The 68892-nt window shown below is 35.8% G+C and overlaps 1 protein-coding gene across 1 annotated transcript; it reads right to left on the bottom strand.

The window, feature by feature from the left end:
• Positions 1 to 44404: 44404 nt before the first annotated feature.
• Positions 44405 to 45271, bottom strand: LOC145677525 (stress-associated endoplasmic reticulum protein 2-like). The gene has a single exon (XM_081747996.1). It carries the CDS (start codon positions 45188 to 45190, stop codon positions 44996 to 44998), a length of 195 nt encoding a protein of 64 aa, XP_081604122.1. The 5' UTR covers positions 45191 to 45271; the 3' UTR covers positions 44405 to 44995.
• Positions 45272 to 68892: the final 23621 nt, after the last annotated feature.

The raw sequence follows: 68892 nt of genomic DNA on the forward strand, positions 1-68892 counted from the left end.
CTGCTAACATGGAACCAATTTTATATAAAACGCAGGAGCTGATGTGCGTGGGACAGGGGGCGGGAATGTGTAAATCGATGATCCAGGTGCAATGAAATTTTTACGTCACTTTTCATATCTCCTTCCTTCTCTTCTCTCTACATAATGTCTGGAGATGAATGTTCTGACCTATAGGCTACAGTAGCGATTTAAAAAAAGTAAGACGATATTCCCTATCAATGATAAATGTTCTGACTTTTAATATACATAGGGTATAAATCGAATAACTCTATATAGGTCTTTTGCTGCCCACCGTTGAAAAAAATTTGCGCGCATTTTGATTATCATGTTGTTTAGTTACTGTATAATAATGTGCTCTACACAAAATAAATTATTTTCTTTTCTATTTAATAAGAAGAGAATTATTTACGTTTATTACGGTCCTTGCTAGACAAGAGCGAAACATGTTCACGTTCAACTTAATCAGTTTCCATTCTCAAATGTAAACAGTGAGGCGAATGAAATGATTCAGGTACACATTTAGGACTTAGAAAAGTGTCCTGCGAATATGTCGTAGTAAATTCCTGAAGAGTGAAAAGCGCTATTAGCAGTCTGCAGTTATTAACTTAACATAAGACAATGAATTGAAAAACCGATAATACGAAACTTTTCAGAGATGACAGTGCTCTGATGCTTCAAATCTGGCCTTTACTTCCTATACCTACGTTATGTCAAAAGGAAAAATCTTCAAAATTAATTACAATTTCTTGTGCAACCTTCGCTTCCTTGGAGTACTGCGCGGTCACATACCCGTCACTGCGATGTAAAGGTACTTTTGGCACGAGGATACAAATATACGAGATCCTCTTGCTTACTACAGAAATCAGCACTTCGCATACATCATCCTAGTACTACATAGACACTGCCTAAACATTATATCATGCAGTTGCAGCATGTCTGATATCTAACAATCTTATTTATATTACATACATATATGTATCTTAACTTTGTGAGCTATATGTTATATGCTTGTGAGATCTTGATAGCCCAAATTGTTACCTAAGGAAAGTAGGTATAAATAGAAGACTTATTGAGAAATTATTATGAAACATGCATTTTCAGTTATACGTTTCCTGTGCGTTAAGTTAAAAACTACAGGATTTACAACTGTAACATACGATTTTACTGACGCCACATACGTTTTCTTTCAATGTATAGCACCAACTTGATATTTTATTGCCGTAGTGATGATTAGACATCAGATCAACATCAGATGATTGTAAAAATGATATTTTAGATGGAATTTGTTTACAAGAAAATGTATTTGTTAAGTGCTTTGTTTACGATATTTACAATGATATGTACAAGAAATAAATGTATGCCCACATATTTTTAGTTTGAATAGGATCTCCTTTATATACATAGAGAGAGGCTTCCTTAATTATTGGAAATCTAGGGAAAACACATTCAAACTTAAGGGTAAGTAAACAATATCGTCACCAAAAATTAGCTTAAAAAAATGAGCATGAAACTTAAAAGTACGATCTGCTTATTACAGAGTATTGGGATTTAAGTATCAGAACAGTCTGCTGACAGTCCTAATTTGTATTAATATAACTTTATGTCGCTCTTTCGAAAAAAAACTGTGACGTAGACAGGCAAGAGCGATACTCACTACGTAATGACTTTCAGCGATGAGTAAGTAATATCTCCCATTAAATATACGAGGCTTTGTTTAAAAATAGGTTTTGAAAGAGGGAAAAATGAAATGATATCTTTGAGTTTTAGGTTAAATGGTTATGCCAATTTGGCTAGAGGAGATAGTGATAATGAGAAATAAATGAAATGATGGAATGAAGAAAGTTCGATGAAACAGGAGAACCCCAACCAAACCCACGCACACCGTGTCAGTCCACCACAAATTTCTCTTGGTGCTAGTTTGGATCGAAATACGGAGCGAATGCGTAAGAAATGAACGCTCTACCACTGAACCACCACTGCTGCTTTTGAAGGACGGAGTAATGTGTAATATATGATGATATCATTCTTGAAATATATATATATATATATATATATATATATATATATATATATATATATATATATCATATGCCGATAAGTTCGTAGCATTCCTTAAGTATAGAATAGTTTAGCTTCACGATTATATCCAGTTGCGATTTTTAATTTTTTATCGGTTAGAAAAAAATTCATATTGAATGGTGGGTGTATTTATGACTGCTGTACATTATATACTTGATTAATTTGAAAACTTGCACATTCGCAGAAAAATCTGCTTCTATGAATTATATTAGAAAATTAAGTGTTTTTATTTAAATGCCATCAAATTATATTTGTTGGATTATCGTAGTACTTAGTATAGTTTCGAAAGTACAATTTTATCTAGTGAAGGTGAAGTAGTGTGCGTGTGACATAATTCGAACAACCAATTTAGCTATTAAAAACTACGGAGCCACCACGTATCAATTTATTTTAACTTTAACTCTTAATACTGAAATGCTACTTTCATTGTAGAAAACTTTAAGCTTGATTGAAAGCTTTTTTTTTTTTTTGCCATTACCCATATCAGGTTTTGCGCTGGTCTACGTAAGTCATTACAGTTTCAAATGAAAGAAAATCTTTCACAAACATATAATTCAAAAGGGTAATGCAGAAATCAATACATCACAGGTATGCTGTGAAATAAAATAACTTCCACACATTTGTCAACTCAACACACATAATTGCAGAATTTTATCAATTTATCGCGAAAGAGGGTGCTTCATTTACCTTGATACTTATTTATAACTTTAATAACTAATTGGTAAAACACACATATATTTCGGTGAATTCAAATATTGAAACCCGTCTTATCTGGCATACGAACAAACATATCTCCAGTTTTATTGCATATGTCGTCTTCATATCCCTATTGAAATTTGCCAATTCAATTGGATGAAATATTTATTTAAGCAGTTCCAGGAAATAGATTCTTTTGAGAATTTTTTTTTCATTTTTTGTAAATACTTCTGTGATTTTAAAATCTGTCAACCCGTAATAATAATATTATACACTAAGATACATTCTATAATGTTATAAATGCTTAATTGTCTAAGTGACTCAACTGTCCCATTCCCGTTGCTACTGCCATAGGGAGAACTAAATTTGAGATTTGTGGTTCTCGATATCTAAAAATGGATAAGAAAGTTGATTTTCCTATTGTAGGTTTCCTTGGAAAACTAAGTTGGAAATCTAAAATTACTTGGCATAATGCAATTTGAAAATTAATATATATTTTGTTTGCAACGTGTTCAAAGTACGTTGAACAAATAACCATGATAATATTCGAAATAAAATCTTATTTTGTATTTATTACCTTGAAGGATACAAAGGCATTTAAAAATAAATGCTAAAAACTGTATCTGACAATAATTTGTCCTCTGAGGAACGAACAAATATCTTATACATGATTTCAAAACAGATGACGTAGCCGAAAACTATAAAATGTGACAATATATTTTGACGATACTGTGAAAAAAATTGTTTACCTAAAGATTTCCAATCAGGAAAGTATGTTGGAATAACCGCAATATATTTTTAGAAATTTAAAATGGAACTTTGGATACATTTCGTGCCACACAGATAAATCTGCTTTTATCTAGGGCAGCGTTGCAATTCCTTTCTCCACTTCCATTTGTTTCAATTTCCTTTGGTATATTTGTCTTCTGTACTAACGATGGGTTTTCCTAACCATATTTCCTGTGTATATAAAACATTCAGTGCATTTAATTTGGAACGAAGAGTATTGTTTATCGTTCGATCTGGGATGTGTACCGCACTTGTGGTGGATTATTACTCCAAAACACTAAATCGCCCGGGAATCAAACCGAAGACAGCCTCCACCATGCCAACCCTCGTGCGCGTGCCTTTAATTTTGGGATTGCGTAGCTCAGTTACGTAGATTAAATGTCCTCTGGACATTATCTGAAATGCCCAGGAAATCTTAAAATTAATATACAAACTAGAACGGGGAAATGATAATAACAACGCAGGTGTTTAACTGTAACAATTCGTGTATTCAAATTCTCTAATCATTGTTAAGTGTAAAATGTGTGTCAATGTAGCTGATATGTAAAACAAGAACAGATCACAACGTAATAAATTCTGGTTATTTCTTCACTTGACAAGTCTAGATACGAACATATACCTTGGGTGTTGTTGGTTGTCTTCTCAGGATTTGTAGAGCTCTTCCTCTGTTGTATTATGGCCTGGATGGAATTCGTAGACTAATGATGGTCAGACCTTAAACTTGGAACTGCCATTGACTGTGAGAGTAATAACTGTCAACTCTCAACTGAATAATACTCGACGCCATTCTCCTTCTGTCGCTCTCCAGTTCTCTGGTTCTCTTGTTCTCTCGTTCTATCGTTCTAACGTCCTATATCGATTTCGTAAAACATGACCTTTTTATTCCCTTTTCTCGGCTGATGAAACTAATATATCATCCATCGAAATCTTTCGGTGTTTACCAATCTCAATGCTGAAACTTGCGTTTCTGCAATATCATCAAGTGATCGAAATCTCCAGACATCTATATCTGCAATCTGACTATTTTGACATATCCAAAATCATGTGTTTTTGTAGACAAACGTTTTACAAAACCTTTTACATTGCATTTTATTGTTTGTTTTCTTTGTTAGCATAACATTGCTACATTCTACCATGTCTGTTTTATTCTTACTAGATACAAGTAAACAAAACGAAATTTTGAAGTGTTCATCATTTTCTCAAAACCTTAACCTATATTTTAATTTTGTAATAATCTTCATCCAATTTTAATGACAATCATTTTATTGAATACGCATGTATTGACAATAGTTTGATGAATAAAGACAACCACAGTACAGGTTGTGGCACGAAAGTTGTAATCTACGTCTCTGCTATGCGACGATGCAAAATGACGCCTAATGGTTTGGTGCGAACACTGAAAGTTATCACAGAAAAATTCACGTTTTTATACATCAGGCTTGAGAACAGCACCTAAAATAAACTCACAATTCGATATGAGGGTTTCAACGCATGAAAGTTCTTTAAGATTTGTTAACCCCTTGGAGTTTTAGTACCTATTGTTTGGGTACTAAAGTAGTGTCTTCATCATTCGATTAAAAGATAACCTATTAAGCTCTTTACTTTGTGTTTTTTGTTTCTTCATGTCTAGAGGCATTGCAGAACACGTTAAATATAGTTTCACGCCTTTCTGCGTCGACGTAGGAAGTGATCATGTCATAACTTCAAAAATATTTTGTTATTTGGCCTGTATTTTTTCTTTTTTTTTTTTGATGGGCTTACTTTTGTACCTAGAAGATTGAAATTTTGAACAATCAATCAGTCCACCGAGCAGTATTTATCAGATCTTTTTCCAGATTTCTGCTTTAACACAGGGGGATCCATAGGGCAATGAAGTAAAAAAAAATAACCAAAAATTTCTTTTCCGCGATTGCCATGAGACGACACGATAGAGATATGGCAATCGCGTGGTCGTACCGTTGTTAATATTAAAAGAATAGTATTAATCACATTTTTTCAGATCTCTATGTTAAAACAGGGGGTCCAGAGGGGAATTTTTAAAAGGATATTTTAACGAAAAGTCATTCCTTCAGGATTTTCCCACCTTAGATACATGATGGAGACTTGTGAATAGTACCGTTTGATAGTTGTTCTATTATGAAGGGAATGATCTGCAAGCAGTGATCCTGGAATAAACAATGATGTTTCAGGATTTTTTTTACCTGAGATCAGGGTCCCTTGTGGTAGTCTGGGGCAATGTGGGGATTATTGATAAATTAAATAATTTTCCAGCCCCTTTTATTCAAGACAGTAACTTAAATTTTGTACACACATTTAGAATTTTTCAGTTGATTTTCAGGTGTTAGTTTACACGGGGGTACAGACGGGCTAACATTTTTAAAAAATAAGATTTCTCTCAATCTTTCTCACTTCAGGGACACAATAGAGAAATGTAAATGGTAGTGTTTGAGAGGGTTCTCTATAGTGAAGAAACGAGATATGAACATTATCCTACAATATATAATGATACTGTTGTAGCCGCTTGACGGAATGTCTATAATTAACTTTTAAACATAACACTATGTAAAACAGAGCACACTGCCTCAAACAGATGATGTATCAGAAACAAGTTCACATTCTCATTTGTGGGAATATTCAATTCTAAGTTAAAGTCTAAAATCATAACCTTTTACATTTAAAAATATTGTGATATATGTAATATGGCGGAATTCAGGAAAGCTCCGAAGGTGACCCCATTCAAAATCAGTGCAATAATAACAATTGTAACATTTATTATGCCTACGTCCAAGCACGTCGTTACTATTATTCTGAACCCAATACTTTTGATAATCCTTTATATAGCTCCATATGTCTTTTTAAAACAACAGAAACTAATCTTTTTCAGAGAATATTTTTCATACTATACTTTTTTCCAGTTGTAGAAATGGAATTTTAGAACTAAGGAAAACTCAATAATATTTAAAGTTTGGTCGGGGTATGTCGCGGAAAATAAAAATTAAAAACGCCAGGAGTGCAATCAGACTTTCAAGGAGAATAACTTAAGCAATAGCGATTGTAACGGAACAATCAACAACCAAAATTATATTACCATTCAAATTTCCTCTTTGTTACTAATAACTACAGATATTTTTCATTCTTTTCCACAAACACTTGAACACACTAAAGGAACAATATCCCCTCGTGCATGCCTGATTTCCACTCTTGCTTTCACCTCAGACTCTTTAGCCGTGGAAACATATTAACCGGACACTTTTGACGCGGGGTCTTTTTCATTCTGGCCTATTTCTTTTTGCGGGGCACATTAGAACTGATGCCTATTGACGTGGGACCGTTTTGACTCAAGACCTTTTGTTAAGGCCCTACTGACACTGCGCCCTAAGACGCGGGTTCTGTTGCTGCCGAGTTCTTACACGGGCGGGTTTAACACGGAAGATTTTGATTTCGACTCTTATGACTCGGATCCTTTGGTCGCCAAGTTCTTTAGACGCGTGACCCTTTTGACTCGAGCACTTTTGTCCTGGGGCCGTTTTGTCTCGGGCATTTCGATCCTCGCCCTGTTGTCAGTGCCCTTCTGACATATAACATATATTCACCAGCTGAAATGTGTGGGGAAAGGGAAAGGTATGAGTAAATAGATGATCAACGATCCAGAGCACAGTAAAATTAGTTACGAACTGGTCATATCTCTTTCTCTCTCCTGATTTCCACTTCTGATCTCAGGCTTTTTAGCCGTGGAATTGTATTTACCGGGTCTTTTGTCGCGGGGACGTTTTGACACGGACATAATTGATGCGGGATTTCTTTGACTCGGCACATTTTAACGCGGAGCCTTTTTGTCTCGGGGCTTTTTGTAGCGGAGCCCTTTCGCCTCGTGCCCTTTTGAGTAGGTGTATTCCTGACCCGGCATTATTGACAAAGGGTCCTTTTGAATCAGGCCTTTTTTCGCGTTGACATTTTGACTATGGCACACATGAAAGCCGGGCTCTTTTGACAAGGCCCCTTTTAACACCGGGCCTCTTTGGTTCGGGCCTTTTTGTTGCGGAGCACTTTCGACTCGGGGCCATTGTGATGCGGGGCCGTTTTGACCCGTGCCCTTTAGATGCGGAATCCTCTTTGATCCGGATTTTTTGACATATCGCCCTTTCGACACTGTGCCTGTTTTGGTGCGGGGTTTTTGGACTCGAGCACTTTTGTCGTTGACCTTATTGACGGGGCCGCTTTGACTTGGGCCTTTCTATTCTCGACCTTTTGTCGGGCCCTTCTGATATGGAAACATACACACACAAACACAGACACACACAACACACACACACACACACACACACACACACACACATATATATATATATATATATATATATATATATATATATATATATATATATATATATATATATATATATATACAGGATGTTCGTGCATGGATGTCGGAAAATTCGGTAGATGAATCTACAGGTAAAAAGAAGCATAAATGTCATATAAACATTAGATGAATGCGGATTCGTTTGGACGCTAGAGGCGTCTGAAATGTCACCTTCCGAGGCGGCAATTTGCAATATCTCAAGAACGGAGAGAATGTCTTGTCAAAACATATCAAAGTTAACCCTATCCGAAGAATCCAATTATGCATAAGTAGTGGCGAAACACTGGCTGCGCTAGAGGGGGCAGAAAGAAAGTGAATGAAAGATGGAGATAAGTGAACAATTTACACTGAAAAATTGTAGAAGGGGATATTACTTGGGACATGCAACAACAAATGTTAATGAACAAAAGCAACAACGGCTAGTCTGTAGGGACTTTATGGGAGGCGGATTGTAGGATTACAGTATCTTTGTAATGGTGAGAAATAGGAATGTCGGGTCAAAAGATATCAAAGGAAAGCCCATCCGAAGAATCCAATTATGTATATATGATGGCGAAACAGTGCCGGTGCAAGGGAGAGTACAATGAAAGTGAATGAAACGCTGAGAAATGTTGAAATTGGTGAAAACACAACTATTTCAAAGCAATCAGGAAACAAGGAATACATCTCTAGGTGTATTGTATGATACATGTCCGATGACAGCGGGCGCATAGCTACAGTAGGTGAGACAAGTGGGCGTGCAGAGCGTCGCGTAGTAGAGTTAGTTATAGGAGTAGTGAAACGTGGGTAACGAGAGCATTCGCATCGAAGGTGCAGAGGACAAAGCACAGTTCATTCGTACTGAATGGGGCAATGACAGTAACAGCACAAAAGTTTTACTGCTACACTCTACAGGCAGGGCAGTGATACATGTGGATGTGAATGTGGTTCACTTTGTGTCGTGTGAAACAGTGTTGATGTTGACAAACGCCGAACGGACAAGTGCTATGTGTAATGCACCACAATGAATAGGGCAGTAAACACTAACGCCGAAATGGCAGATATGCATTTGATATACGGCTTAGCGGAAGATAATGCAGAAGAAAAACGTAGGTTATATGCGGAACGCTACCGAAATATATAAATTCCATCACCGGGGATGTTTATTCGTATTCATCAGCGATTGCGGGACATTTGGACTTTCCTTACCAACAAAGACATTCCGAGATCAAAACGCGTTCGAACACCCTCACTGGAAGAGAGGGTACTCAGACATGTGACCCGGAACCAAAGTATTACTACCCGACGAATAGCAAGGCAGGAACACGTCGTGCTAAGCATCAGTAGATACCAAACCTCACTTTTAGCGGAATTTCCACTTCCACCCCTAACTGCCTAAAATTACGAATCCGCCCCTAACCATTACACTATAACACAGAACTATAACATAAAGTGAGATTGAGTTGAGCGCACTGCACATTGGCTTTTATGACATTTAAAATCATAAAAACTTACATCTGAGAACTTATAACTTATAGCGCTGTCTTTAATTGAAAAAATAGTTTTTGTTTGTTCGAAATCGGTCTACTAATAGCTGAGTAATACAAACTTAAAGTTAAGTATGTTGATTCGCTGTTACGTGCATATATATATATACACTTTCACCACACGCATATATTCAGTTGAGAGAAGCAAAGAGTATACATGTATGCATTCGATTTATAGCATCATTCTTTTCTTCTTAGAACGTGACTTGCAATCAGATTTTCTTTTTCCTTCTTCTCACGCCAACATGTAAGCACGATCATTTTCTTATCTCTTTCTTCTGAGTATGTAATAATAACAACACCAAAACTGTAACGTCCTACCTGTCCGTCCTGGATGTCACGGCTTGTTGTCTGTCCCGCTTTTTTCGATTCAAGGTCATCACTTTGAAGAACATCCTTGATGCAAAATCTGTCCGCAACTCTCTAGCTTTTATAACTCTGAAACATACCACATGCAACGCCATCTATTGAATAAGTGAGTAACTGCTTGAATATGGTCACCGAACCGGTAAATTTAACTTACGCATCGATGTTGAAAAAAGAAAAAAATGTCAGTGTTGCCAACCCACTTATCAAATATTATAGTGTCTACCCAAAATATTTTTAAGAGGATAGGTTTACCCCTCCATGGTTACAATGCGCTAACTCATCAAATAAAAAAGTTGGCAAATTTTAGAAAAAAATGAGGGCACACTGCAAAAAAATAAAAATTCAGATATTTGAAAAATAAAAAATACTAGCATAATCTACATACAATTCTAAGAATTTTAAAAAATAACATTTTCCCGAAAACTCAAAAAATCCGCAAAAATTCCCGAAATTTTGAATTTGTTATAACTTCATCAAATATTAACCGATTTTCAAAATTCAAACGGCAATCAATAGAGAAATAAATTTAATATTTCTTGATTGTATTGAAATGTGCATAACTCTAAGGATATAAGTACAAAAAACAAATAAAACTCTTTTTTATACATGTATCTTGAAAATGAAAATGACATTCAAAAGTACTTTCTTTCGTTATGCGTTGTGAATATCTAAATCACAGTTTTTGTGATTTTATAACCATAAAAGCACTTATACACTTATACACTTAGAACATAATTAAAAATTAAAAGTTCGGATACTGATAATGAAATCTTCTGCTAACTTCGTTCTCTGTAGGAAACAATGACTTCATAAACTCTGTCCACTGATCATAATTCAAGCTGAATAGACAGCTGTTAATATCAAATCTATTTGAACTTCGGTTTGCACATTTTTTACAATTACATTGAAATTACTAGTAAAAATGAACTTCTTTTGAGGATCCATTCTAATCACTCCATTTTTGAATTCTGAAGATATATTTTAATCATTTTTGGGGGGATTCGTTTCTAAAGTAAATCTGATGTATTTTATAACCATTATCTATATCTTTAAAGCACTCATACTTAACAAACAACTTATATTTTCTCATGTTTTTCAACACTAGCTCAGTTTCATCATTATATCTTTGTGGTAATAACGTCTTATATTTCTCGTCTAATTGTACTAAAACTCTTTGACCATAACGTTGTGTTTGAATCAATTTCCATTATGTTATCTCGTACGCTTTATCTTTCTCTAACTCATCTATGCGAAGGAATCTATGATTGAACGTCATTTTTCTTATTCAAATAATTAGCCATAATTTCTTATTTGTTATAAGGAAAATGTTCGTTTTATGAATAAAATTCATAAAACCATTTCTCATTTAAAATTTACATACAGAACTCAACAGTTGGATAGCTATCTTTTAAACCAGTGTATTTGATTTTTATCCCATCTTTAACGATCTCATCAATCATTTTATCTGTTAAGCGTTTTGTAAATCTAGGTGGAAGAAAGACCTTAAACTCCTCACACTCAACTAAAATGCTCTTTCAAAAACTTAGTTTTAATCCTTTCAATTTTCACAATCTTATGTTCTGTATCTAATTCTAATCCTCTTAATCCAATTACTTGTTTTTGCTCAAGACTTCCAAGTTTATTAAAAACCCCAATATGACTTGCAATCGTATTTATTATATAGAAAATCAGCGATCACTCTTCAATTTTTATCTTTAACAATAAACTCTTTAATCATTTTTGTCAATTTCGTTTATGGAAAATTCCCATAAATAACACAAAAATACATTTAACTAAAACTCTTCTACTACTTTCTCATTGTTAGAATCATATGTAAAGTTGTTTTGTCCAATTAAAATCGCATAGCAGATAGTATTATCAGCCACAGCTTCTGCAAAGTCTACTACAATCTTTATGTTTTTCCTCTCATTTACCGATACATTCTTCCTTTTACTACAATTAATCACATACAATTGTCTGTTATCTATAAACTCTTTAGGATTATAGTACATTTCAGTATTACCACATGTTATTTTCTTAAATGCAGTATAATCTTAATAAATCTTAAAATAATCCCTGTTACCAATATCTAAGTTTCTTGATTCTTTTGGAAATAGCTCATTCCCTCCATTCTTAAGATATATATTCTTTACCTTACAATGATCAAAATTACTTGCATCTGCTGTTTGTTTACCACTTCTATCAGTTTGGAACATTACAACTGCGAAATCAGGCATACCAAATTGTCTAGAATTGAATTGTGTAGTAACATCGAACTCCAAGAAAGAACCTACAACAGTCTTCTGAACACATTGATAAGTATTTAATGAAAACATGATATTAAGGTTTTTAAGCATATCCAACTTTAACTGGCTTTTCTTAATTAGATTCGTATTCGATAATTGGCGTTCGTATCTCTATGCCCTTTATTGTTATTTTTCTATCATGACGAGCTCTCGCACTTGCTTCTCTTCCAGTCCATTTGTATAAGACGTCGTTCTTATTGTTAGCTTTTGTAAATGTTATTCTCAATCCACCTTTCCATATAACATCTTTATAATCGCTTAAAAAGTCCTGCGATTAATCTTAATGGATACAAAACGCTAAAGTCCTTTCGTAGAGCAAGTTTATCATCTGTTTCAAATCCTGCTTGTTTTGGATATTCAACACTATGCTTTCTAACCTCAATTTGAGGAAAGAGGAATGGTAAGAAGTTATCTACAAGTTTTATAGTATCATTTGCACCAAATGTTCCTCCAACTGATGCACCAACAACTTCAAAAGTCATATGACAATCTCCATTGTGTGGATGTATGGAAAAAGCCTGCGATTAATCTTAATGGATACAAAACGCTAAAGTCCTTTCGTAGACCAAGTTTATGATCTGTTTCAAATCCTGCTTGTTTTGGATATTCAACACTATGCTTTCTAACCTCAATTTGAGAAAAGAAGAATGGTAAGAAGTTATCTACAAGTTTTATAGTATCATTTGCACCAAATGTTCCTCCAACTGATGCACCAACAACTTCAAAAGTCATATGACAATCAGCATTGTGTGGATGTATAAACCCATCCCCCATGTCGAAATCAAACTGAATATCATTGTTAGCTTCATTCAAATTAATAAATGTTCTCGTGTTAGGTTTACAACTCTGTAACGCGTAACTCTCAATACTATCCATTTATTATAAAGAAAATCTTGAAACAACAATTTTATGGAATATGTCCATAAAAGAATCATACATAATAACATTTAAAAACTTATAATCCCCATCCCAACTTAACCTTAGCGTTAAAAGCAGTACCAACTCCAAAAGCAGCTAATCGTTCACCAATTGATGCATCACTACTAAATGATCTTTTCCATGCTTTAGTTTCTAGTTTTTTATCTGCAATATGTCTTGACTCTGTATCTTTATTGTCTCTGTAGTATCTATCGTGTTCCTTACAAGCCTCATCTAATGGGTTAATACCTCTATCACCTCTTTCTAATCTTTCTTGTAGATTCGTAAAAGGCCCGCAAAATTCGTAGCCTAGAATATGTAACTCTGGTATACTTTGATGTTTAGAATCTTATTCATTAGTCCTTTTCCAAGCTTCTCATCATTAAAGAATCGTGTTGGTAATATATTTAAAATCTTAATCAAATAACCTATACCTTTCGGATCATTAGGAATAAATTGTGAAAGCTTATTATTAATCATACTCACTATACCTGCCTTCTCCTTCCTTATAACAAATAAGAAATTATGGCTAATTATATGAATAAGAAAAATGACGTTCTTTAGAGAAAGATAAAGCGTACGAGATAACATAATGGAAATTGATTCAAACACAACGTTATGGTCAAAGAGTTTTAGTACAATTAGACGAGAAATATAAGACGTTATTACCACAAAGATATAATGATGAAACTGAGCAAGTGTTGAAAAACATGAGAAAATATAAGTTTTTTGTTAAGTATGAGGGTTTTAAAGATTTAGATAATGGTTATAAAATACATCAGATTTACTTTAGAAACGAATCCCCCCAAAAAATGATTAAAATATATCTTCAGAAGTAAAAAATGGAGTGATTAGAATGGATCCTCAAAAGAATTTCATTCTTACTAATAATTTCAATGTAATTGTAAAAAATGTGCAAACCGAAATTGAAAAAGTATTTCATATTAACAGCTGTCTATTCAGCTTGAATTATGATCAGTGGACAGAGTTTATGATGTCATTGTTTCCTACAGAGAACGAAGTTAGCAGAAGATTTCATTATCAGTATCCGAACTTGTAATTTTTAATTATGTTCTAAGTGTATAAGTGTATAAGTGCTTTTATGGTTATAAAATCATAAAAACTGTGATTTAGATAACGAAAGACAGTACTTTTGAATGTCATTTGAATTTTAAAGATACATGTATAAAAAAGATTTATTTGGGTTTTTTGTATTTATATCCTTAGAGTTATGCACTTTACAATACATTCAAAAATATTAAATTTACTTCTCTATTGATTGCCGTTTGAATTTTGAAAATCGGTTAATATTTGATGAAGTTATAACAAATTCAAAATTTCGGGAATTTTTTGCGGATTTATTTTTGAGTTTTCGGGAAAATGTTATTCTTTAAAATTCTTAGAATTGTATGTAGATTATGCTAGTATTTTTTATTTTTCAAATATCTGAATTTTTATTTTTTTGCAGTGTGCCCTCATTTTTTTCTGAAATTTGCCAACTTTTTTATTGGATGAGTTAACGCATTGTAACTACGGAGGGGTAAAACTATCCTCTTAAAAATATTTTGGGTAGACACTATAATATTTGATAAGTGGGTTGGCAACACCGACATTTTTTTCTTTTTTCAACATCGATGCGTAAGTTAAATTTACCGGTTCGGTGACCATATTCAAGCAGTTACTCACTTATTCAATAGATGGCGTTGCATGTGGTATGTTTCAGAGTTATAAAAGCTAGAGAGTTGGGGACAGATTTTGCATCAAGGATGTTCTTGAAAGTGATGACCTTGAATCGAAAAAAGCGGGACAGACAACAAGCCGTGACATCCAGGACGGACAGGTAGGACGTGACAGTTTTGGTGTTGTTATTATTACATACTCAGAAGAAAGAGATAAGAAAATGATTGTGCTTACATGTTGGCGTGAGAAGAAGGAAAAAGAAAATCTGATTGCAAGTCACGTTCTAAGAAGAAAAGAGAGATGCTATAAATCGAATGCATACATGCATACTCTTTGCTTCTCTCAACTGAATATATGCGTGTGGTGAAAGTGTATATATATATATGCACGTAACAGCGAATCAACATACTTAACTTTAAGTTTGTATTACTCAGCTATTAGTAGACCGATTTCGAACAAACAAAAACTATTTTTTCAACTAAAGACAGCGCTATAAGTTATAAGTTCTCAGATGTAAGTTTTTATGATTTTAAATGTCATAAAAGCCAATGTGCAGTGCGCTCAACTCAATCTCACTTTATGTTATAGTTCTGTGTTAAAGTGTAATGGTTAGGGGCGGATTCGTAATTTTAGGTAGTTAGGGGTGGAAGTAGAAATTCCGCTAAAAGTGAGGTTTGGTATCTACTGATGCTTAGCACGACGTGTCCCTGCCTTGCTATTCGTCGGGTAGTAACACTCGGGTTCCGGGTCACATGTCGGAGTACCCTCTCTTCCAGTGGGGGTGTTCGAACGCGTTGTGGTCTTGGAATGTCTTTCTTGGGAAGGAAAGCCCCAATGTCCCGCAATCGCTGATGAATACGAATAAACATCCTCGGTGATGGAATTTATCGATTTCGGTAGCGTTCCGAAAATAACTTACGTGTTTGTTCTGCATTATCTTCCGCTAAGCCGTACATCAAATGCATATCTGCCATTTCAGCGTAAGTGTTTACTGCCCTATTCATTGTGGTGCATTACACATAGCACTTGTCCGTTCCGCGCTTGTCAACATCAACACTGTTTCACACGACACAAAGTGAACCACATTCACATTCACATGTATCGCTACCCTGCCTGTAGAGTGTAGCACTAAAACGCTTGTGCTGTTACTGTCATTGCCCCATTCAGTACGAATGAACTGTGCTTTGTCCTCTGCACCTTCGATGCGAATGCTCTCGTTACCCACGTTTTCACTACTCCTATAACTAACTCTACTACGCGACGCTCTGCACCCCCCACTTGTCTCACCTACTGTAGCTATGCGCCCGCTGTCATCGGACATGTATCATACAGTACACCTAGAGATGTATTCCTTGTTTCCTGATTGCTTTCAAATAGTTGTGTTTTCACCAATTTCAACTTTTCTCCGCGTTTCATTCACTTTCATTGTACTCCCCCTTGCGCCGGCACTGTTTCTCCATCCTATATACATAATTGGATTCTTCGGATGGGCTTTCTTTGATATTTTTTGACCCGACATTCCTATTTCTCACCATTACAAAGATACTGTAATCCTACAATCCGCCTCCCATAAAGTCCCTACAGACTAGCCGTTGTTGGTTTTGTTCATTAACATTTGTTGTTGCATGTCCCAATTAACATCCCCTTCTACAATTTTTCAGTGTAAATTGTTCACTTATCTCCATCTTTCATTCACTTTCTTTCTGCCCTCTCTAGCGCAGCCAGTGTTTCGCCATTACTTATGCATAATTGGATTCTTCGGATAGGGTTAACTTTGATATGTTTTGACCCGACATTCTCTCCGTTCTTGAGATATTGCAAATTGCCGCCTCGGAAGGTGACATTTCAGACGCCTCTAGCGTCCAAACGAAGCTGCATTCATCTAATGTTTATATGACATTTATGCTTCTTTTTACCTGTAGATTCATCTACCGAATTTTCCGACATTCATGCACGGCCATCCTATATATATATATATATATATATATATGTGTGTGTGTGTGTGTGTGTGTGTGTGTTTCCATATCAGAAGGGCCCGACAAAAGGTCGAGAATAGAAAGGCTCAAGTCAAAGCGGCTCCGTCAATAAGGTCCGCGACGAACGTGCTCGAGTCCAAAAACCCCGCACCAAAACAGGCACAGTGTCGAAAGGGCGATATGTCAAAAAGACCGGATCAAAGAGGATTCCGCATCTAAAGGGCACGGCTCAAAACGACCCGCATCACAATGGCCCAGAGTCGAAAGTGCTCCGCAACAAAAAGACTCGAATAAAAGAGGCCCGGTGTTAAAAGGGGCCTTGTCAAAAGAGCCCGGCTTTCATGTGTGCCATAGTCAAAATGTCAACGCGAAAAAAGGCCTGATTCAAAAGGACCCTATCTCAATAATGCCGGGTCAAGAATACATCTACTCAAAAGGGCACGAGGCGAAAGGGCTCCGCTACAAAAATCCCCGAGACAAAAAGAGCTCGCGTTAAAATGTGCCAAGTCAAAGAAATCCCGCATCAATTATGTCCGTGTAAAAAAGTCCCCGCGACAAAAGACCCGGTAAATACAATTCAACGGCTAAAAAGCCTGAGATCAGGAGTGGAAATCAGGAGAGAGAAAGAGATATGACCAGTTCGTAACTAATTTTACTGTGCTCTGGATCGTTGATCATCTATTTAGTCATACCTTTCCCCACACATTTCAGCTGGTGAATATACGTTATATGTCAGAAGGGCACAGACAACAGGGCGAGGATCGAAATGCCCGAGACAAAACGGCCCCAGGACAAAAGTGCTCGGGTCAAAAGGGTCACGCGTCTAAAGAACTTGGCGACCAAAGGATCCGAGTCATAAGAGTCGAAGTCAAAATCTCCCGTGTTAAACCTGCCCGTGTAAGAAGAACTCGGCAGCAACAGAACCCGCGTCTTAGGGCGCAGTGACAATAGGGCCTTAACAAAATATCTTGAGTCAAAACGGTCTCACGTCAATAGGCATCAGTTCTTATGTGCACCGCTAAAATAGGCCAGAATGAAAAAGACCCCGCGTCAAAAGTGTCCGGTTAATATGTTTCCACGGCTAAAGACTCTGAGGTCAAAGCAAGAGTGGAAATCAGGCATGCACGAGGGGATATTTTTCCTTTGGTGTGTTCAAGCGTTTGTGCAAAAGAATGAAAAATATCTGTAGTTATTAGTAACAAATAGGAAATTTGGATGGTAATATAATTTTGGTTGTTGATTGTTCTGTTACAATTGCTATTGCTTAAGTTATTCTCCTTGAAAGTCTGATTACACTCCTGTCGTTTTTAATTTTTATTTTCCGCGACATACCCCGACCAAACTTTAAATATTATTGAGTTTTCCTTAGTTCTAAAATTCCATTTCTACAACTGGAAAAAAGTATAGTATGAAAAATATTCTCTGAAAAAGATTAGTTTCTGTTGTTTTAAAAAGACATATGGAGCTATATAAAGGATTATTAAAAGTATTGGGTTCAGAATAATAGTAACGACGTGCGTGGACGTAGGCATAATAAATGTTACAATTGTTATTATTGCACTGATTTGGAATGGGGTCACCTTCGGAGCTTTCCTGAATTCCGCCATATTACATATATCACAATATTTTTAAATGTAAAAGGTTATGATTTTAGACTTTAACTTAGAATTGAATATTCCCACAAATGAGAATGTGAACTTGTTTCTGATACATCATCTGTTTGAGGCAGTGTGCTCTGTTTTACATAGTGTTATGTTTAAAAGTTAATTATAGACATTAAGTCAAGCGGCTACAACAGTATCATTATATATTGTAGGATAATGTTCATATCTCGTTTCTTCACTATAGAGAACCCTCTCAAACATTACCATTTACATTTCTCTATTGTGTCCCTGAAGTGAGAAAGATTGAGAGAAATCTTATTTTTTAAAAATGTTAGCCCGTCTGTACCCCCGTGTAAACTGACACCTGAAAATCAAGTGAAAAATTCTAAATGTGTGTACAAAATTTAAGTTACTGTCTTGAATAAAAGGGGCTGGAAAATTATTTAATTTATCAATAATCCCCACATTGCCCCAGACTACCACAATGGACCCTGATCTCAGGTAAAAAAAATCCTGAAACATCCCTGTTTATTCAAGGATCACTGCTTGCAGATCATTCCCTTCATAATAGAACAACTATCAAACGGTACTATTCACAAGTCTCCATCATGTATCTAAGGCGGGAAAATCGCGAAGGAATGACTTTTCGTTAAAATATCCTTTTAAAAATTCCCCTCTGGACCCCCTGTTTTAACATAGAGATCTGAAAAAATGTGATTAATACTATTCTTTTAATATTAACAACGGTACGACCACGCGATTGCAATATCTCCATCGTGTCGTCTCATGGCAATCGCGGAAAAGAAATTTTTGGTTATTTTTTTACTTCATTGCCCTATGGATCCCCCTGTGTTAAAGCAGAAATCTGGAAAAAGATCTGATAAATACTGCTCGGTGGACTGATTGATTGTTCAAAATTTCAATCTTCTAGGTACAAAAGTAAGCCCATCAAAAAAAAAGAAAAAATACAGGCCAAATAACAAAATATTTTTGAAGTTATGACGTGATCACTTCCTACGTCGACGCAGAAAGGCGTGAAACTATATTTAACGTGTTCTGCAATGCCTCTAGACATGAAGAAACAAAAAACACAAAGTAAAGAGCTTAATAGGTTATCTTTTAATCGAATGATGAAGACACTACTTTAGTACCCAAACAATAGGTACTAAAACTCCAAGGGGTTAACAAATCTTAAAGAACTTTCATGCGTTGAAACCCTCATATCGAATTGTGAGTTTATTTTAGGTGCTGCTCTCAAGCCTGATGTATAAAAACGTGAATTTTTCTGTGATAACTTTCAGTGTTCGCACCAAACCATTAGGCGTCATTTTGCATCGTCGCATAGCAGAGACGTAGATTACAACTTTCGTGCCACAACCTGTACTGTGGTTGTCTTTATTCATCAAACTATTGTCAATACATGCGTAATCAATAAAATGATTGTCATTAAAATTGGATCAAGATTATTACGAAATTAAAATATAGGTTAAGTCTTTGAGAAAATGATGAACACTTCAAAATGACGTTTTGTTTACTTGTATCTAGTAAGAATAAAACAGACATGGTAGAATGTAGCAATGTTATGCTAACAAAGAAAACAAACAATAAAATGCAATGTAAAAGGTTTTGTAAAACGTTTGTCTACAGAAACACATGATTTTGTATATGTCAAAATAGTCAGATTGCAGATATAGATGTCTGGAGATTTCGATCACTTGATGATAGTGCAGAAACGCAAGTTTCAGCATTGAGATTGGTAAACACCGAAAGATTTCAATGGATGATATATATTAGTTTCATCAGTCGAGAAAAGGGAATAAAAAGGTCATGTTTTACGAAATCGATATAGAACGTTAGAACGATAGAACAAGAGAACCAGAGAACTGGAGAGAGACTGAAGGAGAATGGCGTCGAGTATTATTCAGTTGAGAGTTGACAGTTATTACTCTCACAGTCAATGGCAGTTCCAAGTTTAAGGTCTGACCATCATTAGTCTACGAATTAAATCCAGGCCATAATACAACAAAGGAAGAGCTCTACAAATCCTGAGAAGATAACCAACAACACCCAAGGTATATGTTCCTATCTAGACTTGTCAAGTGAAGAAATAAGCAGAATTTATTACGTTGTGATCTGTTCTTGTTTTACATATCAGCTACATTGACACACATTTTCACTTAACAATGATTAGAGAATTTGAATACACGAATTGTTACAGTTAAACACCTGCGTTGTTATTATCATTTAACCGTTCTAGTTTGTATGTTAATTTTAAGATTTCCTGGTCATTTCAGATAATGTCCAGAGGACATTCAATCTGCGTAACTGAGCTACGCAATCCCAAAATTAAAGGCACACGCACGATGGTTGGCATGGTGGAGGCTGTCTTCGGTTTGATTCCCGGGCGATTTAGTGTTTTGGAGTAATAACCCATCCTTTACATGGTGAATGCTGTCTTAGGTTCGATTCTGGGACGAATTATTGCTTACAATAATACTCCACATTGACATAGTGGAGGTTTACGGTTTGATCCCCGGCAGGTTTTGTTTTAAATATATGAGTACAGCATTGGTATGGTAGAACCTTAGGTTCGATTCCTGGCTAATACCTATGATGAAGTAAAATAACAAGAGATTAACTCACACAAGAGGTTTTACCATGGTATATGTACAATCACCGGTAGTGTACACTGAAAACATGGCAATGACTCTTGCAAATGTCAGTCCTGAGGCAGTGTGCTATTACATGGACGAGGTTTTTTTTACGTGAGTGAGCAAGAGAAAATGGTTCAAGTGCTAGAGTCTAATTTTCAAAGACTGCGACATTATGGTTTAAAACTATCAGTTGAAAACTGCCAGTTTGTAGAGGAGAAAGTATTGTCTTTAGGTCATGTTGTAAGTGACGTGGGATATAGATAAGCCCGAAAGTAATACAAGGTATAAAATTTTTAAACCTCCAAAGTCACTAAACGAGTTAATATCAGATTTCTACAATCTTTCTGGCGACGATAGAAGATAAATCCTTTCATGAAATCTTTTTCCGGGATCCCGAAATTCTCATTTTTTCTTCTCGTTCCCATAGGTATTGTCTGAATGCATTTCAACGGTTGGTAGCTGTGTTCTACCCAATTCCTTGGGTGTCCCAATAATGCTATTCCTAACATCAGACCGTAACAAACTTGTCGATGCCATAACGTCAGCGTATCTGTCACTCTCTTCCTAATAAAAAGTACTTAACACAACTGAAACACTGTTCTCACTTCTACATACTGCACTTCACACAAAAACAAATTATTTAGTTAAAATTTCCTACAGCACTAATAAATAACTCAAGCAGCAACAATCACGTTCGACACAGCTGCATGACTACTGGCGACTGATAAGACAGATCATTTCAGCTGGGAAAGTACAAGAGAAGAGGCGTTCGGGGACTGGTGGGCCTCAGGTGATCTAGTGTGACAAGCAGATGCATACGGCATTGGGAGCAAATTATTTATACTATTACTGCTCTTAGAATTTAGCACTAACGTGTTTTCTTCGTTATTCAAGAGACTTCAATAATTTTATATTAAAATTTAATTGTACGATCCGCCAGAAAATCAGTACATTTTTACAAATAATTAACTAGGTTTTTATGCTTGTGGTGTACAGAAATAACCGTAATAAATTTGTTTTATGTATTCATTTCTCCTTTCCAATGCTATTTCAATAATTTAAAAGACCGAAAAATATAGGAAATATTTAAAAATATTTTTTTGGAAAATCAGTTGAAAAGTGAATCTTTTGTTGGTTTTTCTAATATTTGGGCTCTACTCGGCAGCAGAAGGAGTTGTCTGATCGAGTTGAAATTTTTTATACGTTTAATTGGTGCCATTTGGCCAAAAATCCGCACTAGCCGTAACCGGATTTCGAAAAAAAGTTTTTTTCGATACACCCTCCTCAATAGTGAACTACAAAATGTGAGTTTTGAATATATATCCTAACATAATACGTATTTATCTTTCCATAATATATTACGAGAAGTAAAACGCCAAAACTTTCCTTTCAAACTCCACAGTATAAAGACAGAAAAAGGGTAATTATAATCTGATAACTTTGAATAAATAATTCCACATTATGAAACGATTACGAACATTTACATATGTGGATTCTGTCAAAGTACTGCAATACAATGGTTTCTTTTCTTTCTTTTCAGTCCTACACACAATTCGATTGTGATGATTGGATGCTGTTCACGCTAATTGTTAAGAATTTTGCTTACATCATGTAATTTTTATTGTCTTAAGCCTAAAACGTACATAAGTCTGCAATAATCACTGATATCTGTATATATATAAGCTATTATTTTAGCCCTAACTGTTGTTCTAATTACTAGCGCATGAGCCTTTTTGTGTGAGAGCTCTAGTGGGAATTCCACTTTAAACTGTAGATCCACGTCTCAAATCATCTTGGTTCTCAAGAAGAAAGCTAAAATTTACGTTTTGTTTGATTTCGTTTCGTGTTCCTTCCAATTACATAAAGCGAATCTCAAAATAGATTTGAAGTACTGTCTTCAACTACCATCGGGCAACATAAAAGTTTGCAGATTATATCTTCTGAATTGAGACAGAAACTACTTTACGAGAGAAGAGCAGACTGGAAAAACTTTTTAGTTAATCGAATCGAAAGAGAAATAATTCTTCAAAACAGAGACGAGACGAGAATTCTATAAAAATTGACGACACAAGAAAATATTATTTCTTGTCTTCCTCGTGAGCAACACTACTATATTTGGGATTAAATTATGGTCTTCACATGAAATATACAGGCTGTATTCCTTACCTGTAAATCTTCTCCTTCCTTCTACGGACGACTTGATTTAATTCCCGGTACGTTTCGGTAATGTTGCTTACGAGACGAGACGAGAAATAAAGTTTTCTCCTGTCTTCTCTTAAATTAAGTGTTGGTCTCATTTTGATTCTCGAAGAATTATTTCTCTTCTCGTTTTATAAATTTATGCCTTAGTTTTCTTCTTAATTTTAACTAGAAATTATGAGAATGCTTCCGAGTCACGAAAGGTTCACTAAGGGTGTAATATATCAACATTTAAATCATATTAATTATTTGAGTATATTATGTAATAACTTACGTATCTTAAAATGTTTTTTAAATACTATTCATTGTCCGTGCTGGTGGCTTTTCTCGTGGTTCTCCCGTCTCCTAGCTTTCTTCATTCCACCAAGTCATTCATTTCTCATCATCACTGTCTCATGTAGTCTAACCGCCATAAGCACGGAACGTAAAAGTGAAAGATTTCATTTTACCCTTCATTGTGTTCGTACAACCACTGTAATAATTTATGAATTTTTACTATGAATCATGTAATACTAAAAACTGGTATCAAAGACTTCAGTGAATTGTTGCCCATGAGACTTGATAAATATCTTGTCTCGAAAATCAGATAACAAGTGTTGTTTCTCTTCTCGTCTCTAACTTGGACATGCACTTCTTGTCTTAACTTTTATTAGAACATACACATCTCGTCTCGTTTCCGAGACGACACCAAAAATTCCTGTGTTCTACACATTACTTTTTTGCTTCTTCAAATACTAAATTTCTCAGTCACCTTTCATGCAACTTGTTTTTATTTGCTTGATTCTACAAGTATTTAACAGTTTAGTTGAATTTAAATATTTTCCTTTGAACTGTAATTCCTTTCTAATCAGATATTTTTAAACGAAAAAGTGCTTATGCGATCTAGCATGATGCAAAGATTTTAGAAGAATCAGTAGTTTTAAATCGTACTAACAAATTAATATCTTGAAATTTCTTTCAGAAATATGATTTCTAAGAATTTTCTTTTATATAATACGTACGTTTCTCATTACCATTATCTTCCGGACAATAACAGTTTTAATGTGATAGGATTTAAATTCTCCCTCTGTCTCTCTTCTTAGCACTGAGTACTTATCATGCAAATTTACTATATACAGAGTGTTTCAAAACAACACCGGCAACGTTTGGGGGCTGATTCTTGACCCCAAAATAAGAAAAAAAGTATAGACCTATCTGTGTGCACAAATGCTTCATTTGTATTATAGGCTGCCGAAAATGTGAAAAAAAATGAACATCAAAGGACCAGAATTCCAAAACTATGAGCCCTACGTACGACTCCTGCGGCCAGCCTATCCCGAAAGGAAGCATTTGTGCACCTGGGTTGGTCTGTATTTTTTGCTATATCTTGGCGTAAGGAATCGATTTCCAAACGTTGTCGGTATTGTTTTGAAACACCATATATATATATATATATATATATATATATATATATATATATATATATATATATATATATATATATATATATATAGTGATTCACAAAAAAAATCTGTAAAACAACTTGTTTTTTTTTAAAAAAAAAGCTCTCGTGTTTAAGTGGATAACTTTGCCCTGCACATTCTGCGCATGCCTGTCACTACTTTGTGTGGTGTCACTCGCTACGTAGAATGACTTCGTTTTATACTGTCGTTCCTTACGCCGATGCAAGGCAAACACTATTTTCGCAAACACAGCTACAGCTAGGGACATAGAGGGAGTGAAACAGAACACTCACAGTTCGCTGTATAGCTGCAAATACTTAGAACTATTAGACGTGAGACCCATAGTCAACTATAGTTGCTCTCTTGTTACAAGGCCTTCTGTGAGGGAGACAACATTAGTTACCGCGCACCTACCAAGGTCAGTTTCTGAGACGGAAGGAAAAAAGAGCAACATAAAACTACTTCTTCCTGTTTACTTTTCACGAATGTCTTCACCTTCATGCGTACTGGTCACGTACCAGGAAGATTTAAATGACATGCTGTTTTATGTACATATTCCCTATAAAAATATAAGTACTGAGAAGGAAAAAAACGTAGCTAGTTTTGTTCTCATTTTTCTACTAGGCAGGGGAAATATGTATGGCTGTTTCAACACCCTTCTTGTAGTTTGCTAAGGAATCAATTTATTGACTAACGTGGGTTCCTGTCACCACGGCATGGCGCGTCCTCAGGTTGCGGATCGAGGAGAAGGCCTCTAGATATAGAGGTTAGCTGCGAATATACTGAATAAGCAGTCGCGGACAGACGACTAGGAGTGGTCCTCCAGCTTGGGGGTTTGGATAAGGCTAACACCCTCATCCTGTAAAAAAAGGTACTTGTTCAGAAATATTCACAAAAGCCTCGGACAAGGACTGATAACTTGGCTCGACATCAGCAAAAGAAAATGGACATGAGATTTGGAACATGGAATATTATAAATCTTTATAGGGCAGGCGCGTTAAAATCTGTAACAAGTGAGTTAGAGAAATACAGGATGGACTTAGTAGGAGTTCAGGAAGTTAGGTGGGAAGGAAATGGATCTGAGAATTCCGGAAATTTTACGTTCTATTACGGGGAAGGAAATAAAAATCACCAGTTAGGAACAGGGTTTTTCGTTCACAAACGAATATTACCAGCAATTAAACGGGTTGAATTTGTTACTGACAGACTTTCTTTTATTACTCTTAAGGGACGGTGGTGTCATATTATTGTTTTAAATGTACATGCTCCAACTGAAGATAAGGGTGACGATATAAAAGATAGTTTTTACGAAGAAGTGGAACGGATATTTGACCAACTCCCGCGATACCATATGAAGATTCTATTAGGGGATTTCAATGCGAAGGTAGGACGAGAGGATATTTTCAAACCGATTATAGGGAACGAAAGTTTGCATAAGGAAAGTAATGACAACGGTGTTAGACTCGTGAACTTTGCAACATCCAAAAACCTAATCGTGAAGAGTACAAAATTCCCACATCATAAATACACTTGGACATCACCAGACGGAAAAACACATAATCAAATTGATCACGTTTTAGTAGATAGAAGAAGACAATCTGGCATAATCGACGTACGGTCGTTTAGAGGGGCTGATTGCGACACTGATCACTACCTGGTAGCAGCGATAATACGGGAGAGATTATCGTTGAATAAAGGTAATACTCAATGTCCGAAAACGGAGAGATTTAATTTAAAGAATTTAGAAGAGAGCCAGGTAAGAGAGGAATACCAGATTGAAGTTTCGAATAGATTCTCGGTTTTAGAAGACTCGGAGTGCACTAGTGTTGAGGATACTTGGATTGAAATTAGAGATAGCATTAAAAGTTCAGCAATAGAAAAATTGGGACACGCGGAAATACGTAGGAACAAACCATGGTTCGACCAAGAATGCATTAAACTAGCAGAGAAGAGAAAACAGGCAAAATTACGGTGGCTACAAAATCCGAATTAAATAACTACACAAAATTTCGCAGATATCAGGCGGGAAACTTCCAAAACTTTTAGAACAAAGAAACGGGATTTTTTGAAAGCTAAAATTAAGGAACTTGAAGATAATAGTAAAAATAAAAATATTCGGGACATGTGTAAGGGGATCAGCGAATTTAAGAAAGGCTATTAACCTCGTGCTTATATATGGTCTAGGAATTAATTCGTGCGGTTGGTACGCACACATTGAAGCTGTAGTACAAACACAAAATATATAAATACCTTAAGAAAAAATATTGTCCATCGCTAGCCACCACTTTCGCCCATCTGTCGGGCAATGTACGGATTCCGTGGCGAAAGAAGTCCTCATCCTTGGAAGCGATCCAGTCAGAGACCCATGTTTCGATATCTTCTGAAGAAGTAAACCGCTGTCCAATCAAATCGTTGTTCATGCAATCGAACAAGTAGTAGTCCGAAGGAGCAACGTCTGGTGAATACGGCGGGTGGGATAAAACTTCCCATCCGACATTTTCTAAATAGGTTTTGACCGGTTTTGCGACATGTGGGCGAGCGTTATCATGTTGAACAATAAGTTTATCATGTCTGTTCTCCCATTCTGGTCGTGTTCTGGCCAGAGCTTGCTTCAAACGCATTAATTGTCGTCGATAACGTTCTCCATTCATAGTTTCACCCGGTTGCAGCAGCTCATAGTACCTTTCATATCCCACCATATGCACAGCATAACCTTTGCACAGTGAATATCTCGTTTTGGTTGTGATGGACCTGGTTCACCTAGGCCTTTTTTCGTTTAGGGTTCTCGTAATGGATCCACTTCTCATCACCCGTAATAATTCGATGCAGAAACCCCTTTCTGCTCTGTCGTTGAAGCAGCAATTCGCAAATGGTTTTTCGTCTTTCAACGTCTCTGTCTTTCAATTCATGTCGAACCCAATGTGACATCTTTTGAATCATTCCCATGGCTTTCAAGCGTTTGGAGACTGTTGTTTGATCAACGCCTAATGCTGCTGCAAGTTGTTCCTGCGTTTGACACGAATCCTGCTCGAGCAATGCTGTCAATTCTTCGTCTTGAAATTTTTTTGGCTCTCCAGCTCGCTCTTGGTCTGCCAAGCCGAAATCACCACTTCTAAACCGTGCAAACCACTTCTGACACGTTCGCTCAGCTAGAGCATGGTCCCCATACACTTCCACCAAAATACGATGACTTTCAGTCGCACTTTTCTGCATGTTAAAGTAATGCAGCAGGACACCCCGCAAAAACACTTTATCAGGCACAAATTGCGCCATGTTCACTTAACTACAAACTGGTGTTGTTGACGCTTTAATCCACTGCCCTATACTACGAACGATACGCGATGACAGGGGTTCGCAACACATGTGTGGATACACGGAACTGTGGGACGCTCCGTTCGTTGCGCCATCTCTTGTCCACCCGCACGAATTAATGCCTAGACCAAATATATTAAAGAAAACTGACGGAACAGTTCTCACTGATACGGATAGCCTCTTAAATAGATGGAAAGACTTCTTTGACGATTTGCTGAACACGTCTAATGAACAAAAACTAATGTGCGTGGAGAAAAGGAGATACACACCGCAGAACCGTATATTCCACAACCCAATCGAATAGAAGTGGAAGCCGCTATAAAGAAATTAAAGAAAAACAAATCTCCGGGTGTAGATGAAATTCCGGCTTAGTTAATTTTAGCTGGAGGCGAAAAATTGTGGAACAAGATAAACAAACTCATTCTCCTTATCTGGAACAAGGAAGAATTGCCACAAGAGTGGAAAGAGTCAATCATTGTTCCAATTCACAAGAAAGGCGACAAAACTGACTGTAATAATTATCGAGGCATTTCTCTTCTGTCAACATCCTATAAAATCCTTTCAAATATTCTGTTGGCAAGATTGACCCCATACGCAGATGAAATTATTGGAGATTATCAGTGCGGATTTAGACGAAATCGGTCAACTATCGACCAAATATTTACCATTCGCCAAATACTCGAAAAGAAGTGGGAATACAATACCCCGGTACATCAACTATTTATTGATTTTAGAAAGGCTTACGACTCGGTTAGGAGAGAAACATTATACAACGTTCTTACAGAGCTTGGAATACCGAGAAAGCTAATTAGATTAATTAAGATATGTTTAAGTGAATCCCAAAGTAAAGTCCGGGTAGGAAAATTTTTGTCCACGAGCTTCCAAGTCGAAAATGGCCTGAAAGAAGGAGATGCGTTGTCGCCATTATTATTTAACTTTGTGCTAGAATACGCCATAAGGAAAATCAAAGGTAGCAACCAGGGCCTAGAGTTGAACGGCATTCACCAGGTTATGGCATATGCTGATGATGTAAATTTAATAGGGGATGATAGAAGAACAGTAGAAATAAATGCAGAGATCTTATTAAACGCTTGCAGGGACATAGGTTTAGAAGTAAATGCAGAGAAAACTAAATACATGGAAGTGCGTCGGGACCGTAATACGGCAAATTGTGGAGGCGTTAAAATATTAAATAATACTTTTGATAAAGTGGATACTTTCAAATATTTAGGATCAATATTAACAGACGAAAATCATATTCACGAAGAAATTAAATGTCGACTAAAAGCAGGGAATTCGTGTTACTATTCGGTTCAAGATCTCTTGTCGTCGCGAATTCTGTCGAGGAATTTGAAGCTTGAAATATATAAAACGATAATCATCCCTTTTGTTCTGTATGGTTGTGAAACATGGTCGCTTACTCTGAGGGAAGAACATAGACTGAAAGTATTTGAGAACAGGATCCTGAGAAGAATATTTGGACCAAAGGGGAACGAGAATGGGGAATGGCGGAAGCTTCATAACGAGGAACTACATAGTTTATATGGTTTACCCAACATTGTTAGGGTCGTCAAGTCTAGGAGGCTTAGGTGGGCAGGTCATGTAACTAGAATGGAAGAAAGTAGAAACGCTTTCAAAGTCTTGACTGGTAGACCCATAGGAAAACGACCATTAGGAAGACCTAGCGCAGATGGGAGGATAATATTATGATGGATCTCGCAGAGATAGGAATACAAAGTAGAAACTGGATCCAATTAGCTAAGGATAGAAATCAGTGGAGAGCTTTTGTGAACGCGGTACTGAACCTCCGGGTTCCATAGGCCATAGAGTTAGTTAGTTAGTTATCAATTTATTGACATGAATCTACCTCTATCTATTTCAAAATATTGTGTGGTATACAATATACGGAATTCAAGATGGCTGTCATGGTGTACACTAAATAATTTAACGCTATTTCTACACTAATGCCAAAATGTGACATTTTCTTTTCCTCCGTCCATGCATCTCTTTGTCACTGCCCTGTCACGATACATTTTCTATTAGATACATATGTCAAGCATAGCACTGCGCGTCCCAAGCAAACGATGTGTCAAAAATGAGTTCACATTCTCATTTGTGATAATATTCAAGATTAGTCTGAAGTGTAAAATCATAACCTTTTATATTTAAAACAATATTATATGATATGCAATACGGCGTAATTAACGTACTGCGTAGATTTAAGTGACAGGCTGTGCCAAATATATATTCCCTATAAAGATATTAGTACTCAGAAGGAAAAACTCCACGCACAATCAATGCATCCATGCATGTCGTTTTTATTGTTCTGTCCAATGAACTGCATAGAGATCCACATATGTCTTCTCACAGGAACATTAAGCTAATCATTTCCACAAAAGACTTTTTATTCTATACTTGATCCAGGGGTAGAAATGGAATTTTAGAATAAGGGGAAGTCAATATTGATAAAGTTTGATTAGGCTATGTCACGAGAATACAAACTCAGGAAGTCGCAAGTGCAAGCAAACTTTAATGGAGAACGACTTAAGCAATAGCGATTGTTGCAGAAAAATCAACAACTAAACATAACAAATATCACCATTAAAATTTCCTATTTGTATTAATAACTACACATATTTTCCTTTTTTGCATAAACACTTCAACTTACTAAGGGGATATTATACTTTTGTGGATGTCTCATTTCCACTCTTGCTTTGATCTCAGATTTTTATACGTGGAACCGTATTTACCGGGAAGTCTTCACGCGGGCCCTTTTATTCAAGCCTTTTTGTCGGGTGGCCCTGTCGCCATGTCATTTTCCACGATGGACCGTTTTTCATCGGGAAATTTCGAGAAAGGGCATTATATCGTGGAGATCTTTGACCCGGGTTTGTTATTTTACTCGGGGCCTTTTGTCGCCAGGCCCCTTTACCCGACTCCTTTTGACTGCGCTCTTTTAATGCAAGGCAGTTTTAACTCGGTTCTGTTGAAGCAGGACCCTTTTCACACGGGTCTTTTTGTCTCTGGGCCATCTTGATCCGGGACCTTTTGACGACGGGCCGTTTTGACTCGGGCACATTTATTGCGGAAATCTTTTGACTGGGCCTTTTCTCTAAGAACTTATGTAGCAGGGCCCGTTTTCACACGGATTCATTTAATGTAGGGCATTTTGTGGCAGTTTCCTTTTGACCCTGGCTCGTTTGACGCAGGGCCCTTTTAAATCTACCCTTTTTACCCGGGACCATTAGAGGAGGGGCCGTCTTGAATCATGCCATTTGTCGTGGAGACCTTTCCACCCAGGCCCTTTTGACTCGCGCCCTTTCGTCGCTCAGATCTTTTTCTCCCTGGCCATTTAAACTTGGGGACTTTTGTACTGGGGTCTTTTTAGTCATTTCATACTGATCTGGGCTCATTTGACGTGGTGTCGTTTTTACTCGGTCCTGTTTGCCGCAGAGCTGATTTGACTCAGGTTTTTTCGTCGCCGGACCCTTTTGACTGAACGCTTTTGACGCGGGGCCGTTTTGACTTTTTTCACTTTTGTTGCGGACACAATTTGTCCCGGGCTTAGGACTCGGGCCTATTCTTAGCAGGACCACTTTTAGTACAATCCATTTTTTATGTACGACTTTTTCGTCTCGACTTCCCTTAACACGGGGCCTTTTTGACTCGAGTCTTTTGTCACGGGAACATCTTGACACTGTCCATTTTCAGGAGGGGCTGATTTGAAACGGGTTCTTTTGAGCCGGGATCCTCTTGACCGGACTCTTTTAACTCGAACCCTTTTGTACCGCGTCCTTTTGACGTGTGGTACTTTAGACTCGGGTCCTTATGTTGCGAAGAGCTTTGGACCAGGCATTTTCACGCTGGGCCGTTTGGCATGGGCCCTATTGTTTCGGAGCTGTTTTGACCAGTGCTCTTTTGAGGCGGGTCCGCTTGGCCCAGCCATTTATGAGCCAGGGTCTCTTTGTCGAGAGCCCGTTTAACTCAGTTTTTATCGACGTGAGTCTGTTTTAACTGTGGAACGTTTCACACAATACCGTTTTGGCTCGGGTTCGTTTGTCGCGAGATCCTTTTCACCCGGGACATTTGACGTGTGGCCGTTTTGACTGGGTCACTTTTGTTGCGGACATCTATTGACCCGAAACTTCTTGACTCGAGGCTTTTTGTAGCGGGGCCTCTTTTGGTCCATTTGAAGAAGAGCTTTTTTGACTCGACCTCTCTTAACACGGGGCCCTTTTGATTCTTTTTTCGTCGCGGGATAATTTTGACCCAGGCCCTTTTCACGCTAGGCCGATTTGACTCGGGCCCTTTTGAGGCGGGTTCTTTTGACCGGGGGAATTTTGACTCGGGCTCTTTTTTTGAGGAGATCACATGACTCCGGGCCGTTTCTACCGGGGGTCTTTTCACGCGGGGAGTATTTAACCGGACCCTTTTTACCCGGACCCTTTTGACTTAGCGCTTTTGACGCGGGTCGTTTTGACTTTATCACTTTTTTTGCGGACACAATTTGTCCCGGGCTTATGACTCGGGCCTATTCTTAGCGAGACCACTTTTAGCACAATCCATTTTTTATGTACGACTTTTTCGTCTCGACCTCCCTTAACACGGGGCCCTTTTGACTCGAGTCTTTTGTCACGGGAACATTTTGACACTGTCCATTTTCAGGAGGGGCTGATTTGACACGGGTTCTTTTGAGCCGGGATCCTCTTGACCGGAGCTATTTTCACGCAGGACTCTTTTAACTCGAACCCTTTTGTACCGCGCCCTTTTGACGTGTGGTACTTTAGACTCGGGCCCTTATGTTGCGAAGAGCTTTTGACCAGGCATTTTCACGCTGGGCCGTTTGGCATGGGCCCTTTTGTTTCGGAGCTGTCTTGACCAGTGTTCTTTTGAGGCAGGTCCGCTTGGCCCAGCCTTTTAAGAGCCAGGGTCTCTTTGTCGCGGGCCCGTTTAACTCAGTTTTTATCGACGTGAGTCTGTTTTGACTCTGGAACGTTTTACACAATACCCTTTTGGCTCGGGTTCATTTGTCGCGGGATCCTTTTCACCCGGGACATTTGACGTGTGGCCGTTTTGACTGGGTCACTTTTGTTGCGGACACCTATTGACCGGAAACTTCTTGACTCGGGGCTTTTTGTAGCGGGGCCTCTTTTGGTCCATTTGAAGAAGAGCATTTTTGACTCGATCTCTCTTAACACGGGGCCCTTTTGATTCTTTTTTCGTCGCGGGACAATTTTGACACAGGCCCTTTTCACGCTGGGAAGATTTGACTCAGGCCCTTTTGAGGCGGGTTCTTTTGACCGGGGTAATTTTGACTCGGGCTTTTTTTTTCAGGAGATCACATGACTCCGGGCCGTTTCTACTGGGGGCCTTTTCTCGCGGGGAGTATTTAACCGGACCCTTTTTACCCGGAGACTTTTGACCTGGGCTCTTTTGACATGGGACCGTTTTTAATTGGGTATGTTTTGACTCAGGCACTTTTGTTGCTGAGTTTTTTTTGACCAGGTCTCTTTACACTCGGGCCTTTTTGTAGTGGGGTCCGTTTTGACACGTGTCCATTTGACGTAGGGCCATTTCCTTGACGTAGGTGCCCCTTTGATGTAGGCGCCCCTATGACCTGTAGTGGATGGAAAGTGTTTACATATTTCGTAGTAGCCGTTTTAATAATGTAGAAAAAAAGTATGTAAATTAATTTGTCTGTGAGCTTGTTGTCGATCATTATCCAGTGAATAAATAAGGAATTACTAGAGTAAAATGATTAATTATTATTTTTCCAGTTCTTTTCAACTGAATATGCTGGCGGGTTATGTCCAAAGTATTTTCGGTGTATTCCTGGTTCTAGGTCTTTGTATCATAGCAGAATATATTACTATCATATGGAATTATAGGAAAACGTCTAAAGTTATCAACTGGCGACGAGGATGGGATATCAACAAATATTGGTTGATGATCGATCGAAACCTCTTCTTACAGTTAATACACCTTGGGGACTTTTTCAGCCACAACGGTTACCATTTGGATTGACGTGCAGTCCCCATATATTTCAGAGGGTAATAGAGCAAATTTTAAAAGATTTTCCTGGTGTATTTGCATTTCTAGATGACATCTTAATAGCTGGGCATGATAGAGAAGAGTGTTTTGAACGCACTAATAATGTGCTAAAACGTTTACAAGAGTATCACGTTAAAGTACGTTTGGATAAATGTCAATTTTTACAATCCGAGATTGAATATCTGGGACATACGATTTCTCCAAGGGGTATTTTTCCGATAGTGAAACATCAAGAGGCAATTTTAAAATGCGAAACACCAAAAGACGTGTCTCAATTAAAAGCGTATTTAGGTATGTTAAACTTCTTTCACAAGCATTTGCCAAATTTTTCTTTAAAACTGCCTCACTTATTTGAATTACTAAAAAAGAAACAGAGATGGGTTTGGACAAATGTGCATGATAAAGAATTCCAATTATCAAAAGACATGCTAAGGAAAGCAAAATGGAACCAACCTTTTGACAAATCAGCTGAAGTCGTTCTCATCACTGATAGTAGTGCGTACGGAGTTGGTGCACAACTTTGTAACAGGAGACAAGGAAAATTGCATACTGTAGCTTGCGCATCAGCAACCTTAACTGATGCTGAGAAAAATTACAGTCAATTTGAAAAGGAGACCCTAGCAATAATATTCGCTGTTAAAAAGTTCCATAAATATCTATTTGGTAGACCTTTTGAGATTCAAACGGATTCCCTACCAGCAAAATTGATTTTTGGAGAAAAACATGCATACCAACTTTAGCTTCACCCCGCTTACAAAGATGGGCATTACTCTTACTTAATTATGACTATGTGATAAATTATTCCAAACATGTGGAAGTAGCAGATTGTTTGTCTCGGTTGCCATTGTCAGAAGAAGTGGGAGATTGGGAAATATCTCAAAATTTTGTTACTAATATCACAGTTGATCCACCCTTGTTCGCCAGGATTTGCAACGAAACGACTCTGGATTCTACGATTAATCAGATAAAGAACTGGTTGCTTCATGGTTGGCCTTCAAGATTGCCATCTACAGGTAATGTGACGGAATTAAAAGCTTATTATCGTCGACGTCATGAGTTATATGTGCAACAACAGTGTCTCTTTTGGGGTCATAAACTGGTAATACCGACGTCTTTAAGATCTATGATGTTGCAAATATTACATGAAGGACATTTAGGTGCACAAAACATGAAGGCTGAGGCAAGGTCAAATTATTGGTGGCCTTCGTTGGATGAAGACATAGATCTCGTAGTTCAAACATGTACTTCTTGTCAGGCTCTACACAATAAAGCACCACAACAGAAATATATATCATGGAGAGACTCAATACATCCTTGGCAACGAATCCATCTAGATTTCTTCGAGTTGGCTGGAAGAAAATTTCTTTTGTTAGTAGATTCGATGTCAAAATGGATAGAAGTATGGCAAATGAACTCTACTAATACTTCAGAAACGATTACAAAGTTGAACACTTGTTTCAATAAATTTGGTTGGCCTGAAGTCATGGTAACGGATAATGGTCCGCCCTTCTGTGGTAAGGACTTCAAGGACTATTGGTTAAAAAGGGGAGTGAAGATATTGAATTCTCCTCCGTGGCATCCCCAGAGCAATGGTTTAGCGGAAAGAACGGTGCAAACCGTAAAGGGTTTGATGAAAAAGAAATTAATGGAAAAGGGACTTTCTGTGTGTTCCTCCTCACAGTTGTTAAGGATCTTGGAAGACTTACTATATGGACTTAGGTTCACACGATCGGAAAAGTTGCATAATTCACCAGCAGGCTTACTCTTCCAATATGAACCACGTACCCGGTATAATATCACGTATCAAGACTGTAGGAAAGGCATTGATGACCAGAATACAAGCAAAGACAACGGTGTTTACAACCAGAACCAATACAGTAAAGGTCAATTAGTATGGGTCTTAAATAACCCCTGTCACTTCCCAAAATTTGTACCAGGAAGAATTATTCGATGTATAGGTAACTCTTTATATGAAGTGTGGGTAGAAAACAAGTGTAGAAGGGTACATGTACACCACTTACGTAGTCGAAGACAGAAATCAGAGAACATTAAGGTGTCTCGTAATGACTTACCAGTGAATAACCGAACAAGAGAAAATGTAAAAATACCAACGGTAGTAAATAGGTCTTCTGATAATTTTTGGTGGTATATGGAAACGGAAACCTTGCCTAATAATCTTGGTCACCCACCATTATCAGAAAAAAAGGACGAGGATGAAACGTCATTACGTCGTTCCGAGCGGCAGCGCAAATGTCCAGATAGATATACGCCTGAATAAAAAAAAGAGGAGGAGAATGTTGTAGTGGATGGAAAGTGTTTACATATTTCGTAGTAGCCGTTTTAATAATGTAGAAAAAAAGTATGTAAATTAATTTGTCTGTGAGCTTGTTGTCGATCATTATCCAGTGAATAAATAAGGAATTACTAGAGTAAAATGATTAATTATTATTTTTCCAGTTCTTTTCAACTGAATATGCTGGCGGGTTATGTCCAAAGTATTTTCGGTGTATTCCTGGTTCTAGGTCTTTGTATCATAGCAGAATATATTACTATCATATGGAATTATAGGAAAACGTCTAAAGTTATCATGACCGTGGCCATTTTGACTCGGGTCTTTCTGTCCTCGCACTTTTCTCCGGCCCTTCTGACATAGAACCATATATATAACGCTGCAGCTGAGTCCCTGGGGCAGACGGCGCGTATGAGTCAAGTGATTCGATCCCTGGCGCAGTTAAATGACTTATGTTACTGGTCATATCTCTTTCTTTTTCTTCTCTCTACATCGTGTCTGGAGATGAATCTTCTGACTAATAGGCTACAGCGGCGATTTTAAAAAGTAAGAATAGATATGCTATCAATTATAAATGTTAGGAATTTGAAAATCATATAAAGGGCAATAAATCGAAAAACACTATATCGGCCTTTTATCCCCCCCGTTCCATGGAAAAATTCATCCTCGTATTAGTGATTATCATGTTGCTTAGTTACTGTATTATATTGTGGTACTGTATACACACAATAAATACTTCTGTGTTTTATTTGCTAATAAGAACCTTATTTACATTTATTACGGCCCTTGCTTTACCAATAAATTGTCCCAGTATTTATTATTAAACTTTCGACTCTTTAGTTGTACTACACATATAATTGAGGCATATTCAGTAATAAGGCCACATAACCCTACTTGTCCTGTTCCCGGAACCACCATTATATACTGTAGGTGCTATGAAAAGTTCATCTCGATATCTTCATTTTTTGCAGCATGGCAATATTGTACTTGTAAATTTTTGCACCACTATTTTGGCGCACAGCTGACATTCAGACCCTACCAGCTCCTAATGCTTTGCTCCTTACAATATTATTAACCTAGAAATCTGGAAATAGTTTAAAAACTAAATTAAATTAAACCTGTTTAAAAGAAGAGGCGTGTACTTTATAGTACAACGAATTTGAAACTTGAAGAATAAAAAAATCATGGTGAAAAGTACTTAAACTCGAAAAAGAATGAAGTACCGGTTAAACTGGTCTCCTTGGTTCCTAAGGTTTATAAAAACGAGTGCTATGAGAAATTTTTCGTTCAAACTTAGTGCATTTTGTATGATTCCTTTTATAGTGTGAAAGAAAAATCTCTTCGAGAGTCGTTGCTTCCTTCGTACATAAGTAAGTGGAAACAACAAAATTTGCTCGTGAGCAGAAGAAACCACGAATCTATACATGGCTGTATTGTGTTAAGGATGGTGGAATAGCTACTGTGGTACCTGTATGTCAGAAATTGAGAGATATTGAACCTAATCCGGTCCCTTTTGTTGGAGTGAGCGAACAGAAACAGGAAGATGTTCAGTTCTTAATGATGTTCTTGTCAGCTGAAGACAGCGACTGGATTTAATTTATATTGAATGAGTACGAACATAACATAATCAATAACGCATTTATTACCATGAGTAATACATCATATTTTTATTTAGAAGAAATATATTATTGTGATTCATTAATAGTGTGCTATTTCTTCAATCAACAAGGATTTTCGAAAAAAAGGGCACATAACATTTAATACAAATGTGTTTATAAATATAATAAATAGTATATATTTTCCATTTAATGCAAGGTATGTATTAGTCATGTATATCTTTTATATTTAAAAATCCTGTAATAGGTATTTGCAAATTTAAGTTATTGTTATATACCTTCATAAAATCTTTAAGGCTCTTTTCCTCGATTCACGAAAGCGTGCCCTTCTTACGGAATAGGCCTTAATTTTGGGTTACTAGATAATGATAATAAAATAATAAGAATTAGTAAAATGTGTTAATGTGTATAACAGTTAACTCTGTATAACACTTAAAACATCTCGAATTCTCCGAATGTAAAATCACTTACTTCTTACTTTTCAGATAAAGAATTGAATCAAAAAGTTTTTAGAAATAATAAAATGGCGTATATTTTATTGATGTAACTAGTAAACTATAGTCTGATAGATATATAAGTCCAAACAAATATTTGTGTTGAACATAGTATTTTCGTTAGTTTATTTTGAAATATTACAAATTTAAATGTTCGATTTAAATATTTTACATTATTAAGCATAATTCCCACTTAGATCTTTGTCTACAGAAATATATGTTTTGGCTTCATTGCTCAATTAACTTGTAACAGATGCTTAGAGACTAGTTTCCCAGAGTAACAGCATTACCCGCAGGAAATTTAGCTTTATACTATTAATGTGTAAGAGTAGTCCGCAAAACACCTAATTTAATTTGATAATTAGAAAATATCCCCGTGTAAAGATTGTTGACCTTCCAGTCTCAAAACTTTAAAAAAGTTTCACTAATTACATATAGTCTATTTTTTTTAATAATGTCTCTTTTAACGCGCCGAAGCTAATAATATATTATTGTTGTTTGTAAAGAAACCGAAGTTTCATAAAAATGTGAAGGCTGGTTTCAACTATAAACTAAAGTTAAATTAATACATGGCTATAAGCATGTTTTATAATATATCGTTAGAAGCTTCACGGCCTGGGAGTAGAGCATGGGATCCGAAGCCCGGAAAGAACAAACGGAAAACCGGGTATCCCGTAGCGAATATAGTACGACATCCATTTAAGTACCATATATGTTACGGATGAGAATATAAGAGCAAAATATGAACATGTGAAACATATTTTTTTTATGTTCGGAAGAACATCAATAGATGTTTTAATTTGCTGTTTTTCAAAAGGAAATGTAGGTATATACTATGTTAGATAACGCTTTCGAATTGCATATAGCTTCATAAGGAAATAGTGATATAATCTCGCAACAATGAGCTTCTCACTTTTCCTAACTTTTAGCTAGGTAATGAGCTTATCATGCACCTGAATCGTACAATAAGAATAGATTAAATACTTTTTCACTTTCTAAACGAGGAGTTATATTTATTATGAAGATATTATCAAAGAAGGATAAAGCGGATATTGATATCACATCAAAACCCCTTAAACTAAAGGCACTGATATTAATGGAATTAGAGAGGGAATCAAAATCGGAAGACCATAACATAACATTTTCGGCATTCTGAAGGAAGCGATATGAGCAATACAGAATGCTTAAATATATAGAAATCTTTGCCCACTCTTGTTCTGCATTATATGAGTTATGAAAGTTATCTAAACTTAAAAATTTAAAGGCATAGAAGAAGCATTATATCAGTAATTCAAAATTATTAAGTTCACTATTCTAAACGTTTACCTAATTCACATTTTCATTTAGAGCTTTACTTTATTATTAGGTCTGTATCGTCTAGATTTTTTAGAGCGTCCCTATTTGATTAGTCAGTGGTAAAACTGATTACTGATGTATTGCCACTGGAAAATTGGAATTAGAATTTCAAAAGAAAGAACACGTCTCAGCCAGGAAATTGAATGTCATTGCAATATAAGATAAGCAATAACTATATGGACTGGATAAGAAATTTCTACCTTATTTGCAGCATTTAAATCCTGACTATCGACAGCTTCTTGACACTTGTTATACAAAAGTATTATTTTGGTGTAGATATATGCTGCACACTTTACAGAGGCTAAGGAAGAGATGGAGATAGAAATAAGCATTTGTGGAGCTCCGAATTCCGTGCATGATTTTAAGAGTTCAGAATTAATGATCGATTTCTGAAAATATAAGAAATAACAGTTTGAAATAAAGAAATGAACCGCAAGATGGTGGTCGTCCAAAAATCATCGTCCAAAATGTCTGGCTCTAGCCATGTTGTATATTTCCTACATCAACTTTAATAGAAATACTTCCATATGGATTTTAGAACGGGCGCTAAGGGACTTTTCAGACATCACACACACACACACACACACACACATATATATATATATATCTATCTATATATATATATATATATACATATATATATATATAAACAATGAATTTTCGATACATGTACACACACATATATATATGTATATATATAGGGGTAGACAGAAAATCTAAAATCACTTCAATCAGAACACGTACGTTTGGCCCTCCACTGTACAACATGTGTTGCAGTAACGGATTCTTTTTTGTTTTCAATGTATCGTGTGGAGTTTCCTCCTCCGTTTTCAGTAACCAGTTCCCCTGTGAGTGTCGTGGTGTGAAAGTGGTGCGTTAAAATGGGCGACCTGACAGACTTCCAAAGAGGCATGATCCTTGGTGCCACTCTGGTTGGAGCTTCATTGGCAGCATTGTCGAAAATTGTGGATGTATCGAAAGGAACTGTGTCCAATGTCACAAGGGCATACACAATTCATAGGCAAATGACGTCTGGAAAGCACAACAGTGGTCGAAAGACAATCCTGACACATAGGAACCGGACGGCATTAAAAAGGATTGTAGCAGCTAAAAAGAAGACCACTGCAATGAAAATTACGTCAGAACTCAATTCCGGAATCCAGCACCTGCTTTCGTCGAAAACAGTCCAAAGGGAACTTCATAAAATGAAAATTCATGGCAGAGCCGCTATCGTCAAACCCCTGGTCGCAGCAGTAAATACGAAGAGGCGTATCCAGTGATGGAAGGACCATAATGCGTGGACTCATGAGCAGTGGAAACACGTCATGTGGTCCGATGAATTGACCTTCACCTTGTTTTCAACAACAGGTTATGTTTAGGTATGGAGAACACCGTCGTAAGACTTCATGGCCCTGAATGGAATGATGAATGCTCAGTCGTACAAGTTCATTTGGGGGACCAGGTTCTTCCCATGGCCCAAATATTGTTCCCTGATGGTGATGGCATCTACCAAGATGATTTGGCACCCTTTCACGCTACAAACAGGTTAAATCATGGTTTTGGGGAGCATGTCCAGAAGCTATCACACCTCCCCTGGATCTCACAATCAACAGATCTGAACATTATTGAGCCATTGTGGGCTGAGTTAGATTTGTGTGTTTGGTCTTATTACAATCAACCAGCATTCCTTAAGGAAATGGAGCATGTTTTGGAGGAACAATGGTACAAAATTACACACACCACGATTCAGGAGCTGTATACGTCCATTCCACGTCGGATCCAAACTAGTTTGGATGCAAAAGGAGGCCCAACACCATACTAGGTATGCTTTTCATACTTTTGCAAACATTTTAGATTTTTTGTCTAACCCGTATATATATATATATATATATATATATATATATATATATATATATATATATATATATATATATATATATATATATATATATATATATATGTGTGTGTGTGTGTGTGTGTGTGTGTGTGTATTTTCTTGGTACTTGTTTAGTACTTAGTGTACAAGAACAAATAAAGATGATACTTATCTTCTCTAAACCGTTTATTACTTTAAGTGAGGGAAAGTATAATACTTTTTATAGGTATACTATATATTTTACCTGAAAGAGTACATTTCATAAAATGACATAAACTTAAGATCGTACTTTTATACTATTTCATGTTAGTGTTTTTATGTGTTATTGCAGAATCTGCAAGAAATTCGTCAATTGTTATTACAATTCACAACAATTTGACTGTAGCTCCAAGATACGTCCTATGCCACTTAATCCAACAAGTTTCTACGCAGTGAACTCGAAAGTCACAAAGTAAGGGTTCTACGTTATGCCATGTAATATTCAATTATTTATGTAGAATAAGGCAATTAATATAAAGAAACGTCATCCTTGTAATTTAAATCACTTAAGGTCTAATGCTAGTTTATTAACATAACGCCATTTAAAAATAAACTTATCTTCGCATTATCTTCTTGAAAGATAGTTTATGTACACTTATCACTTTTTATACTCAATTGCAATGATGTATCTCTGATTTCACATATATTCTATTTTAATTTTCATCATGTATTACTTGTTCTAATTATATAGCTGATCTTAATAGCATTATATTTAATTTGTTAATTGTAAAGGTAACAGAACTAAATATGTTATAGGTAAAATTGCACCTTTCGCATCCCGTTTTCCAAATTAACAATAGTGTTGTACCAAATTAACCACAGTAACCATAAGTAAGGTTATATCTGATCCACATATTTATGACACGAAAAAAATCAACATAATATCTGATTCAAAGGAATGTATACAAATCAAATTCACAGGAGGGGTGCTGTGGCTCAGTGGTAGAGCGTTCACCTCTGGTGCTTGGGGTTCCGGGTTCGATCCCAGCCCCGCCAAGTGAATTTTGTGGTGGACAAACACCGTGCTCGTGGGTTTTTGAGTTCTTCCGTTTCCTCCTCTCTCATCATCATTTCACTCATCTCTCATCATCACCGTCTCCTTTAGCCTAACCAGCATAATTGTGGGACGTAAAACTCAAAGATTTCATTTCATTTTTTTTCAAATTCATACGACCCGTAGGATTTAAGTCTGTGTGTAAATAAATCCAAATTTAAATAATTCCCTAACTTTCCTAGAAGAGCAGGCAACATTTATTACAACACGTGCACGCACATGCTCTATTCTTTGAAATTGTTCAAAAACAATTACGAAATGAAAAAGCTAACGTTCCTCTACAATTTAAACAAATTATTTCAAAACGACGTTCTCATTCCAACCTTCAATACTTTCTTAGTTTTGACAATAATAATATGATTGTCATTTAAATAAGAGAAAAATGCTACAAAATCAGTTGAAAAAATAAAATTAACCCTCGGAAGACAATACTACTGCGCGTTTCAGGTTATAATAATTGGTATTTTACAGATGTCCACTGTAATTTTGTTTTGAATCGTAACTTCATTGGTTTGAAAATTGATTGTATTGACCAATTTAATCCCATGTGAGTCGTTATTGACCCAAGAACAATTTGCGATACTTAATGTCTCATGGTTAGCAACTATAAAAATATTAAGTTCGTATGATGTTTTGTACTAAAAGGATCGGATGGGATAGGATTCGATTTGCTGTCAAAATAGTATAATAAAATCTACTCCCTCATTCTACCCCCTCAGCCAAGAGGACTACATTAAATTTGCTTAATTTTTATTAACTTATGTGAAGAGACTAATATTTATTGACTTTCGTTGATCTCCCACAAAATCATTTATTCTTTAAGACATCTTCAGACTTATCTTCGGTGTTGTGAGATTATTCTTTTTTTTTCTTTTCTTTTCTAATTTCATAAAAGACATCTCTTATGTGTCAAAGAACGCTAGTTATTCGGATGTCTTAGTTTATGAAATTCATGTATGTCTGAGAATTTAGTCTACGTTTCTCTTCCGTAATTTTGTGTTTTCGAGGCTAAATCGTGGAAGTGTTTGTTTATGTTATATAATGTATTATGTCAATGTGTATTTTATGTAATAAAGCTGAGAGAGCTCCTTTCCTAACTATCTGTCCATCTCTGACGTCATGAGTACCTGTTGGGACGAAAACATCTCATCTACACGTGTCTGGAGTCAGCAGGATTACCAGAAGATGTTGGTCTTTAAATACTCCCTCTATCCCGGAAACAGGGAGTCACACGGAGCCTTTGGAGAGACACGGAGCCTTCGAAGTCTCACAGAACCTTTGGAGTTGCTTGGAGACTTTGGAGTCGGTCATCGAGGACTTTAGTCGCGAAGTTATCAAAAGACAGTCAACGGAGTCGGTCCGGGGAGTGCACGGCAGTCAATCGAGCACTTCGGGAGTAATTTGGAAAACAAACCGAACAGTTTATAATTCGGTACCCGACATATTGAACACCAGGCGAACAACAGGAGGAAGCCCAGCAGAGAAGATGAAGCTACAGGTACTGTGACGTCAGTTTTCTTCCTTTCTCTTCCTCACCTCTCTCCTACCCTCACTCTCTCCAGAAAAAGCTAAAATTCTTATTTTTATTTCTTTTAAAATCAGACGGGTGTCGTCCGGTCCCAGGACTCGTTCTACCCTTGAGAAACATCCCAAGAATCTCACTTTGACGACACAGCTTTCTTTGAAAATACTTTTCAAATTAAGCACCCGTAAAATTGTGTTTTTTTTTTAAATATTATATAACAATTTTACTTCTGTATCACTCTTTGCATGGTACACTGCTTCTTTTCTTTTTCTTTTTTTGTACAAAGAATGAAACTGGAATGGTTAGTCAGTCAAGGTAATTCGTGACCGTCCCATGGTCTTCCATTATCTTTGCACACATTCAGCCCATATTTACATTATATATATATTTATATCTCTTTCTTTTATATATATATATATATATATATATTTATATATAATAGTGTACATTAATATACCACAGTCATGTCAATACATACGAAAGATTAGGTCCCAAAAGGAAAGTACACAACAATTACACCTCGTCCAACCCAAAGAAAGAAAAGAAAAAAAAAACATCTGTATCAGAAAACAGTCACAAAAAAACAAGAAGACATTTGATGTAGAACAGAAATTTAGACAACTGTTAGGTCGTAGCACCATGGAAGGAGATCATCAACTTCGGAGTACAAAAGTGTTCGGTGCCTTGTAGTGAAGTGCTCGTATCACTGAACAGAACCACAATCATTTCTCGACACATTGCTGCTGTTGAACTGCTGATTGTTGTCCGAATCCGAGGTATTTTATGCCAGTCTGATGCTCTGGATTATCTGGAAGACAGCTGAGCCACACACAACGAAAACGAACAGCGCGAGAAGCCACGGTCCCACTGGATATTTCTCATCCTGAGGTTTCGATGATTTGGGAACATTTCCTCTCAATGTGACGTTTTTACTAGCTTTTTCATTTGCAATGCGCATTCTCTGTTTTGGGGCCATGGTTTGGAACGTTTATGAATGATTAAAAATTAAATCACAACAAAACTCCACACCAGATTACCTCCACGTTGACCGACGTAATCGTATGGGGGGGGAATAAAAATAGAAATTACTAAGAAAGAACCAGCATCTCTACCATTTTACGGGTGCTTAATTTGAAAAGTATTTTCAAAGAAAGCTGTGTCGTCAAAGTGAGATTCTTGGGATGTTTCTCAAGGGTAGAACGAGTCCTGGGACCGGACGACACCCGTCTGATTTTAAAAGAAATAAAAATAAGAATTTTAGCTTTTTCTGGAGAGAGTGAGGGTAGGAGAGAGGTGAGGAAGAGAAAGGAAGAAAACTGACGTCACAGTACCTGTAGCTTCATCTTCTCTGCTGGGCTTCCTCCTGTTGTTCGCCTGGTGTTCAATATGTCGGATTACGACTTCAACTGTTCCGATACCGTAATGCCCTTGTACATCTGCAAAGTGTATCTGTGTTCCTAGGATGTGACAAAGCTCTTTAAACACAGCACTAGTGAAAGCTGCTCCGCGGTCACATGCGATCTCTGTTACTAGTCCATATTTCAGAATAACGTTCTCGTATAGAAAAGAACTAACGGAAGCCGCTGAAGCATCTGGTAAAGATCCAGTGATACAGAATCGTGTCCCTTCATCCACGACAACAATGAGAAACTTGTGTCGTAAGATATTATTACAGGGGTACACTCCTCCTAAGTCAACATACACTCTATAGAAGGGTGGAACACAGGGGTGTGTCTGCAGACTTCCGTAAGGTTTGCCACTACGCTTTTTCAATACTTGACAGCTAATGCATTGTTTGCATTTTTCATAAACGAATTTCTTCATGTTTACAAAATAAACAGATTTCACTAGGAGGTTATACGTCTTACTGAAACCAGCGTGATTGGCACCTAATTTCTCTGAATGGGCCTTCTCGAATACTACATCCCTTAACTTGGTGGGCACTGCTAATAGAAAAACTTTTCCCAATGGCGTCTTGTTAACTTTATACAGGATGTTCTTACGCAGGGCAAAATGCGATGCTCTCCTCTCATACTCCGGGTCTTTGTCGGGTCTATCCTCCAAATACGCAATGACTTTACTCAGAAATCCGTCATTCCTCTGCTCCTTCTTAAGGTCAATGCTATCCAAGTCCTCGATCATGAAGATTCTTGGGTCTGAGGCACTCTCTTCTTCGTCCTCCTCGTCTCTTCGATGTTTTACAAAGCGGCTGATGGCGTCTGCTTCTAAATTCTCGGAACCAGCAACATGAGAAATCGTAAAGTCATGAGAATCAATCTCTGACAACCAACGAGCGAGTTTCCCTGTCAAGTTCTTACTATGGCGAAGAAATGTGATAGCCTTCGAATCAGTGTGAAGATGAAAATGACGTCCAAGGATAAAGTAACGAAAGGAGCGTAAAGCGTAGAGAAGGGCTAAAAGTTCCAAATGGTAGACGGACAAATTCTTCTCCGATGGAGCAACTGCTCTGCTCGCATACGCAATTGGCACCAATTCAGCATCCGGCTCATCTGTAGCTGGTTGTTTGGCTACACAGGCCAAACCTTTCTTGCAAGCATCTGTAAAGATGTGCAGCTCTCTTTCAGGCTTGTAGGCCATTAAAGTTGGACTCTCCAAAATCGCATTTTTTAATGCTTCGAAGGATTGCTGCTGTTCGGAACCCCAAGTAAATTCCTCGTCACGCCTCATCAATTTCTGTAAAGGGTGCGCTATCTGGGCAAAGTCCTTGACATACCTTCTCAGGAAAGAACAAACACCGAGAAAACTCTTCAAGTTCTTCTTTGTCCTTGGGCGTTGGTAGTCCTTGATCGTGTCCAGCATCCGGTCAGAGATCTGTAAACCATATTTCGAAAGTTTATGGCCTAAAACCACCATAGAGTGATGTGCTATTTTCGTCTTCTCGGGTGACAATTTTAACCCACGTTCTCGATATTTTTGGAAGAGGATGGTGCACCAGTGTATCATCTCGTCCACAGTAGAGGCCACTACATAAAAATCGTCGACGTAATACATTATATTCGAACTCGGGACGCCTGCGAGAGTCAATTTCACTAATCTATTCAAAGCAGCTGCCGAGGACACATGGCCCATAGGCAGAACTTGGTAAACATAACTCGAAGCACCTGGTACGGAGAATCCTGTACACTCCTGACTCTCTTTTGTGATTGGAATTTGGAAGAATCCCTGTTTCATGTCACTAGAAGTGTAAAGAAGACGTCCCGCCATGCGAGCAAGCAAGTCATCAATCGATGGCGTCGCAAAGTTCGAGGGGAGAGATTGCCCATTGAGATGGCGCAAATCTGATACAAATCTGAACTGTCCATTGCGTTTTTTCACTAAAAGAATAGGGTGGTTCCATGGAGACGTCTGCTCACGAATCGTTCCTTGTCTTAGCATAGTATCCAGCTGTTGTTTGAGGACTTCACGTAGGTGGTAAGGTACTAAATAAGGTCTTTTGTTTACTGGCGTGGGGTTGGAAAGTCGTATCTCATGCTCAAAACCACGGGCGAGTCCCACATCGTCTTCCGACCAACTCCAAACATCGGCAAACTGGTGAATTAGGTCGTAAAAACGCACCCGGTCTTTTGGAGACAAATCTGGGTTGACATCTACTCTTTGTGGGTCACACATCTTTCTAGACTGTTCCAACTTCTCTGGAGACGGTAAAGATTCTTCTGACGCTGTCAATGTCCTTTTTTCTGGATCATCGGGTACTTCCTCGAACTCCTCTGCATCGCCTATCTTCGTTCCTTGGCGCAACTTCACGGTGTTGACGGTGGGATTCGTTACAAACACCACTGGGAACTCACAATCTACTATTACCCTCGGGATAAAAATTCCCAACATTTCCTCTATACGCTGAGATGGTAACAGTAACGCCTTTTTCCCCGTAATGTCCCAACAGGAACGTAACTTCACTAAAGTGTGCGAACGAGGTGGTAAAACGGTATTCTCTAAGACTCTAAAAATAGCTCTAGATTCCCGAGCGATTCTCGCTGTTAATACTTCAGATAAATTGACCTCTAAATTTCTAGGTGGTAACTTCCTAGACGGAGGACGTCCAAAACGATACAAAGTCAAATTTTGCTTATCATAATTTAAGATGGATCTATGTTTTTCTAAGAAGTCCGCACCAACCAAAGGACCATAATCAAAATTCGGGATTATCCTAAAAACGTGAGTAAAACACCTGTTGAAAGGAAAAATTTCAACAAGGCAATTTCGGATACTTGAATGCTTCTTCCCGTAACTCCCTTCAATCTGGTGTTAAGACGAAAACGTCTTGCGTTCTTCGGAACGAGATTCTCCCCGAGACAGCTTATTTGGCTACCAGAATCTATCATGATCTTAACTTGCTGACCATCTAAAAGGGCCGAAACATGTGGTAAGTCGTTAGAAGATACAATGGGGACTATAACGCACCTCCGAGCAGATTCGTCCCAGTCATCTACTCTGTTTTTGAGTTTAAAGACGCCCTACAGTACCGTGCAATATGGTTAGGCATGTTACATTTATAACAAACAATAGGACCCTTACTAGGAGTCGAACTCTGGGTCTGTGAAGAAGATTGCGTGGAAGAACCTGAATTGTTTTTATTATTGTTGTTATTATTGTTTCTACGGTTTTGACGATTATCACTTCTCTCGTTATTACCCTGACCTACATTCCTTTGCTGACTTTTCTTATTTTGTGCATAATCGCTACCTTGATTGTCATCATTTGAGGTTAACGCGGATATCTGAAGAGTCATTTTAGCTAATTGCTGTTGCAAGTCATTCATTTGATCACTAATTGCCTTAGTCTGTTCTTTCTGAGCTGTAGCTGACTGAACAAAATTCTCTTGCCTGTACAGCGGACTTTGAACTGCTGACTCCGCACTTCTACATAACTGACTATCAACTTGGCTTGGCGGAAGCACTGACGAATGCAAGACCGCAGAATTCTTTTTAAAGAATTTTTCCAACTCTTTTCTCTTGAGTAATAGCCGAGTCTTTTCTTCCACTACTAAATCACCCAATAACGCAGATACCGTATTATATTCTTTACGAATGACGACCTTGAAAAAGTCGGGCAATAACCCTTCTATGATCAGTTGTATTTGTTTTCTCTCAGGCGCGTTAGGATCTGCTCTCAGAATGAGATCCTGTTTTGCATATACATAATCAACGACTGACTCATCATCGCCCTGTTCCCGTCCTCGCATTTGGGCCTCTGTCAACTGAGGAACCAAATTATCCTTAAACGCTGTTATTAACGCCTGCTTAAATTGCTCATAAGACAGCTGAGCAAAATCCGGCTTTCTCTCTATAGATGTAAACCATGATTCAGCTGGACCCCTAAGCAAATTCCCAAGTACAAGCTTCCGTCTCATTCCATCCCAACCATTGATGTCAGCAATAGATTCAACATTTACGCACAAAACGTTCCACGTCTTCCCCTAATCTAGCGTAGAAAGGCTCTGGTCTCACTATGGTATTAAAAATAGGCAACGGTTGGTTATCGCCTCCTGACGCCATGTCTAAACTGGGCTTCTCAACGGTAACTTCCCAAGAATCGGGAGAAATATCGGATAAGACCTCAGAAAATTCTAACTTTTTCCGAAGCTGGTCTAAATAATTTCTGGTAAACTTAGCCGATACAGGGGACGAACAAGCCGCGGGATCGAAATAAATCGTGTCACTAAGATTTAAGAAGTCATCACCCGGTACTAAAAATTCGTCAACAAGACGTCGCAACATATACACAAAAAATGAACTAAAATGGGCACTAGTTTAACGAAATACACTGTGTACATATATAACTACTTAAGTCTAAATTACACATGCAAAAACTTAGAGGGAGGAAGAGAGATAACAGAATGTCTTAAAGCACAAGAGGTATTTGGGGTTTCTCCACCACTCTTCAAAGGATTGAAGAGAAAAGAAAAAAAACTTGCGAATAAGAAAAAAATAAACTCATAGCGTTTGAGAAGCGTAATACAGAGAGGGTGGGGGAGGGGTAGCGGTGGTGAAAATGATTAGAAAAAAACTTAATTGAAAAGTTGTAAAGAAGAAACCAGTATATCCACCCTATTACGGGGGGAATAAAGAAAAAAATACTGATAAAAGATCAGCATCTCCGCCATTTTACGGGGGGGGAATAAAAATAGAAATTACTAAGAAAGAACCAGCATCTCTACCATTTTACGGGGGAGGGAATAAAAATAGAAATTACTAAGAAAGAACCAGCATCTCTACCATTTTACGGGTGCTTAATTTGAAAAGTATTTTCAAAGAAAGCTGTGTCGTCAAAGTGAGATTCTTGGGATGTTTCTCAAGGGTAGAACGAGTCCTGGGACCGGACGACACCCGTCTGATTTTAAAAGAAATAAAAATAAGAATTTTAGCTTTTTCTGGAGAGAGTGAGGGTAGGAGAGAGGTGAGGAAGAGAAAGGAAGAAAACTGACGTCACGGTACCTGTAGCTTCATCTTCTCTGCTGGGCTTCCTCCTGTTGTTCGCCTGGTGTTCAATATGTCGGGTACCGAATTATAAACTGTTCGGTTTGTTTTCCAAATTACTCCCGAAGTGCTCGATTGACTGCCGTGCACTCCCCGGACCGACTCCGTTGACTGTCTTTTGATAACTTCGCGACTAAAGTCCTCGATGACCGACTCCAAAGTCTCCAAGCGACTCCAAAGGTTCTGTGAGACTTCGAAGGCTCCGTGTCTCTCCAAAGGCTCCGTGTGACTCCCTGTTTCCGGGATGGAGGGAGTATTTAAAGACCAACATCTTCTGGTAATCCTGCTGACTCCAGACACGTGTAGATGAGATGTTTTCGTCCCAACAGGTACTCATGACGTCAGAGATGGACAGATAGTTAGGAAAGGAGCTCTCTCAGCTTTATTACATAAAATACACATTGACATAATACATTATATAACATAAACAAACACTTCCACGATTTAGCCTCGAAAACACAAAATTACGGAAGAAAAACGTAGACTAAATTCTCAGACATACATGAATTTCATAAACTAAGACATCCGAATAACTAGCGTTCTTTGACACATAAGAGATGGCTTTTATGAAATTAGAAAAAAAAGAAAAAAAAGAATAATCTCACAACACCGAAGATAAGTCTGAAGATGTCTTAAAGAATAAATGATTTTGTGGGAGATCAACGAAAGTCAATAAATATTAGTCTCTTCACACTTATACGTATATGATTCCCTAGCTCTGACACGCGTCGCTTCCAACCCATAGACAAGAGTTTTCCTGCTTATTATTGATTCATGTACAACATCTTGGCTACCAAAACTAATTTATATTTGGCAGACTAGGTTTAAACCAAAAAGTCTAATACTTCACTCGACGTTCAATTTCTTTGAACCAACTTCTTCACTAAAAATTGTGAAATTCCATTCCCAATTGTGTTCTGCTCCTGAAAAAACCCTTGAAAGTATGGTTACCAGAATACACAACACCGATAATGATTTTGATTTTTTAAATATTTTTATTATTGTAATTCATTGCTTTTTAAAGAAATATCTCCATAGATGGATTTTCCTATAATCTCCACTTACAAATAAATGAAAATTATCCAAAAACGTAAGGAAAATTGATTTAATGTGAATCATCATGCGTTACAGTATAAGCACAATATTTTTGAGCATGAGGGTACTTTATACGAAAATGTTTCTGAATGATACTTAATATTTTGGAAGTTGCAGGAATGTACCCAGAGGTGGGTCACGGAGTTCCGTAACCCAACACGAAATCTCGGAACCATAGTTTAGAAGTTTGTAAAGATAGTAATTTCCACTTAAAAGTTAATTCTTCAGTAAGATTAATGACAGTAGTATCGACAAAGAAAAGTATAAAGTTGTTAAAACAGTTTAAAACAAATTTAAGATTAAGAACTTTGGTCAATGTCACTACATGTATTTACAAAGGGGTATGTTGTTATTGTCAGTAGTGTTCTCACATATTAGAAAATATGTATATGCACTATGACATTAATTCATCTTCGGATAGGACCGCAATAGGTTTAGTTTATGATACCATGTTAAACATTGGAAGCATGTTATCAAAGCTTTAAATTTTAAGCTATAGTTTAGATAATAGGGAAATGCATAGTAAATGGGGTTAGCTCAAGTTAAAATATATATGTAAAATAAATATATAAAATATTATTGAGGGAATTCCTAATAGGACTTATATAATACATTTTGAGGGAAAATACTTTTTGAATTGGAAATCAGTCAATTTACAGGGCAGATAAAGAAGAAATAGAAAAATATGTTTCACAAATTTGTGGGTGCATGCAACAACGTGACATGTGACATTTTTGTGAAAAATGACTTATCGCCATTCATGAAGGGTCCGGGTTTCATTCTACTTGTTGAAAAAGGTGCAAAGATTTGGTAAGTCTACCAAAAGCTAGCGCTCACATCGTATCAGGAATTGGAATTAATGGTTGTAGTGTGCAAGGACGTGATATGTTCTTACCACACTCCATTCTTCCTATTCTTGATACAAGCGACATTGTACTGGATTTATGATGATTTATAACACAATTTGCCGTTACGTGGTCATACTTTTCTACATTGTGACAGATGTTACAATTATTGGAAAGAAGGAGAAGTCTACAATAACAGTATAAAGTCCGCACTAGTGGGCCAATACTATTAGAACACCTGAAAGAGCCATACCTTTCCGAATAACAGAAATAACGAGAAGTAGGTTATTTTCCCTTGCTCATGTTGTTTCATCATTATTCTTCCGCAAACAATGTGTTCAAGGTGAACCAGTTTACATACACAAAGTTTTCAATCTTAGAATTACCAAAGGGAAAAATTATATTGTCGATATCGCTTACTACTACTTTTACATAACTAATTAGCAATCAATCAACATCGCCAGGATTCACCAGTCCCACGTCTCAGGGAATTGATTGCTCTCTACTTCGTACAAAAAATATCTACTGCGAAATTAAAGGTTTGTCAAATCTTTAACTAACACTCCACAATAATTTTGAGATTACTAGGAAACTAAAATCGGCGCGACTAAATCATTACCAAGCGGGCTTCAAAGGAAGCGGAGCACCATTAAAGTAAACCACATGCTTGTTTGCTACATTAGAGGGGAATGCCAACAAATTCTTCTAGTTGAGGTCCGTCTTCTGATAAAGCCTGATGGAGATACAATGTTGATTTTTATACCTTCTTCTAGAGACAACGATGAACAAAGTCAACACGCTGTAAAATCTCTTCATCTCCTTATTTAACATGTTCCATTTACTGTCAAATGAATCCTTCAACATATTCTATATAATTTATACCTTTACTGACATGTAACATTGTTACCATTGTTACTATTGATACCTTTCAAAATATACACTTTTTGGCATAAGTTTAGCGATGGCAATAGCGCGTCTTTTAACTCTACACTCATGCCGTTTATGCTTAGTTTGGATTGTTATCTAAAATATAAGTGTGGTTAGGATAAATATTTTCTTGAGTGTAAAGGAAGCCGGTTGAAGACGATTTGAACCTGGCAAATATATTAACAGTGCTACACCATGGCCTAAGAAATTATGTTTTTTCTGCGTGTTAACATGAAAGAGATCTAGACGTAGAAATAGAAATGGAAATGATAGCAGAGGAAGAATGTGATTACAATCAAGAGTAGTGTTACTATAATGTCACGTGTCAGGTTCATGTACTCTAAGATCTGTCTGTCGAAGGCGTCGTACAAAAAATGTGTACGTAGAGTTTTAGCATATAACAAAACAGCGATTTCAGGATATTGTTTTTTTATCATTTACTAAATACAATACTGGAAACAAACTATAATGATCAAAGCAATAAGTGTAGATATTATATCTCGAGCCTTTTGCAAATCTTATTTATTAATCTTATCTTTTTATTTCGTAAATCTTTAATTGTAACATCTCAAGTTCTTCCTTCCACCCACAGAAATATTCCGGATAATTATTACACACGTTAAATATTAGATATGTATCTTGGATATGCAAAACTACTATTTAATCATATCAAAAAATATTAGTTACACCATGTATCAAATATCCAAAGCAATTAACAAGCATATATTTCTCAAGTAATACGTTTATCTAGAAACATAATTGTCTTACGAGGAATGTTTCAAACAATGAATTGCAATTGTAAATTTGGTCCTTTCTGTTTGTGATAGGTATACAGACTACATTATATACCACCTGCATAAATTTGTTCTCTTTCAAAGAAACATACGGTACCAAAAATTTTAAATGACATATTTTATTTTCTGCCCAGAGTTCTAACAAACGTTAGGTCCAGTTCAGCTCTACATTATTCACAAATAAAGTAAACAAAACTAAGTAAACATGTTTAAATCGTCAATTTCATATTAAATACCAAATACATCTGAAAATTCGCGGAAAACGCCTCGATTATTATAGTCGGGGAATAACATGTATTATCGTAGCAACGTATCCATAATGTAAAGAATAGTTACTCATTTCTCTAATAATTTTAAATTACTTTTCGCCTTCCTTAGCATACAACAACAGCTTAGGAACATAAATCTAAAGGAGACGCTCTTAATGTAACTATTTTGTGCGTGACAGCTGGAATCGAAATACAAAGTACCGAAAGTGCAGAAGTGGAGTACACTAAAAGAATCAAAGAAAGCAACCACTTCCAAGAGCTGAATGATATTTACCAGATTAAGCAGTATGCTGATGTTATATGTCTGTTAGCGGATAATAGAAGAACAATAGGACGAAATTTTGAGGCCTTATTAAATCCTTCAAAAGATATTGATTAGAAGTTAATGTAGATAAAACCAAATACATGAAAGTTCACCTTGATTCTATTACTATGAATTATGGCTGGGACAAATTATCAGATAATACTTTCGGCAAAGTGGATTCTATCAAATATCTAGGGTCAACATTAACAGAAAATGTATACACGAAGAACTTAAAAGTCTACTTAAGGCAGGGAATTCGTGTTATTATTCAATTGAATACTTTTTGTAGTAGTGAATTCTCTCAAGGAAGGTGAAGCTTAAAATGCAGTATATGAAACGATAATCATACCCATTGTGCTGTAGTTATGAAGCGTGGTTGCCTTATTCTGAGTGAAGAAACAACACTAAAAAATATAAGAATAAGATACTGAAAGAAAAATTCCGATCCAAGTGGAACGGAAAATTATAATAACGGAAATTTAATAACGAAGAACTGCATAGTTTATGATTTTTGTCAAACATTGTCAGCGTCGCCAAGTGTAGAAGACTAAGGTAAGCAGGCAATTTAGCCTTAATAGAAGAATGTAAGAATCTTTAAAGGTTTTAACTGAGAATTGAATGACAAAACGTGATTTAGGAAGACCTATTTACAAAGGGGGCGGCAATATTAATACACAGCTCCCAAAAATAAGAGTGCAAGATAGAAACTGGTTTCAATTAACTAAAGACAGATTTCAAAGAACATCGTTTCTTACCGCGACATTGAATCTCTGGGCTCCGTAAGTCACATAGTTAGTTAGTTAATTTTACTTTTATAAATAATTAGAACAGTAACCGGGAATACTTTTACTCTACTATTTATTTTGTTCATGTATTTTATTTGAAAGATTACATAAAGCGTTTCAGTGTTATGCATGTGATTCAAAAGGTGACCGAAAAGGTGAACTCCTTATATATTCTCGTTATTTCTCACTTTCAGCGAAGGCGTCGGTAACGAAAACTGAAGACAGGTAAAGTTAGTGGGTGAGAAAAATAACACTAGTGATAGTTTATAATTACGAAGTAATAATGAGATAGTAACAACAATAATTATTATATTTCCTACAGGGGAACTCCATCGAATGAAGAATGGTTTCTGACACCTGACGGCGAAATTGAGTTTATTTTCATGATGAGGAAACTTGAGACAAAAATGGATGTAAGTAACTGGGTCACAACACATCGATCCATAAATAAATGAATGTCTCTGTTGACTATATTTCTCACCGAATGCACCAAACAATAACATATAAATTATTTGGGATACAGTAAGGATGTTTCTACCCAGAAAGTTATTTCCTTAAACCTGCATACGTTAAGCATTCGGCATTCTTTACATTTTCAGTTAGTGTATCTTAAGACATATATTTTGTACTTTCCCTTAAATTTATTAAAAATTAAAATCAGAATAGTATACATACGTTTATTATAAATAATGTTTATTTGTATTCTTAAATGTTTTCGTTTTTTCTGCATGTATAAATTTTAGTTCTATTTTCCTTCATAAATACTGTCTTGTGGAATACACATATAATATTATTATCATCTCTAAAACTGAGTGCTAAGTTATTAACTACCTTGCTGTATATCTTGTGTTTATAACTTCTAACGAAACACAATTACACACATAATGGAATTTATGTGTCTATAGTTTCTTACTCTCGATACTGTAACTTGTATCAGTACAATTATTAAACAATTTCATAAATTTATAAAAGTATATTATTTGAAAACAAATATATATAAATGTCTTTATTCCATATTTAAATATAGATTTTATATTCTATTTTCTTTAATTGTTCTGGAAATAGTGCATTAGATTTCTGACACATTTACGATATATAAACTCACATAGATCACTTCTTGAGTACTTTCTCGTTTTTTACATAAGCACAGTAAAAATTTTCTCTATATATAGACTTGCTTTTATAGTTAGATTTAGCCACAAATTCCACATATTCCATTCATGTGTATATAAGTTCTATATTAACTCTCATTCAAATAGTTCCCCTGTTATTTCCGAAAAAATCTTTCATCATTTCAAGAAATCTTCTTTTTATAGCATTTCTCAAAGTTAACTGACGTCTCTGACCTACATACTTTTCCATCTTATGTCATATTCAGTTATATTTTACGACAACAAAATGCTAAAAAAGTGAAATACTTGTTTGCTTTAAAATAGTTGCATCAACGAAGTACCGTATAATCGGAAAATATTTTAATAATTATATTTTGATAAACATTGAAGTAGTATTCAGATTCACTGAAAAATCAATTTAGTATTTCCATTTTATCGTAGCGATTCTACAACATATCTATCTCTGTAAATTATTTCCTTTTATAAATAACAAATTTCTATGACGTTTATTTGATATTGTAAATTTAAATATAGTAATAATTATATAAATTCAGTTCAATATCTCTCATAGATATTACATTTGAGATTCAGCTACTCTCTCTCATTTTCTATACCTACGAATGGCAAGGTGAATCCGGAGGACTCATTGATTTCATAATTTTGATAGTATTTATTATATTCTTTATAAGTAGTTGTTTGTTATTTTGCATCATACTATTATAATTATAAGGATTTGAACATGTGCTAGTTTTACCAAAAGTTTTCCAAGCTCAGAAAAATATTATGTAACGCAAAGTGACAAAGTTAGTCCGAGAGACAATTGTAACACGTCACTAAAATTACTTTTTGTATATAGACAACTTCTTTCTCTAATTCTAAGTAATACTCTCATAGCACTAATTATCCTCATAGTGACTATGTCCAACATTATTTCTTCATAATTAACTATAATAAATGAGATATCTTCCTGGCATTTTAGTAACAGAATAAATTGTGTATATACTGAGAAACTAGTATTATTTTATACTTTTCGGCAACCATTGCATTGCATATATATTGTATTTTTTCTTTATGCTTACATTCATAGCTAAACTATAATTTCAGAAATATTAGTGAGTTTGTGAAATGCTTGAGCAGTTGAGGGGGAGTTTGCAATGGCTGCTGGATCACGAGCTGTTGATACCGAAGATGTAATTCTGGAGGAGTTGGTCGCTGTACGTGATGAATTATTTGTGTTGACTAAAGAAAGAAAATAATGGAAGTGTTTGTGATAGCAAAGTGTATGAATTACCTGATCTAATTAGTGACTGTAAAATGTAGAAATGCAAATAGGTCAACCAAATGCTGTAAGCTAACATATTTACAAGGCTTTATATGGAAAAATTCGGTACACTAGTGAGCAGCGTGCTCGAAAAACAAGAGCTCATAACAATACGAAACGACGGTTGGAAGAGTAATTATTCCTCTCAATAAAAAAAGTATTAACCCTCTGGACATGATAGTAGGTATTTCTCTGTAACGATGATATAAAGTGAATATTGTATACCAATATGGAAGCTGAGCGTGAGAATTCAGAAAATCAAAACAGAAACAGAATGGCAAACCCACCGATGAAGAATAACTAAAGTATTTTCTTGGAACAGTTTATACAGCAGACTATGTAAAGACTAGGGACTGCAGCCTTAAATATCTATGTAATAGTAAGTATGCATCCGTATATTAAGAGCCGCAATGGGAAATAATATATTCAAATATCTATTCAAGTACATTTATTTACTTCGAGACAAGTTGGCTATAATTACATATGTTCAGGACAGAAAAAGTCATCATCTTTGAAAACAAGAAAAGAAACATGACAGTTGATGAGAAGTTAGTTTCATTTCAAGGAAATTTCACATTTCGACTGTACTTTCATATGAAGTAAGGCAAATACATTATGAACATTTGTGTAATACATTGTAAAAAAATATTTTATCCCCAGCATGGAAATTCGAGACGGGAAAAAGAAGAAAATATAACATCTAGAAACTTAGCAAAAACTTTGTTAAAACTGCAATGGAACCCTATCAGAGAAACAACGTAAATATCACAAGTGAAATATGTTATACTGATTTCTCCATCGGCAACACACTCTTACAAAATGACCTAACAATCATCAGACCAGTACGAAAACGGAAAAAGTGTATACTCACTGAATTCATCTCACATATAGACAAAGCTAAATGGTACGTCTGTTTTAGGTTTTCTCCAGAACAGCACAATACTTTCCATGACCCTAAACAGAAGAGATAAGTTGGGTTTTGTCTACTGCTGCACTGTTCTACATAACAAAAGATCTAGGAAACTATAAAATGGTACGATAATATAGTTCAACAAATTGTAGTGTTAAGACTTTAGATTAACTTGTTCAAGAGCATTCACGCAAAAGGAAAAGAAATAAGTGTTCATTATGAATTAGACGGACATTTGCACTGTGGACTCATATTTTTATGAAGAATAATAATTCCAGCCGAAAAGCTACAAGTCTCATGTCAAGACGGAAAATCCCGATTCCTGTAGCATTATTGATGTACCCTACTCCAAAACGCAATTGGTTTTTGCATAGGGGGAAAGTGAGTGGAGCAATTGAAGATTTCGGAAGTAGTATAAATATGACCGATCTGGCTCAGTGTTTTTTTTTTTTTTTTTGCTTTTTTGCAGTAATTCTTGATCGTATGTACTCAACTTCCCAGTGTCGCAAGATATGCTATGAACTACCTACTATAAAAGCATGGAAAATTGAGTATCCCATGAAAATCGTTCTGTTTTACGACCCCTTTTTAGAGGTGTACATTTATAAGCACATTTAGAAAAAAACAGAAATTACGTAAGACTACGAACACCTATTTTCGCAAGCCTGTTGTATTTTTGGAAAGACTACTAATATAACATAGAATAATGAGCGTGTATTCGCCCACTTTTACGACTCCTTTTTGCAACTCCTTTATAGCATAGTAGGAAAGCCACAAACATTTTTTACCATAGAAGAGTATGGCTTATTTTCCAACCACTATTTGACAATGCACAGATACTATAAGGCTATGAACAAACACTACAAACCCTATTAAACACAGCAGAGCGCATAAGAGAGTACGACTTATTTTTGAATCCGCATTTAACACAGAAGAGAATCAACCAATAGCTGGGATTGTACTCTTTTCCTTTTATGGTACCATTTATCAACCAGTGTGTAACATAGCAGAAATTATACAAGAAAGGATACATAGCATTAGGCTATGAACACACATTCAACTCCTATTTAACACTACAGTACTCGAATGAAATGGTTGAAACATGAGTGCTCGCGCGGATTACGATTGTAGTCCATTTGATAAATATATATATCTTAGTGGTTATTCAATTGGTATTTTTTACATGATTTTTGTGGGTCTTCACAAGCAATAAAGAACACATTTCAGTGCAAACATTTAGTTTTTTAATGCACAAAAAGAATTAGAAGCCAAAACTTTAGAATGCGTATGCAATTTACTATATTTTTGTAAATGTTCGTTTATTTTCTTGCTATTTGATTAAAAATTGAAATAAAAGAAAAAATTTGCATTTAAAGTTTTAAAAACTGTTATAAAAATAAAAAGAAGTTGTTAAATTGTTTGCAAGTTTAACTTTTACACTTGAAAATAAGGTCAACAGTAGGCATAATTTTGGGTGTTTCAGTCATATGAGTCAGTGAAAAGAGTGTGCTTGTGGTCAGAGCAGATCCACTTACTGCACCTGAAACATCTTTTTCGGGTACTCTTGTTTCTTCATCTTCCACAAAGAGGTTTGATAAGTTCGATAGCCACAGATTGCAGGAAGTCTCTACGGTGATCTTAGCATCATTATTATTTGCTTTGAAAACAATAAGAGCGTTTACTCCAGCAACGTTTAACACGTGGAAGAAGAGAGTGAGTTGCCATCTTTGCGAATTTCTGGCTTTATCACACTGGCGACACAATTTGTCGAATATGTCAACTCCAAATTTAGTGTTGTTCTATGGAGTAATAACTATGCAGTGTAGGTATGATACGACGCTGTGTTCGCGTATTTCTTGGGTGCACTGGATCAATATAGCATCTGGTAATTCTGCCCTTTCCAATGTAAAATTCTCCCTGAAACCTGTCTTCCTGGATAACAACGTTCCTTTTTTCATCTTCTAATTCTCAAATCGTCACTACCACTTTCTTCAGAGTCACTATTCTACAACATCGTCCTCTATTTCATCTTAGTGTTCTATACTCAAAACACTTTCGTCGCCACTTTCAGTTTCTGTTAGCCACTGTCGCATATGTTCTTGCTCTCAAATTTTAAACTAACATATATATCACATATATTTGAGCAAATAATGTGAAATGATACATTCAATACGAGAACAGTTAAAACGTTAACCGGAAAACAAACTATCACGTCAGTACTCGCACGGATTACGATAGTAGTCCATGCGAAAATAACAATCAGTATAAGATCAGTGCGTTGACTTTGGGTGCTATCACTCGAGTAATGGTGTTCTAGAAATGGGGGGGGAAGGTAAACGACCACTCAAGGTCACAAGTGTTGCCAACCCTCAGATACCAGAAAACTGAAGCCCACTGGACTACAATAGTAATCTGCGCGAGCAGTGTAGTGTTAATAAAGGAGAGATTTGCCCAAGTATAGTAAACTTTTTATGGCATATTTTTTGGTGTGCAATCGTTCCCTTTTATAGCTCCTTTTTACAATCTCTGTGTAACAAAGGCTATGATCAAATTTCAACTCCATACATGCAGGAGGGGGCGCGGTGGCTTAGTAGTAGAACCTTCATCTCCGGTGCTTGGGATAACTGGTTTGATATCAGCTCACGAAGTGTTGAATTTGTGGTGGACAAACACCGTGCTCGTGGGTTTTCTCGGGGTTCTACTGTTTCCTCCCACTTTCTTCAGTCTACCATTATTCTCATCTTTCATCATCGCCGTCTCCTTTAGCCTAACCGGCATAAATGTGGGTCGTAAAATTTAAAGATTTCATTTTATTTCAAGGCCATAGTTCAAATATTTAACCATGTTTACAGTTGTTAGTATAAATTCAGTAAATAGCTTATGTGAAAAGAGCGCAACAATTATGAAAGAATCGCATTCCTCTCCATAATATACAAAATTAGCTTATTTAAAGAAGCAATGTTTCTATTCTTCACAACGAGTTAATTTCAGAATAGAACATATATTTACGAAGAAACAATTTAAGGTTAAATCGAAGAAAGTAATAAAAGTAGGATCTAATGTAACTTTAAACATAACAAGAGTGAAAAAACTAGAGTACAAGAAAATAGCATGTAGACAATATTTTCAATTTTTAAATATGAACTTAAATGCAGCAGTTAATTAAATTAATGTAATTTTAATAACATTTAATAATAACCGTTACCAATGCATTCAATAAAAACACTTACAAGTCATTGTATTTGCATTTGTTGACGCTCGACAATAGAAGTAAGGTCAATTAACAACGACAGTAATTTTCTATTTCCACATAATTACAGCTCAAAATAAAGAAAATATGTTAGTAATTATGTCATTGCAATGTGGTGAACGTATACATATAAATATGAAAATAAAAAGTCTGCCAAAACAAGAAAATTGGAAAAGATAATTATCATCTTAAAATTTATAAGTATTGTACTGTATTTAACAAAGAAAAATTTAAAACACAAAGAATGTAATTCGAACGAGAATATATATTTAAAAATAACTAATATATTAATAATTTTAGATGGAGAAAGGTACCTTCTAAAAACGAAAGAACAAATATATAGATTATTCTATGCTTTTCAGAATTCATAGGTAAAAATCCTAGGTATTTTGTTCGATTTTAGTTGAACAAATTAGCTTTAGTTATAATTGAACATGTGTTAAATAATGAAAGTGAAACAAAATGTTGTAAGTGTTGTACATTGTCCTTTAAAATGTATGTTCCAAAGATGTAAATGAAGATTATCTATACAATAAATAATGAATTGTACTTATTTTGCACAAAGAATTCTGGTGGTTTGATGGTGCTAGAAAGAAAAATAAATTATAGACATAATGAAAAATAAGCTACCTAAATTTGGAAAATACGTTTTATCTAAATCTAATTCATTTAAATTGTTTCTTCGTTCTTGAGGTACTACATTGGTCACATATAGTATTACAAACACGATATTGAAAGTTGAGTCGTCTATACTTTGTTGAAAATAATTGTAAAATTTTAAAATTTTATATTACTAAAGTGAATTTTTTTAAATGTATTCTGTACAAGAAGTTATACATGTCATACTACATAGAAGTGTCAACAATAGTAGTGTGGTGATATGATTTTGTACATAAAAATTAGAGCTATGAAAATGATGTTTTATTACTTTATGATATTTGTTTAGACAAACTCTAATGTTAGGATTACCTTGGTCTACTTGGATGGAAAGTCTCAGATATTATTATTGCAATACTTAAATGGTACAAAAATATCTGAAATATACAATACAAATTTAAAAAATACTTTTTAAAAATGAATAATTGAAGCTGTTCAAAATGGATTCCGTCTCATCCGGAATTTTTTAAATAGGTAATCACATTATAATAAAAAATGATGTTAAGTTTCAAAACGATTAAGTAATTCTTATTAAGGAACCTCAAAAGATTTTACTGATGTAGGTTAGAAGTTTATATTACATGTAGTATTACATAATCATAAACAATATTCAAGATCGCAAAGAGCGTATTTCAAGTAAGAGAAATATTTGTTAAACCTCCATCAATCAACAAATTTAAGGAATTTAAATTAAATCTCAAGAATCAGTCAATTAGAATATTTTACTTTCAATATTCGAATTTTACGTGTTGCATATATTTGTAGGTGTTGTAGGATTAAAATCTATAACACTGCTCCATATGTTATTTTAATTTCTTAGTAACTCATATATAAAAGCTTTCACGCTTCTATCTTAACGCTTATATAGAATTAAAATTTTAAAATGTATATTCGGAAAAAGCACTGTTAATTCTCTTCCGGAATTTGTATGATTTTCTAAAATAAATTCATAATAACGAATGAGTTTTATAACGTAACATATATGGAAAAATATAATGATAAACACATCTAAATATATATATATATATATATATATATATATATATATATATATATATATATATATATATATATGTGTGTGTGTGTGTGTGTGTGTGTGTGTATATATATATAATTTAAATTTTCATACTCATTTTCCAAATTGCGATAATATTACGGATTATAGTTAAAATATTGTTTATCTTAAGAATTTTACAACTGATAGAGTTGCAAAAATTATGTTTAAGTCCCGTATATACAATCTCATGAGTTTTAAAACCAATTTAAAATGAATTACGTTGAACAGAAATAAATGTATATAAAGCAAAATATAATCTATTTTACGTTTAAATATATTAAAAATTCGATTTTTATTTTTAGGTAAGTAGTTGTATGTCTAGAGTAGTAATATATTCTACTTCGTTAGTTTAAAGGAAGTATATGCTGCTCAATGTTTCATGTTAGAAGTTTAAGTGAACTTATTTCAAATTACAATGTATGAATAGTATTACAATAATTTCGAAATAGCATATTTCAATAGTTATTATGAAATATATGAAATATATTTATGCAATATGTGTATATAAATCACTTATAATATGTGGTGGAATTCAGTTGTCTTGCGCTATGCATATTTATAAAGTAATAGGAAAATTAGCAACACATTCATGTATTTATATTCTCTTATAATGTTTAGTAAGAGGTGTCTACATAAATAAGCGTTGACTTCGTCGATTGAATTGGATTTTCATTTGCATTGAATGATTTGTTAAATTGTAGGTGTAAATAACATGAATAGTTATATATTTCTTAAATATATGTCGGGCTCCTACTGCCCTTCTAAGTTTCCGTTTTTGAATTTGTTTTATTATTAGAAAAATTATGCTTCACAAGAATATTTTTCATTATGAGGCACCACTGAATTTTCTACAAATAATTGGAAACTACGGTTCTATCAAGGTATCAGAGTAATTATGTACGTTTAATTTCATATTATCTCAAAACATGTACAAACGTTTCTATACGTGAAATGATATGAATTTTCAGGGTATTCTTTTAAACAGTTTCGTACGATACAACTACGCTGCAGGTCCCTGATTTAGAACTGAAGAAGGAAATTACAAGTTACGAAGGATAAACTTTTAGTATGCATACTTTACTTTAAAGGAAATTCTATCTTGAAGCTTACCTAACACCACTGTATATGCGACATACACATTGCCATTTTCCATATTTTCGTCTTGCTGTGGTACATGAACAACATTGCTATGGAATCATCAACTAGAGAAAATTTCGGGACATTTCCTTCATTGAGAAATATTTTTGACCTCTTTCTGAGATAAGAAATGATATGAATAGTAACTTAAATAATAATCGTCACATTATATATATTTTTAGTGTCTGTTCTAGATTCCGTAATATTCTAGGCTAACTGAAAGTTCATGTACACTATTATAAAGGTGATTGGAGTAAGTAATAGTTATATTCAGTATGTAATCAGGAGTTAAGTTCTGATTTAGAGATATACTTCAATTGTACATGACATTGAATTATTGACAAATTTAGCTATCAATTTAAAAATTCAAATCGAAATAGCAAATTTTTTGGAAGCATTTAAGGACTTCATGTTCTTCTCGCTATGTTATATCACAAAGGTATTGTGTGGTTTTGACACAAACGAAATATTTGAACCGCTTAGCGCTATGTAGTCCTATGCCACACCTTGGACGAAAATGAACTAAGGATGAACTGTGGGTAATTATCTGGAGTGTTTTCAATTGGCTCTTAAAATTTGCAGTGACGAGGATTTGTTTCAAGAAACCGAACTGGGGTTAAGTATTGGATTTTTAAAATAAAATATGGCTTTGGATTATTTTCTGAAATTCTTCTTGTAGTCCTACTTGAAGTGGTCCTATGTTTGAAATAGTAATAATATTAGTAATTTATTGGAGTGAGAAAGTAAATTCCAGATAGGTTGATACCTACCAAGATTATTAAAGTTATTTGAACCATTGAACAATGGAATCATAATTACTATAGGCTACATAGGTTAGTGAAAAATATATTGGCTTAAAACTATGTTGCTGAAGACTGCAACTGAATTGCTGTTTTCCTGCTTCGTATCCATGCTTGGGTGCATAAAAGTAACATGCAGTTTTTTTTGTTTCATGGTAAAATCGTTGTTTGCACACAAATGTGGGGGACGAGGGTCCTTTGTGTATTGAATTAAAACATTAACTGGACATTATTTATTAAAAAGAAAAATTTTAAATGTAGTGTTTTATAAATATGTTCTCTATCCCATTTTTAATTTAGGTTTGTATAAGAAAATAAGTATTAGTAGTATTAACATATTAATAGTATAAGAAAATAGATTAATCAGAAAGAAATGTCGAGGACAAAGCAAAAATTTGACAAGTTACGTGCCGTGGAAAATCAGCGCCCGGGGTGAGAATATACAACGGCGCCGAATACATATATTCCAAGTAATTTTCCTGTTTTTTTCCTTTATTCTCCCTAATATTGCGCCCCTTACTTCAGCCCTTTGGAAAATTGCCCTGGTCGCCCCCTCATGGCACAGTACTGTGGGTAACTATCGAATTATGGCATCTCCTAATGGAAGCTAGAAAATTTTCAGCAATTGAACGCTGTTTTTTGGTTCGGGGCCACACGCTGCTGCCTACCGACAGAGATTTTGGAAAATTTGAAAAATTCAAGAGGGCACATTGTGGAGCAGTGTAAGCACCAGATGCTTAGAAAAATGTAATACTGCCTACCAATAAATGCAAATATTTTGTTGGAGCAGGAAGATTTCCTCAATGTGGCAGAATGTATTTTCTGAGACATACATAAGCCTAATACTGATGATCTAAATGATACATGATGAACATGATCTAAATTTTTCGAAAATTTCTAATTTCAAATTCTGTGCTGTGGTGAAATGGAAGTGAAGTTTTCTACGGAAGGAAATGCAATCTCAGTGAACATTACCAAACGTGACCGCCCAATAAATGCACAGCTGAGAAGAAAATATAACGAAACCTTGCTAATTAAAGGTAAAATTTCCAAATATTAGCAAAATCTCCTGTGATTTATTCCGCCAGTGCTTGGCCCGTTTTTTAATGCTTTAACCACCCGTGACCGTAATGTAGCAACTAATGAACGTAACGAACGCAAGGATAGTTCACTAACTTTAGAGTAAAATTTTCATTAAATGAGACGAAATGCAAAACGCAACAGAAATACTGACTAATATTACTGTTACCAAGCACACCTCGCTCCTACACGTAAAGCTCATGGTGTACAAACATTGTTGATATTCCAATATCTTAATTATTATTAAAATTTATATTCATAGTTTGCTATCCACTGAAAAGAGGTCTGAAACATTTATCCATGTACCCATAAAAGAGGAATGTCATTAGTTTGCCATTTATTTTATCCTTTCTATTCTTCTCGCAGTGTTTTTACCACGAACTTTGATACTTCAAAAATCCTCAATATAGGTTCGTTTGTATCATATTTTGTCAATCACGTAAAGTGGATCTTTATAAATATAAACCGGGATAAATATGTAAGGAGAAAAGTGCGGATTGCCGTATTAGGTTCACCTTCTAGAACATAATTGTAAGTTCAGGCCATTTGTGCATTAACGTCTTTATCAATAATATATTTTGAAAGCAATGGCAATGAAAGTGCTGAAGTGGCAATGATTTATTATTCTTAAACCTTTTTAGTATGCTTCTCGAAATTATTACTATGTGACATAGGACTATTTTACACAAATTTCATTTCTAGGAAAAAGCAATACAGTGCTATGCCACAATCTTCAACACTAACCTTACTGTTTTTACATTTATTCAGTAACTAATCCTTAAATTGATTCAAATTAAATTCATGTTGGTGGAAGAAGCGTTGGAAATTCATATATAATATAATTGACTAAGCGAAAAAGGAACTGTGATTTATGAAATTTTTTGAAACCTTAGTTCTTATTTATGTAAAAATCATCCAAACGTGACGTAGGATTATATCGCGCTAAATTCTTCAATTATTCTAAAACATTTATTTTTGTCATTATTTTAGAAAGGCATATTTGTGGTTTATGTAAGTAATCGTTAATGTTTGTTTTATAAATAATTGTATTTGGCATTTTATTATTGTAGTTGAAAGAGCTTCACAATTCCACTAATATATATTACATTTCATTGAATGTGTTTTCAACAATTTTCTTTCCACAATAAACAATAGTTCTAGTTTCAGTAAGAGAGATGTGTAGTTTATGAATTTATTAATATGAAGTATTAAATGTTTATTTTCTTGTTTTCTGTACACGTGTTATTTGTTGTAACAGATAAAATGTATTTTTCCTTTCAAGATCATCTTATATTCCAAATATGATACCATAATAATGTTACAGAAGATGTCGGAAAATCAATTAGGAATGCAGGTTTATCCAGGGTTGGCTCAGTACTTATCAAAGTCGACTATATATGATGAAGATTTCAATGCAAATACAGTCAAAGTTGGTGCAGACTTAAGACAATGCAGATTCCCATATGAAACAGAAGGACTGAAAATATTTAGGTACTACAGTCAGCGAAATTGTCTTGAAGAATACTGGCACGAGAGGAAAATAAGATCTTGTAACTGTACAGATGCTCTTTTTGGTTATGAAACAGGTAAGTGTTATTTAGCATTAGAGTTGATGTTACTTTTCAACACTTAGGTTTCCTTGATTAATACCGCTCGTTATACTACACTTCGTTCGACACTCTGAATTACTTCTGCAAAGGAGATTTATATGAGTTACATAAAGTATGTTTACAACCTGTATTGTTGATTTTCTAGGTGGTTGAAGTTATTTTATTTGTTGGCCTTTGTTCTTATTCATGCTTGATTTTGATCCAAGAGTCTGAAAACTGCATTTTACC

This window comes from Thermobia domestica, unplaced genomic scaffold (genome assembly GCF_964235325.1).
Source record: "Thermobia domestica unplaced genomic scaffold, izTheDome1.hap1.1 HAP1_SCAFFOLD_981, whole genome shotgun sequence".
NCBI classification, from domain to species: domain Eukaryota; kingdom Metazoa; phylum Arthropoda; class Insecta; order Zygentoma; family Lepismatidae; genus Thermobia; species Thermobia domestica.

What these genes read in the sequence shown, in the direction of transcription:
- LOC145677525 (XM_081747996.1), bottom strand. Translation starts at nt 45,190, where the DNA reads ATGGCCCCAAAACAGAGAATGCGCATTGCAAATGAAAAAGCTAGTAAA.